The 71,673-nt window shown below is 32.8% G+C and overlaps 6 protein-coding genes and 1 non-coding gene across 10 annotated transcripts; 2 read left to right on the forward strand and 5 right to left on the reverse strand.

Moving 5' to 3' along the window:
• Positions 1–3,225: 3,225 nt before the first annotated feature.
• On the reverse strand, positions 3,226–7,449 carry AKRP (ankyrin repeat protein). Of its 2 annotated transcripts, none has more exons than XM_078299479.1 (9): positions 6,754–7,449; positions 6,239–6,468; positions 5,580–5,656; positions 5,366–5,464; positions 5,003–5,101; positions 4,644–4,742; positions 4,462–4,560; positions 3,620–3,863; positions 3,226–3,530 (listed from the first exon to the last, which is right to left on the reverse strand). In XM_078299479.1, the coding sequence occupies exons 1-8, from the start codon at positions 7,242–7,244 to the stop codon at positions 3,750–3,752; spliced, it is 1,308 nt and encodes a 435-aa protein (XP_078155605.1). In that variant the 5' UTR covers positions 7,245–7,449; the 3' UTR covers positions 3,226–3,530; positions 3,620–3,749. The 2 variants fall into 2 exon arrangements, with proteins under 2 accessions (XP_078155605.1, XP_078155606.1); XM_078299480.1 differs by having other exon boundaries at positions 3,616–3,863.
• Positions 7,450–14,696: 7,247 nt separating this feature from the next.
• LOC144551499 (transcription factor BHLH3-like) lies at positions 14,697–17,886 on the reverse strand. The gene is made up of 4 exons (XM_078299470.1): positions 17,310–17,886; positions 16,699–16,863; positions 15,914–16,081; positions 14,697–15,066 (listed from the first exon to the last, which is right to left on the reverse strand). Exons 1-4 carry the CDS (start codon positions 17,757–17,759, stop codon positions 14,980–14,982), a joined length of 870 nt encoding a protein of 289 aa, XP_078155596.1. The 5' UTR covers positions 17,760–17,886; the 3' UTR covers positions 14,697–14,979.
• A 13,703-nt stretch (positions 17,887–31,589) lies between these two features.
• SR45A (RNA-binding (RRM/RBD/RNP motifs) family protein) lies at positions 31,590–34,502 on the reverse strand. 2 transcript variants are annotated; one of them, XM_078299472.1, is made up of 6 exons: positions 34,382–34,502; positions 33,835–33,917; positions 33,633–33,738; positions 33,024–33,173; positions 32,605–32,668; positions 31,590–32,502 (listed from the first exon to the last, which is right to left on the reverse strand). In XM_078299472.1, the coding sequence occupies exons 2-6, from the start codon at positions 33,915–33,917 to the stop codon at positions 31,805–31,807; spliced, it is 1,101 nt and encodes a 366-aa protein (XP_078155598.1). In that variant the 5' UTR covers positions 34,382–34,502; the 3' UTR covers positions 31,590–31,804. The 2 variants fall into 2 exon arrangements, with proteins under 2 accessions (XP_078155598.1, XP_078155597.1); XM_078299471.1 differs by having other exon boundaries at positions 33,633–33,744.
• A 5,598-nt stretch (positions 34,503–40,100) lies between these two features.
• LOC144551501 (putative sucrose-phosphatase 1) lies at positions 40,101–44,412 on the forward strand. The gene is made up of 6 exons (XM_078299473.1): positions 40,101–40,285; positions 41,025–41,091; positions 41,920–42,219; positions 42,291–42,392; positions 42,816–43,010; positions 44,008–44,412. Exons 2-6 carry the CDS (start codon positions 41,032–41,034, stop codon positions 44,143–44,145), a joined length of 795 nt encoding a protein of 264 aa, XP_078155599.1. The 5' UTR covers positions 40,101–40,285; positions 41,025–41,031; the 3' UTR covers positions 44,146–44,412.
• Positions 44,413–45,778: 1,366 nt separating this feature from the next.
• Positions 45,779–45,938, reverse strand: LOC144552345 (U1 spliceosomal RNA). Its single transcript, XR_013511080.1, has one exon. It is a non-coding gene; the product is annotated as a U1 spliceosomal RNA (small nuclear RNA).
• A 9,735-nt stretch (positions 45,939–55,673) lies between these two features.
• On the forward strand, positions 55,674–61,056 carry LOC144551502 (uncharacterized). 2 transcript variants are annotated; one of them, XM_078299475.1, is made up of 7 exons: positions 55,725–55,883; positions 56,392–56,643; positions 56,725–56,868; positions 57,327–57,484; positions 57,967–58,483; positions 59,296–59,404; positions 60,527–60,847. In XM_078299475.1, exons 1-6 carry the CDS (start codon positions 55,785–55,787, stop codon positions 59,362–59,364), a joined length of 1,239 nt encoding a protein of 412 aa, XP_078155601.1. In that variant the 5' UTR covers positions 55,725–55,784; the 3' UTR covers positions 59,365–59,404; positions 60,527–60,847. The 2 variants fall into 2 exon arrangements, with proteins under 2 accessions (XP_078155600.1, XP_078155601.1); XM_078299474.1 differs by lacking the exon at positions 59,296–59,404 and having other exon boundaries at positions 55,674–55,883; positions 60,527–61,056.
• On the reverse strand, positions 60,946–68,064 carry LOC144551503 (uncharacterized). Its single transcript, XM_078299476.1, has 13 exons — positions 67,818–68,064; positions 65,043–65,154; positions 64,801–64,913; positions 63,921–64,246; positions 63,246–63,321; positions 62,850–62,936; positions 62,591–62,671; positions 62,454–62,486; positions 61,979–62,032; positions 61,828–61,869; positions 61,534–61,612; positions 61,358–61,428; positions 60,946–61,273 (listed from the first exon to the last, which is right to left on the reverse strand). The coding sequence occupies exons 1-13, from the start codon at positions 67,980–67,982 to the stop codon at positions 61,130–61,132; spliced, it is 1,383 nt and encodes a 460-aa protein (XP_078155602.1). The 5' UTR covers positions 67,983–68,064; the 3' UTR covers positions 60,946–61,129.
• Between the last annotated feature and the right edge of the window lie 3,609 nt (positions 68,065–71,673).

A 71,673-nucleotide genomic window follows, 5' to 3' on the forward strand; every position in this document is an offset into this window, starting at 1 on the left:
AAAGAAAAGACAAAAAAAGAGAAATCTTATTTCTTTTGTAGCAAATCTTGGGCCTGGTAAAATAGGTGTTGACAACAAGAATTAGTAATAATTCTTTTAATCTTGTGGCTTTTCCATTTTCTTGCTGTCTTGTCAATTAAGGATAAATTGAGGCTAAATTCAGGGAAATTGCACCTGAATGAGTTTGATTAAGGGAATAAAGCACAACAAGAAATTATTGGATAATTTCTTCAAAGTTGGATAGGATATACAATTCATTAGTCTTCAATTGGTTTTGTCACCATTGGTTCTCAAGTACTATATTCCCCCAATAGATTTTTTTTTTTTTTTGAAAGGTTGGTAGAAGCCCAATAGATATTATTGATACTGAAAAGTAATCAAACCTGTCATTAAACTCCACTGCCATGACAATCAGGAAAATACTCACCATAAATTTTGCAAAGTTGAAGCCAGGAACAAGCCACTAAACATGTAAAATATAATTATTTTTGAAATTTTTAAAAGTTGCATAGATATATGCTAAAAAATAACCCAACTCCAACCATTATGATATCCTAATTGGAATACTGTACTGATCAGTCCAGTACCAATAAGCAGAGTACCTTCGGAAACAAAACCAGCTTGGGTACCAGTAAAATCTCAATTTCTTTCCTTTTTGTTTAGGTAGCTTATGTGATGAATTTAAAGATTATAACAAGTTAACAACAAGAATTTGAATATAATTTACCGAAACACAAGATTAGAGTTGAACTAATTTGGGCAAAACTTAGCTGCTTCTCGCTAATTCAAAAACATTAACCACTTCATATCAAAACTTGATCAAAACAGCAGCAGTATGTAATATACAGTTATATTATTCAGTTCAATTAATTATAATTCTAGCTCAGAAACTATCTAGTAGATTATCTACAAACAAAGCAAAGATCCAGAAATCCATAAACATCACAACCTATACACACAATTCGACCAAATCTAAGCAAACACCCAAAACAACAACACGACTAAAATCTCGATCATTCCTATCATATTCATCAAATTCAAGCCACCCACGCCACTAACCTAAAAATTGAAGCGAAGATCAACATTTCCCGTGCTTGTGCCAGCAGAGAAGCATCACGACGCATCTCTTTAAGATGTAAAACCTCGATTTCTGCTCCTTGATCGCAGCACAGCATCCCCTCCTTTCTCCGCTATTTTGATTTCGCCTCTGACTTGAGCCGGATTGACCCATCTAGGCATGAACTCTCCAATCTATACGATTCTCTGGATTGTAGAGCTGCAAAGCACCTGCTTTTTTTTTCCTTTTTTTTTTTAGCAATTGGCATCACATACATGGAGAATTGGAAATGAAAAGACAAGCGGGTGCTTAGTTGGATTTCTAGAAGATGTTTAGTTTCAAGCTTTCTAACTTGTGTTCTCTATCACAGGCGAACGAATTCATATCACGTATCAAAATATTTCATCCGGACCGTCTCATTAAAATCTGCACGAATACTAAAAGGCATATGTGCATTCTAGCTCGGACCAAATTGGTCCGAATTTAAAAATAAATATTATGTTATGATATATGAACTTCCACCTACAGTTGACAAATGAATTATTCGAGTTTGGTTCAGTGAGATAAAAAATTCATGATTCCGGAATAATTCGGGAATGATTCGGAATTATTTGGATCAGAGATCTCAGTCATGTAAGAGAGCAAAAAAAAATATTTTAGAAAAAATTGGAAAAAATCGTGAATAATTAGTAAAATTCGGAAAAAAATCGTAAAATTCATGAATTATTCGGATTTAATTTGGTCAACCAAATAATTCAGCGTTGGGTTCGACATCACAAAAAAAAAAATTATTCGAGTTTAATTCGCAAATAATTTGCGACTCCTGTGACTATGCAGCTAACAGCCTTTGTTTGGATTTTGGAAGGAGCGAATCAGGCGATCCTATCATACGGATTTGTATCAAAATTTATATAAATCAAATACGTATGAATTTGATATAGATCGGATAACTATGACTAAGTTTTAAATAGAATTTAATTTGATATTTATCGAACTGCCTCCCACTCCTCGAAGGAGACATGTGAGGCGTTCTGGGAATCTGGGGCACTTGACCCGTCTCATTATTATCTAGTTTAGTTAAATTGACATTTGTTTACTTTTTGAATTCAAAATTATATAACTATTTAATATTTATATAAAAAAAGATTATTCGAATTTCGAATATCTCACGAAAGTGGCATTGTGAATCATCTAAATAAAAAAATCGAATGAAAAAAAAAGAAAAAAACCAACCTATGATCGAGTAGCAAAAGCAACACTCTCTATGTAAAACTTGACCTGCTACTCAACAAAGAAAAAAGATCAAACGGAAAAAGATATATCAAATCTTTTTTATTTAGAAATATGAAGTTACCAAAAACAAATTTTAATTTTAAGAAACAAAAACTTCGCTAAGATTGTCGAAGAATTTTTTTTTATTATCAAAGTCCAGGGACTACAAATGATTCATTTTGTTTGTTTCGACCGAATTAACTTTATTTTAGATAAAAAAATATGGTTATTAATTTTTCTATTCGGTTTAGTTTAAAAATTATAATTTTTATATTAATTAGATTTAGCTTAATTAATCGAACTAAAGTTTTACAAGTAATTCGATTGATAGATTTATTCAGTCGATTTAGTTTATATTAATTATTAAACAACCAAATAACAATTTAGTTGGATAAAGTTTAATTTGATTGAAACAGAATTAGAAACATTCGGCCAACAAAAAAATAATCTGCAAAGTTATTTGATTTTACAAACATTATAAATCTGCAAAGTTTAATTTAAGATTACACACGTTTTCTTTCCTGTTAATTCTTTTCCGTATCATACATTATAAAGCTGGCAATACATCCACTTTAAAAGAATTATTAGCTCTCAGAAATAATCAACTTGCTAAATGTTCAGATTAAGCCTATTCTGACCTGATTTTAGCGTTAATAATACTTGCTTTAGCTATAACCCAACCAGAATATATAAGCTACAGATGAAATTATGTCTTGAATATCTATACCATCTGAAATTACAGCAAAGTATATTTGTCAGAATTTGAAAAGCAACAACAGCACGATACACTGCAAAACAGCTACCACAGATTACACCAATAAAGATATGTATGCTTGCGGCTAGAAGGAACACGAGACACAAGTCTTTCAATTAAGCAAGCAAACAGTATGTCAGAGAATGAGCCAAATGGGAAAAAAAATAATCGTCCATACAGATTATATATACATTTAAATACCAATCTAAATTTCAATTGTTTTATTAGCCCTTTTACATCGCACTTGTCACTCAGTAAGTATATATCAATTGGATTCCCTATACTTCAGAAGATATCTACTGAACTGCTAAGCTAAACTGTCCATGGAAAAAGCTTTCAATATAGACAATATCAGTACAAGACTAGCAAGGTGATCACCAGAAACATAGGCTATAACATTAAGACAAAAAAACATACTTTCGTAACCTATATCACTGAAGATGCTACCTGTCATTCAAAGGAAAAAAAAAATGTAAGCAAATTTATCGTAAAAAATATGGTAATAGTAAATCCAAAGAAGAAAGATATATACCAACCATTCATATTAGTGAGATGCAAGAGCTGGTGCTTATCACTGGTACAATTGAAGCAAATCATGGGTTTTCTCTGGAGTTGCTCTCTCAATAAATTAATTATAGGGCTCTTGAGGAAAAAAAAAAAAAAGACTCAAGAATTAGGCTTTTGCTTGACCAAAGGAAACCCTTTCAGTAACTTGATGAGCTCAAACATCCTCACATTATGCCCCGAGTAAAGGCAAACTTGTAATGGAGTTAATCCGTCCTGAAAGTTCATCAGTGACTAAAATTTCAGTAGCAAGTTTTCATCAAAAAAAGTTCAGTCACAAAGGAATGGTGTGGTTTGCCAATCATAAGTTTCTCGATATTTTGTTTAGAAAAGGACATTAGGAAAGCAGCCAATTCCCACATACTTAAAAATATGTAATCCAAACTTTAATAGGTTCACGATTATATTTTTAAGAGAATAACTTCTCCTATGCAAGTGTTGATGTTTTCCTTCTGTTATTCAAATGTGAAACCTCTGATCTAAACCCAAATATGTTTGATCGACAAGAGAAATTGACTGTCTCAACCGAAATCCAAACCAATTTTGTCCATATAACAATATTATATGACAAGAATCATAAATCTCAACGACATGAGTCCTGAACAACCCGACCTGGAACCCAAAACGATCTAGACCTACAATCTCACCTAAAACAAGCTGTGACAAGAAACTGACCGAGACCTAAAATTGGTTTGACCAGCATTGGACCTTAATCTTCCCTTTGCCACCCTAAAAAGCTAGTTTCTTTCTATGATCATAGAATGCACATCCACTGGGTAAAATAAACATGAATAAAACAGCATGGACAGCTTACATTATTTTTTATTGACCGATCAGCTCCTTTTATTAGCAAAAGTTTTACGATATCTGTTCTTTGGGCCTGTACTGCAAGATGTAATGGAGTCCAACCATCCTAAAATTTCAGTTTATAATGATGTCAGTAAGAGAGAAGACAGAGAAGGGGGTTGGAGGGAGGGGAGAGAGTTATTGACGTACATTATCAGAAAGATTGATGTCAACATTGTATAGCAAAATAATTTTTATAGCCTCACTTGATGCAGTATGTACTGCATAATGCATAAGTGTAGCTCCATCCTGTAAAACAAGTCAAAAGCTAATTGAGAATATTTCATTTAGGAATTAAGAGGATCTATCAACTTATTAACATCTTCGTGTAACTTTGCTTAGCATGAAAAGCTGAAATAAATCTAAGCATAAAGCTGACAATTCTACAATAAAACGCAAGTTTTGTCAGAAAAAAAAAGAGTAAACTGCAAAAGCAAAGTTCATGTAAAGTATATGTACTGAAATAACAATTCATGTAGCATGATTGGTTTCACAATAGAGATACTCACATTATCACGGACAAATGGATTTGTGGAGTTTCTCAAGAGATAGTTCATGATTGCCTGCTTTTTACCAAGTATGGCCCTATGAATTGCTGTTAAACCATCCTGCAACAAATTTGGATATCTTGTGATTGACAAAACCAAGTGATGGACTAATTAATTGAAAGCAATAATTTTACTGATATTCTGATAATGTTGTATATTTAAAACGAGTAATAAAAACTCGCACTCAACTCATTTGTATTCATTAACTTATTACTCCTAGAGGTACATTCAATTAAACAAAAAAAGGAGAACCAAATAAAATCTCTCATGTTTTTTAATAAAAAATGAACACATTAAATATGAGAAATTACAAAAGTAATTTACCTTATCAGCAACATTAATATCGACAATGTGCTTAAGAAGTCTATCTAAAAGATGAAACTCTCCTGATGCAGCAAGAATGTGCAACGGCAACCATTTTCTCTAATTACAAAAAGAAAGAGAATTAAGATATAAGGAAAAAGAAAACAACAAGAAAATAATTAATTTACTATTGTTCTAATTTTAACATGTTACAGAGGAAAGAAAACAAACTTACCGAACCAGCAAATCTAAGGTCAGGTTTTCGTCTGTTCAAAAAAGCTCTCTCCTCGTATGAGATCAGTTTCCGTCGACCTAATAATTAAAAAAAAAAAAAAAACAAGGTACTGTAATAAACACTTTCATTTAGAATGTTAACAAATAACAAACACATTAATTTTGTGGTAACTAATTTAACAGAAAAAAAAAATGCAAATTGTGCAAATAAAAATATATTCAGTAAATGAGTTGGCTAGAAAAAATACATCAGAAGATTGTTATTTCCAACTACCAAGATCACCCTTGTGTTTGAGTTCTCAATACGACATTTGAAAGATGGATCGATTTCAACACTCGTAGACTAAAAGGAAGTCTAGAAAAGCACTGGTGCAGATGTCCATTTATCTACACTAGTAATGATACTGTACTGTGGTATATTCCAGTTCAGGTCAAAATAGCAGTCAGAACACCATATTAATGCAACAGTCAGATAGTACAATGTTATATTAAAACTCCTAGTTCAAAAAAAATATTTTGGGTTGACTCTGCTGTCTAATATTGATGGCTGATTGAGGCTTAATTAAGCCTTAGATTAATTAGTTCTGAATCAGTCTCATAGTGGTTCCGTTACAGTTGTAAATTTTGGTTCTGAAAAGGATAAGGAAGGAAATTAATTACCTCCTGGATTCTTTTCGTCATCTTGGTCAACTGGTACATACTTGCGGCTGTTAAAGAAACCTGAAATATCATCCAAAGTCCCACCTTCTATCTCTAACCTAGGATTTTTTGGTGCCACTCTGGATCCAGGCTCAGGCGGGACCATCACCTCAATTTTCTCAGGGGCAAATTCCTTTGGCTCATCAGGAACCATGGGCTTAAGCTGAGCCAATTTCTTTTCTCTATAAGCCCTGTACTTGACCAGGGAGAAAAGGGGAAAACTCACATTTTGTTTTAAATATTGATGCAGTAATTCCTTTTTGTTTTAACACAGATTTCTCAATTTCATTCTAACAACACAATATTTTGATGCGAGCATCTGAGACAACAATCTACAGATATTTCAATTCATGGTAATATTATAAATGTTGATTGAACAACACATGGTCACGTTGGTTTGGGTGTAAGAGAATCCAATACTTGGAGCCATCCCAACTTATAAAAACCAGGGGTGGATTGGAATTTAACATCCTTACCTATACTGCTCTATATCTGGCAATGGGACCGGCTTTCGCCTCTCTATACGACTCCCGAATTGCAGGTCGTACGCAATTTTGCGCTTCTCTTTCTTCGTCAGGTTGATCTCCTCAACAGCTTGCTTCCACTTGTCTGGCACCAGCTCCTGCGGCTCTGGCTCTGACAAGGCCGGCTTCTTCTTTCTTTGGCCAATCGAATGCTCGATTCCATTGGGCTCCAAGACAGCAGAAGAATCGCCAGGGTGTTCAAATGCACCTTCTTCAAAGACAAGGCAATCTCCGATGATAACATCATCATCTTCCTCTGGGAGAGGATTACGTTGGAATGGTGGGGGTTTAGGGTTTTGGGAGGGGATGGAAAAGGGATAAGGGAAGGAGGGGAAGGAGGAGGAGAGACGGAGAACGGGAAGGAAGGGAGGGGAGGGAGAGGTGGTGCGGCGGTAGGAAGGGAAGAGGGGGGCGGGAGAGGAGAAGGTTTGGATTAGAGGCATGTTTTGCTCTAGCCTCTAGTTTCCGGACAGGGAAGAGGTTCCCAAGTTCACATCCATACACTCCGGTATTCAAATCACCTGAGGTAACATAATATTTGAGTTTAGATCTGGACCGTTGGATTTTCTTTGGGCATTCCACATCGGGCAGGATTTATCCGGATTCTGATCGGACAGTCAATATCAAAAATCAAATATTATGTTACCTCTGGGATTTAGACTTGTGTTCGTGGGAGTACGAACTGCTAAGGGTGTGCTTCAATTGGGGTTACATGGAGAGAGAAGAAGGAAAAAACACTGTGTGGAGGGTAACACGTACTGATTTTTTTTAATTAAACATTGTGTGGAGGGTAACATTGTGTGAAGAAGCGGAAGTTGGTTATTTGCAACAATTTCTCTTCTCCCCCTCCCCTTCCAAATCGGAGTGTAAAGATTACTGTTCGGATTGAACTCCTTTCTTCTCCTTCCATTAATGAGGGTTTTCACTCTCAATTGCGGAGCACATCCTAAGCATCAGTGAATCGAGTCAGAATCCTCTGCATTACCTCACCGTTTGAGTTTTAATCCCAACCGTCCAATCAGGATCCAAGCCAATCCGGCCCAAAAATGTATTGCACAGGTCTCTTTAAGAATCGTATTAGAGCATCTACATCCCTAAAACTCAACAGGATTTTTAAATAACTATTAACTACTTTTTAGAAATTATGGTCTCTAAAGTTTCTAACTCTCACATTCCTGAAACTCATTTTAGAGTTTCTATTAAGCCACGTCAGCAACAAATTAAAAATGAGAAACAATTTGAGTCAATCATTTGGCCAACATAAAGTTTATAAACAGTTTCTTAATAAGAAACTTTCCTGCATTGTTTCTAAATAAGAAACTCCCACATCCCTGAAACTGTATTAGAAACTGTCACGTCAGATTAGAGTTTCAGGGATGTAGATGCTCTTAGTATAGCAAACGGACCGGATTCGAAATCAAACGATGAGGTAGCTTAGATTATATGAATTCCAGTTTATCGGCCCGCTGTGTGATACTTTGCCTTCTTAATTTGGAGTTGTCCATTCCATCAGACGGTTCCAATATTTCTCACATGACCAATTTCAATCAATAAACTACTTTATAGTTTATAATTTTATATACAGGATACTAACTCCGGAAGCTGAGAGTTTCACAATAATATTAAAAAGGCTTTTTAATACTCTCGATGCATATAAAAATCGAATATAATATAAGAGGAGGGATCAAGTTACAACACTTGAAAGTTACAACAAAGTTACAACATCATTTTTTTTCATTTTCAAAGTCCAAATCGTCGATCCAAACCGTTAGATATTCAATCTATATTAAAATGTGCTTCCAGACCAAATTTTACATTTTTTGAAATTTTTTTGCTATTTATTAAGATGGGTACAAAATTGCTGTTTTTTAATGGTGCAGAATTTTAATAAAAACAGCGATTTTGTACCCATCTTAATAAATAGCAAAAAAATTTCAAAAAATGTAAAATTTGGTCTGCAAGCACATTTTAATATAGATTGAATATCTAACGGTTTGGATCGACGATTTGGACTTTGAAAATGAAAAAAAATGATGTTGTAACTTTGTTGTAACTTTCAAGTGTTGTAACTTGATCCCTCCTCATAATATAATCAAAGTTTTAAAAACGAGATTACAAGTTCTATTCTTTCTAAGATATATTAAAAAAAAGAATAATTATAACAAACCCCCCACTCTCATCCCCCATTTTCCCCGCACTCTCTCTCTTCCTTAACTGCCATATACCCCCCCACTAATTTCCCTAAAAGTTTCCTTTTATCCCCCCACTAATTATAAGAAACCCCCCACTCACATCCCCGCATTAATTATGCATTCCTCTAATAACAATTCCCGCGTTAATTATTGCTTTAAAAACAATCTGCGCATTAATTATACTGTTATCTAATAACAATCATTGTTAATAAATGCTTATCTGTTAATTGATGTTCAAAAAAATATTTATCATTATTTCTGAGAAGTATTTATCCATGTAACATACAGTATTTATCATTATGTCTGAAAGTATTTATCATTGATATTTTACTGTAAGTTGCAATTATGTCTGAGAAGTATTTATCTATGCAATACAAAGTATTTATCCATGTAACATAAAGTATTTATCATTATGCATGAGAGTATTTATCATTGATGTTTTACTGAAAGTTGCATGCCTGAGAAATATTTATCCATGTAACATAAAATATTTATCCATATAATGTAAAGTATTTACCCATATAACATAAAGTATTTATCATTATGTCTCAGAGTATTTATCATTCGGTTTAGGGTTTATTTAATGGTCTCCAGTTGTGCGGGGACGATTAAAAAAAAAAAAAAATTTGTGCAGGAACAATTAATGGATTGATTTATTCTTTCATAAATAGAGATCATTGCATAGGGTTTAATACCTGATAAATTCAAGTTAAATACTTTGATGCTTCAAATTAAATACTAACAGTTTTTTAAACGCTCATTAATGATTGAGCGGTCCCCCCATGTTTAATGGTTCCTAGTTGTGCGGGGACGATTAAAAAAAAAAGGAAATTTTGTGCGGGGACAATTAATGGATTGATTTATTCTTTCATAAATAGAGATCATTGCATATGGTTTAATACCTGACAAATTCAAGGTAAATACTTTAATGCTTCAAGTTAAATACCCGCAATTTTTTAAACGCTCATTAATGATTGAGCGGTTCCCCATGTTTTTTTTGGCAGTATCTGCGGGGATAAATGCGGGGATAAACCTGCGGGGATTGTTATCACTGTCCTAAAAAAAAATATTTGTAAAGGTTAAAAGCCTTTTTGGCTTTCTGCGTTTCTTATACAACTGAAGACAAAAGTCTTTTTTCTTATATAAGATGAGAAACAAAGCTAACATATGTTGTGTTTACTGAGAGAATTTGATAAACATAACTCTAAAATATAATGTATTGGTTTCAAATGTCAAATTTAAACTGTTGAAACCGATCTATTTCACGAGTAATATGTGTATATAAACTTTTTTGAAATCTTTAAATAACTTAGTACAATGTCAAGCGGTCAAAAAATTATGAAAAAATAAATATATTAAAATAACTTATACAAATTCATTTCTTTTACTGCTTGAAACAAGGAAACCAACTTTTAGTTGAGTTAGTAAAATAGTGAGCTAACTCTTATAAGACAAACAAAGAATAGTGAGTTAGTGATATTCTTGCTTCATCCAAACATTAAATAGCTCAAAAGAATAGTGCTATTCTTGCTTCATCTAAACGCACTAATAAATTTCAAAATTTTGCATGTACATACATCACTTGTAAAGTATATGGGTTTCAACGGATTGAATTTGTTATTTGAAGTTAATCTAATTGATTTTGAAATTATGTTCACCAAATCCTCCATAATGTATTTAATGTATTTATATTTATTTGTTATATTTACTTGTAAAGTAGTTAGCATTGCATACGCTAGCTTTACTCCATAATGTATTTAATGTATATGTATTTATTTGTTATATTTTTAGAACTTATATACTATAAATTTATTTGTTAACTGTTATTCGTTTCGTTTGGAACTTAATACATGTGATCGGTGAAATTTATTAACAAATTAGCTAGGTTCCAAAAATTCAAGCGGTTAAACTCTACAGTTTAATATAATCTATATATTGAATCTCATAGACAATCAAATTATGTATTTCTAATAGTTGAAAAGAATAACATTTTCTCTAACAACTTTGACTGTCCAAATTTACATTTCTTCTTGAACAATTTTTGAATCCTGCATCTATGAAATTCTTCCATTACACATAATTAAAGTTAGGAACGAGTTTCTTATTTAGACAAACATATAAATTTATTGTAATTCAAGAATCATATAATTAACAAGTTTGACAAACAAACGATCTGTAGATATTTTAATTATATTATATTCGATATTTGTAAGCTTAAGCCACAAACATGAACTAACCATTAAACAATCTTAATATGTGACTTAACTAAATCACATTTAACGGCTTATGCTATCTTAATCTGACTCAATTAAATCCACTACAACAAAACGACTCATTTGGGACCGAGTTTTGGGACCAGTCTGTTCGCCGGACGCAGAAGATCCGGCGCCATACCCTTCAGAGACCAGTGACGTTATCTTAATATGTGACTCATCTGCAACCGGCGCCATACCCTTCAGAGACCGGTGACGTCAGCAGAGCAGTCATCATGACGTCAGCAGAGCAGTCATCAGTGACGGAGCAACTGCGACCCATTTCAGTCATCTGGGACCGGCTCCCACCTTCTGAGACCTGCGCTTCACCCATCTGCGACCCATTTGGCCGGTCGCAGAAGAATATTTCTGCTGTAGTGATCACATTTAGCAACTTCATTAAGACCTAAACTATTTATATCATGGTTTAGGCCTCATCCAAACATAACCTATTTGTATATAAACCCCAAGAGAAAGGATCCACATTAGCGCTGCTGCTTGCTTATACGGACCAGTGAAATTTAAACGCAGCACCAACAATAAAGGCCGAAATGATGTCTATTACAGGCTATATGAGGCCTCAAGTATCTTTTTGACTAAATTAAAGCCCAAAACTCAAGTCTGTCAAATATTTGAAACAAGTTCTTGAGTTGTAAAAATTAGTCTTTCTTGTATTGGAAAACGACTTTATATTACAACGACGACCGTTGGAATCCATTGAGACAAAATATTGGTTTTATTAGAATTATTTTTGGACTTCATTCCGGAATAAACATATGTATTACAAAAAGAATTTAATTTTCAAATGTAATCAAATATTATCAAATAAAATACAGTGTATATAAAAAAAAATTAATAGATGATCACAACATTAAAAAATTAATTTTATACATTGAACTAAAATTACTTCATGCATTGATGGATATTTAATAGTAATTTTTTTAAAAAACTATACGATTAAATTTGAGAATAATTATTGATCTACCAATTTAAAATGGTTGATAACGAATTAATTTAGCACACATATTGAAGCTCAACCACGTATAGAGCATCAATTTATATTTCTATCTCAATGCATATTGTGACATATATATATATATATATAATGAAATTTGTTCCATCAATGTGAGGAGTTATTTAATCTTACACCTTGTTTGGATGCAGAGTAGGGGGAGGGAGGGAGGGAATCAAAAGGAACAAAAAATTTCCATTGAATTGTGTTTGGTTGATAAAATTATGTCGGAGGTGAAGAATACAGGAGGTGAAAGGTCTAACATTGTATCACTATAATTAGGGAGCACCTAACTATCCCCCATAACAATCCACCATTTATCCCTCAGTCATTAACTACTTGAATAACTACTAACTACCTGAGGGGACCACTTACTATTTGGGAACCATCTAATATTTGAAAGATTTTACAACTGGCGCGCAAGTATTCATCTATAATGCATTAAGTATTCATATATAACATATCAAGTATTCATACTTAAGATATCAAGTATTTAAAAAAAAAAAACTGGACACGTTTTTAGAGGTAGTTTCTTTTCTCCGTTCAATGTAATCAATATTTCTAACGATCGGTGAGAAATTTTGCAAATCTAAAACCACGAATGTTTTCTACATAGTTTTATCTTTCAAATGAGATCCATGATGACATACTTTCGAGTTGTCCGTTGCACAAGTATTCATCCTCATTGTGCAAGTGCAAATATAAAAACTTAATACATCACTCATCCATTTTTTACAGGTTTTTTGAGGTGAATTTTTTTTTCTCCGTTCAATCTAACCAATATTTTTGACGATCTGTGATGAATTTTGCAAATTTAAAACCACAAATATTTTTTACACAATTTTATCTTTCAAATGATCCATGATTACATACTTTCGAGTTGTCCGTTGCACAAGTATTCATCTCTCATCACGCAAATATTCATATCTCATCGTGAAAGTATTCATCCTCGTCGTGCAAGTGTAAATACAAAAACTGGATACATCACTCATCCATCTTTTACACGTTTTTAGAGATGGTTTTTTCTTCTCTGTTCAATTTAAACAATATTTCTGACGATTTGTGAGGATTTTGCAAATCTAAAATCATGAATGTTTTCTACACAATTTTATCTTTCAAATGAGATACATGATGACATACTTTCGAGTTATCCGTTGCACAAGTATTCATATCTTGTCACGCAAATATTCATACCTAAGATATTAAGTATTCATTCATACACATTGAAGTATTCATTCTAAGACATCAAGTATTCATTCGTATACCTCTATTTTTTTTCAAAAAATTTTTTATATCATTTCTTAGTACACAGTGGCTTAATTCATCATTAATAAAGCTTTGTTCTTTACAAATAATTCTCTACTTTATGAGGAAAGAGAACATAGACATGAAAGGGATTAATTGCATCCACAGATACACAAATTTTTGGATACGGTCGACAGTGGTGGATCTGATCCGACAGGGGCCTGCTCAAGTATTCATTCATACACATTGAAGTATTCATTCATACATGTTGAAGTATTCAATCTCGGCAGAGGCGTGCTTGATTGGGATGGAGTGACGGATGATCTCCGGCATAACGTCTATTGGAGCAGGAACTGCAGGCATAGATGGGAAAAATGGAGGCGGAGGTATGAAAGGGAGGGAGCTTATTGTATTTACTCTTTCGAGGTGGGAGAGGAAGAAAGCTTATCGATGGAAAAACAGAGGCGGAGGTGGGAGAGGGAGGTAGAGGCGGAGGTGGGAGAGGCGGAGATGAGAGAGGGAAGTGGGAGAGGCGAAGGTGTGAGAGCTAGGGAGGCGGAGGTGGAGGTGGGAGATGGAGGTGGGAGAAGAAGATGGAGGTGGAAAAGGAAGATGGAGGTCGAAGAGAAAGAGAGAAAGATGAAAGAAATAAAGGTTGTTAGAAATGGTAGTTATAGTTAAAATAAAAAAGTTAGTTAGTTGGGGGATGAATGGGGGATGGATAGGTGGGGGATATTATAATTACTCTTATAATTAATAGAATTAGTTTTTCCTGCCAAACTAGGTTGTAATGGATGGAACTAAATTTTGTTACAAATATTTTTAGAAAAAATGACACAAATGCCCAATCCTATATCTTACATATATAATTCTCATACAATATTTTTTTTATCAAACCTACAACAGTCACCAAATTTTTCATTAATCTCTTAAATTTTAATCAATCAAACAAGAAATAAGATGGAAATGAAAGTTAAATTTATTTTCTCTCACTAATCATCAAAACACGAAAAGGTTAAATATGTTCATCTTTCTTTATATTCCATTTCATTCCCTTCTATTCTTTACCTCCCATTCCTTCCTCTACACTCCATCCAAACAGGGTGTTAGGATTATTTTTTCTAGTTTCCTTATGTAGGTCAAGCACAAAAAAACAACTTATAAAAAGAGAAGAAAAAATTATATATATATATATGTGACATTGGAGAAAAGAAGAACCAGCTCATAATTTCACATTGTTTATGCAATGAAAACGAACAATCGATGATGTGATGCAATGAAAACGATAATTTTCCGAATTGAAATACACAGAATATATAATTAATTGCTACAAGAGATCCATAACCATAAACAACAACATTCCTTCAAAAGAAAATATCAAATTTTATGACCTCAATCATTTTCAAGTCGCATGCAAACCCTGAAACAATTTGAAACAAACTTGGAACTTTGCTTGTGGCATTAATTCTCTAATTAATTAATGAGACCTTCCTCCATATCCTGAACACCTGAAGAGTGCTTGCTTGATCTCTTCTGAGCTCAAAGCTAATCTCTGTTCTTCATCCTATATATGACATATATGCAGACAGTAATTAATTAAATGGTCACCACATAATTAAAACCGTTCTTCAGAAATGGTGTTATTTCAATTAATATATGTTCGAGAAAAATGGTGCGATTATATATGTCGCACGGTTAATTATAACTTGTTCTGTCTATATATTATATATATTTTTCCATCTAAATGATAAATCAAGAGATGATGCAATTTTTCATGTTCCAAATGCATGATTAAAGATTGTTTACATTGGCTTTTCTATTCAGATTGTTTTTATGGTATTTATATAATTTAGAACTATATATTTCTGGAACATTTGCTTCTATTAAATAAATAAATATAATATTGCATTACTGAACTACATAAAATAAATTAGTTCAGAGTAATATATATACGTACTGATCATGTCTATGGTAAATTTTTGTCCCGTTTCTTTAATAAAATGAGTGGTCAGTTGTTAAGTATATCTACTTAAATTCTTAATTAAAAGACAAGTTCACTAAGTACATCTTAGGCCGATAGAGATGGGAGATGAGAATACAATTAGTTAATTAAAGTTATAATATTAATAACATAATTAATTATCACTTTTTACTATATCTCTACCTTTTGTGGGGTCGGTGAAAAATAATGCAATCTTAATGATGTTAATGTCTGATGGTAACATCTTGGAAAAGATTAACATTCTACCATAAAATATTAGTCTAATAATAGTATTGTGTCTTGGTCAAAAAGGCTAGCTAACATGGTTTTTTTGTATTCATATAATCTCTACAAGAAAGAAGGTTCAAGCAAACTTAATTAAACAATGGTCAAAGAAAGCAAAATGTATAACTATAATTTAATCCCTTACTTCAAGGCAAGAAGCCTGCATGCCAAAATCACTGAAGCAGCTTACTACACACTGTTGGATATCCATTCCCAAGCTCTCTAGAGTACTAACAGTTGACAATAGAAGCCCGGGATTAGCACCACAACATATCTCTATCCTAGTGTTGCCTTCATGCCTCTCCACATCAAACTGAACAAGTTGTCCATTTACAAGAGCACAAGTTGAATTAATCATGTTAATTTTGTTTATCAAGAAATTTAGAAAATGAAATGAAAGGGTGTCATAGTAGAAACCTCAGACAGGAATGTGCTTCCCTCATAAGAGACATGGTAGTATTTTTTTTTTTTTTATTCCCCTTTTATCAATGAAAATAAGTCAAACGAGAGGTTTTCTTTAGTTATCAGATATCTTTCTTGACAGATTTGCCTTTATATTTTTATTATTAAAAAAAATTCATGACATATTTTAAAGGTCTAATATATAAGTAATCAAGAAAAATGTCATGCTAAAAAACAAATAACAATAACAAAACTGTAAAGGCTATATACTTCATTTGGAATCCTTTCTGCAACTTTTCTATATATTTCTTAGTATATCTTAGTATATCCTTGCAACCTCTTAACTGAGATTCATTTGCCTTTTGATTTAGGAAAACTTTTTATATTATAACTAGCTAAATCATAACTTAAACTCGATATATATCGGTCTTCTTAATTTAGTGAATAAAGCAAATTATTAATACCTTGTATCTACAACAGAAGTCTGTACCAAAGGAGAGCTAGCTAGCTATTTTTCTACTAAATTACCTTGGTAGAATTCCTTACAAGCATCTCATTCGGACTCTCTTTCAATGTACCTAACACGTCAATTTCATCGGAGCTGGCACCGATCTCTTCTTGCAGCTTCTTGATCTTCTCCATGAGCTCTTTTACATAATCAATCGTGTCTCCCAGTATTGATGTTCTATCCATCTAATTAACAAAATTAATTAGCACTGTTAGTCTGTGCATCAATTTAGCTCACTAATGAAGTACATGCAATGTTTTAATTTTGGAAGGTTATTTCTCATTTCACTTCTCAAGACTATCGATCGATCGGTCATAGTAATTGAACAAAAAGAAGACATATTCGTATGAAGAAGAATAATTATTACAAATAGAATTGTACCCAAACAGAACAGTATTGACATTAGGTTATGATCGATATACTAGTTCTTTTAACAAATAACATGTATATATATTAAGTAATAAATATATATTGGCTATTAGCTAAGCCCTTGTTGCTCCAAGGTGATACATATAATCCAAAATATAGAAACTATTATTGTGAGATCTTCTTTTTCTGTTTTTCCAGAGATGAAATTATCAGGGTTTGTACTTTGTACAGGACAATTTAAATGGATCCTTTACTAAATTACCTTGCTGATCTTAGGCACAATGGATCTGAGCATGGAAAGGCGATCATTAAGCCGCTTCCTTCTCCTCCTCTCTGCCATCAGATTCTTTGATGGAAGTCCTTGTCCCTTCTTTGCATGTGAATTCTTCTTCTCCCCGGACGAAGAACTCGTACTGTGAAAAATCAAAGAATTTTCCATCTGTGCTCTTGCATCTAGGCCATCACAAATCACTGATCTATTATCTGCCGAGACGCCGCTTTGATAGGGGCAACAAACCTCACTCAAGCAGTCAAAATTCATGGCCTCCTCTGAGAGAACAAGCCCTTGAAAGTTGCTCTCTTGGAAGGAATCTATTCTCTCTTCTCCATTAATGGAATATAGAAGCTCGCTCATTCCTGTTGGGTAACTATCCCATGTCTCTTTCCTCATTGCCATAAGCTCGTTTAGGAAGGATGCTTCATCAAGCTCCATTATTTCTTTTTCTTTTTTTTTATTCTTTTGCTTCTTTCTTTAGAGTTTAATCAGACACACTCTTCTTCACAGTTTGAACAGTAGAGAAAGAATGAATGGGGAAGATCAGAAGGGAATGAAGCACAGTGATGTTGCACCAACCTGGGGATTATTTTATAATAGGGTTCAAGTATCATTCCACAACTCTAGAATTAATCTATGTAACTAGCCAAAATTTGTAAATATATCTGCTACAGGGGCAGAGTCAGACTTTTTTTACTAGCTATATATGGGAGTCAGTCATGAATAGAAATCATTTGTATTAAATTTTTATACTGCGAATGGGATCAATTTATAGTACCGACAATATTTTACTCTAAAATATATAAAAAACCGTATACAAGTACAATTTTTTTTTTTTTAAATGAGAATCAATTGACCCCATTACTTCTTACTACCTCCGTCCCTGATCTGCTACAACAGTAAATGGTCAATATAATTGTGTCATTTTAAAATTATTATTATAAGTAAATTACTAGTGCTGAAAAAAAAACACCCTATTACAATTTATATATGGTCAAATTGACATTTGGTATATATAAGGTTGATTAAGTTTATAAATCTTTACTATAATAAAAAAAATTAATATTGGGTCAGATGGAAAATTTATATACTTGACCGCCATTAAAAAAAAAAAAATCATGTCCATTATATATACCTAAACAAATATGTACTCTTATTATAAGTCAGCTGAAAATCACACCAACTTGGATAACGTTATATATATGCAAATAAAAATCACACCTAAAGTTTTTTTTTTTAAATGTATACACAATTATTATTAGTTACTATATAACAATTATTATTAATTAGTTACTATAATATATTTTTTGAAAATGTGGACCTCAATTTCAGGTGAATCTCCTTAGCTCATGAAAAATGAATGTCAAACGTGACAAAAAAATTAACTGAAGAAAACAAATGAAGATTATTCCTTCTTTTCTCATTTTTGAAACAGCACTTTTTTTTTGTTTTTTTAGAATGCTTGGTACAGGCAACAACACTTGATAAGGGCATTAACATGTCCTTTTGTAAATAAACAAATATAAACCTAAGAGAGAATTGTTTCTTACCTTGCAATAGGTACAGGTAAGTGTGGGGGTCTGGGCCGGGATCCCAAATTAGAAAGGAAACAAAAAGAGAAATGATTTATGATAATGACTTCTTCGTATATTAGAGCATCTTCATCTCAAAATTTAAAATTAGTTTCTAAAACTGCCGACATAAAAAGTTTAGAAATTAAACAATTGGCTCCTACATCGGTATAATCAATTAAATTTCTTTACATGTCTCCTGCTGGAAGAGAGAGAGCAGAAGATTTTAACTAATAAGAATTAAACAATTGGTTAGTTCATCTTTAGAAAATGATTTCTTATTAAATAATTTTTCTCAATAATTGCTAAATAAACAATCGCTGTACAACCCAGCAATTACAGATATTTAGTTGGTCAGGTTTATCAATTTTAAACAAATGCTTAGTTGGTTTTATTGTCACATGTTAAAGATGAGAAATTGTAATATAAGTATACATATAAAACTCTAAGAAAAAAATATTAGCTAATTGTTCTCAAATAAATTTCTACTTCACATTAGAATTATAGTCTTCTTTTTCTTGCAAAACTGAGCAACAATTTGGAAACACATCTCAGGCCCTGTTCAGCAACAACTAATCCAATGGAAATTTTGAAAAAAAGAAAAAGAAAAAAAAAAAAGAGATGTTATCGGAACTTTTCTCAATAACATGTTCGGCTACCAAAGTTTAATTCTCATTTAATTTGTAATAATCTGTGGATATTCTTTCCCTATTTTTTACCATCTTACTTGTGGGAAAAAACAATTCAATCTCACCACTGTTTTTCTTTTTTCCAAGAACTGGAGCACGTGTATACCTTATCATTAGATTAAAATAAAGCAAAAATCCAAACACAAATTGAGTTAGAACAAGACAAGTAATTATTTAAACTTAAATTAACTTGTACAATCAAACCCTCAATTAATTAAAAGAAAAAATCAAACACAAAGATTAAAATTAATTAAATAAATACAAATTAATAATACTTTAATTAAACAAATATATTAATTGATATTTGCATTCCCTTCTAAAAAAAATTAATTGTAAAAAAAAAAAACAATTTCCTAACAAATTTCTCATATATTTACTGAATACCTATATTCTAAATCTTTCATTTAACTAAAAAAACCTTAAAAATTGACATATTAATATTCTCATTCCCTTATTTAAAAAATTTCATTCCTACAAAAATCCCCGTTGTCCAACAGGCCCTCATTTTGGAATTTCTTTTAGAAACCATAAATAAAAAATAAAATTTTATCAAACAAACTTGAATTTGACTGCTTTGGTTTTTAAAAAAAACATAAGAATCGATATGTCATTTCAGTCTGAATTTTTTTTTTTTTTTTTAGACCGAGATGTTATTTCGGTACAAACCATTTTCACAGATTTCAATAAAAAAATGATGTAGAAATTTGTAAAAACACTTCGGACCGAGATGTCATTTCGTTCCCGAAAAAAAAAATTCAGACCGAAATAGCATCTCGGTTCATATAGTTTTTGTAAAATCAAAACAATCAAGTTGGTTTGGTAAAAAAAAAAAATTATTTATGGTTTTTAAAAAAATTTCCTCATTTTGCGCAGCATTACTTCGCTTAAAATTGCTTGGCTTGTTCGCGAACTAGATGAGATCCAATCATCCAAGGAATTTCCATAAATTTCAATATAAGACAATTGTAGAGGATGAAACCCCATCAATTATTCTCTTATCAAACGCAGATTGGTGTACCAGGGAATATGTGTCGGGGACGGGTGGGGCCCTCGCACAGTCATGGCACAGAGACAGAGCCACAGAGCTTGAAAGGAATGGAATCTGGTTATTAATCTTTCGCAGGTCTGCTCATTGTCTCTGCAAACAGCAAACTCCAATCTTCGAAGCATATTTTAAAATTTGTAACTTGTTTAATTAATCTCAAAATAAAGGGGGAATTTCACGTATACCCCCCAAAAACTTCAATATTACGTATTTTCCCCTCTAAATTTTGAAATTACATATTTCCCCCTTTAAACTCCAAAAACTCACATATTTATCCATTTTATTGTATTTTTATATTAAAACACGTTCTAAATTTATAAAATACCTATTTTACCCTTTTATTAAAAAGCATAAAACGCCAATCTTACTCCAATTTGAATCTGAAGGTTCCTCTACAGTCCGAATTGCTTTAAGATCCATGTGCGCTAGATCAACATGAATCTTGAAGAACACACACAAATATTGAAGCAATGTGCACAGATTTTAATGTGATGCATGCAGATCAAAATTGCTTTGAGATCCGTGCGGGCTAGATTAGCATGAATCATTAAGCGAACACACAATAATCTTATTGCAATGTGCACAGATTGGACGGTATAGAAACCCTTCAGATTCAAATTTGAGTTCAATGGGACATTTCATACTTTTAATGAAGGGTAAAATAGGTATTTTATAAATTTAGAATTAATTTTAATATAAAAGACGATAAAATGGGTAAATATGTGAGTTTTTGAAGTTTAGAGGGGGAAATATGTAATTTCAAAATTTAGAGGGGAAAATATGTAATATTGAAGTTTTTGAGGGGTATACGTGAAATTCCCCCCAAAATAAATATGGCCAACGAATTAAAGGACTTGAAGAAGCGAAATATGAATTGTGATCCAAATTAATTAATTCCAAGTGATCGCAATCAAAACATTTGGCATTTTTTTTTAATTTGTGTAGATTATAAGACCAAATTTATGTTAGAGTAATTCTAGTATATCAATCTAATTATGTATGCACATTAATTTATTATTTTGAAGATATTATTTAAATTATATTAATGTTTAATTTATTTCTTAAATATCACGCTTAACTAGTTTGAATAATTAAAATTTATTAAATCATTTAAGGATTAATTTGCATGAACTGTTTTTGTCTTCTTCTTTTTTTTCTTTTCTTTTTTGAAGAATAGTGGAGTAATCCACCGATTTTATTAAGAAATCTCAAAAACACTTGATCTGGTACCTAAAATGAATATCAAAATTAAATACAGTCATATAACACATATTGTTTACATGCATAATAAAAACCATGTGTACGCAAAATAGAAGACAAAAACTCTAGACTAAAAAACAATAGCAAAGATATAAAAGCATTACCCTACCGTCAACTAAAAACCAACAACTAAACATCAATCTAATCTAACTAGCAAGTACCAATTTCTTCCCAATTTACTAAATCCCCTTCGTTCTCCTCTTCTCCAAACATTTGATTGGAAAGGTTGCCAGCTCCAGAAACCGGAGTATGAGTTTCCCCGCTTAAATCCATCCCTGCCATAGATAGCAGCAGGTCCACTACTTGAGCTGTGTCGTGGCTGCTGTTTTCCTCCTTCAAAATTTGATATGGAAGATCCTTAATATCAAATGGAATAATTAGACTTAATTTAAGTAAATAATTATCTAATCTAAATTGGTACCAGAAGTAAGACAATGAAATAATCTTAGCTCCAATAGATTTTATCAACAAGGGCTGAGTATCATTGAAACAAACTCTATTACATTCTAATCAAATTGTCCATAATACAGCTCCTCTTATCAATTCTACTAGTAGTCTATTTTTTAAAGAAATAGCTGCATCTATGAGCCATAAATCATCTAATAAGTACATTCATATCTAAAATTGTTAAAAGATGCAATCCAATTCCAAATCAATCTTATATAAGAACATTGAACAAAAAGATGCTTTGTACTCTCACATAATACACATTTTGTATCCCCTTGCCAACCTTTATTGACTAAGTTAGTCTTAGTCAAAATTTTGTCCTTCCTAACAAGTCACAAAAATATTTTAATTTTTAATGGAATATGAGATTTCCATATAATGGTATATTCAAAATTAGGCATACCCCAAATTCTAATCATTTATAAAAGAAATGCATAGTAAAGTTATAATAGTTGTTAAATAATTTAAAAAATTTTACGGTAGAGATTTAATCTTTCAATGATAGATGATCCATCAAATTTCAAATTAGCCTAATTTGAAACATATCATATATATCTAAATATAATATAATACATTTGGCAGTTTTACTTTTTAATATTTCCTGAATATTAAGATATCAATAGATTGTATCCTGGATGTGCGCGCCCCAAAAACGTTTTAATATTAATAAAACACTCAGAAATAATCAACATAAAAAAATTGTACTGGCACAAGACATTCCTTATCTACCTTATCAACTTTGAAAATTGAAACCCCTTTTATTTTTTTTATTATTATTATTTTTGTCTTGCAACCACATTCTCAAATGTTAATTTATTTTCGAAATTTTTTTAAATACCATAATAATAAAAAAAAAACACCCTAGATTTTGGAAATTTTCATATTTACCAGGGCCGCACAGCCAATCTGCGGTCCATTTATGAGGGGCCGCATATTGGCTTAGAGGTCTCCAAAACTTAAATATATTCAATATTACAGTGCATTTTTTGTGTCTTTGGGAGACCTCTAAGCCAATCTGCAACCCCCAATAAATAGACCGCAGATTGATTGTGCAGCCCGGATAAATATAGAAATCCCCCAAATCTAGAGTATTTTGGTTTATCTTTTTTTTTGTGCTACAAATAAAAATTTCGGAATTTATTTAAATAAAATTGAACTACTGAGGCAGAATCAATTGCACCAAAATTCATACTAGGTTCTCACAACTTGCAGGTAGATATCAACATTGATGCAAATTGTAAATCCAATCTCACAATTTCACCTTCATGACAACTAATTTGGATATATATATATAGAATCCAATCTAAAATTGTCGATCAAATTCTCGAGGAAATATTATTTTTCCTGGTTATCCGTACGTACATATATCAGGGACCATATATATACCATGGTGAATTATTCTCTGGATAAAATTAAACCATACACACTTTTTTCCGTCTTCTTAATTTAATTTATTATAATAGCAAGACAGGAAAAACAAATCTTGATTTGGGAGCCCTGAAAAGCATTGACCAGGGACCTGTAGCAACTAGCAACTCAAAAAGGGTTTTGATCTTGCATGAGGCATGAACCCTAGGAAGATAAAAAGAGTTCAAAAAGGACTTGTCACGGCTACCTATGACAACTATATATATCGACCTACAATATTGGTTCCATGTTGCACTAGTTTGTGCAGCAAACATATCAGAATAAAGGCATCTGTGATTATGATTAATTGGTATATATGATCAAAATTTCATAATAAAAAAAATAAATATAAATATTCACATTCTTACAGAATAAATAAAAGAAGTTCATAAGTTTCATGAATTATATTTAGATGAGATAAATGGTGCATTATTTGTACAATTTATTGATTCGAAAATAATTTCAAGAGAGTGTTGAAAAATAATTGTTCAGATATTAATACAAGTATTATTTCTTAGACTCGCTACTATGTTAAATTAATAGTAAAAATCTTTCCTAGTGTCGTTATAATATTTGTGTTGTTACACAAATCGAAAAATATGATTTCGTTGTGATATTTCTATTTTTTTTATATATAGTCTAAATTGATATGTATCATAATTTTTTTTATCATTGCTCATTTTCCGTTAGTTTTATTATCTTACTTAGAAATTTCATTTATTTTTCCAGTAATATTTTCAAAACACGCTTTCATTCTAGTTTATTATAAAAGTATCATCTCTTATCTCCAATCCTCACTTAAATAGTATGCTTTACAAGCTGTAGTGACTTAGCACTAAATTTCATACAATTGTGATATTAAAAAAATTGAGAGCTAAACTTGGAACTTGTGGCAAGAAAACAATACTATCAGTATATATAGGGAACTACAGATTTATTGTGAATATCAAAAAATGTTAGATAGCTTGACTCCTCATGACATAATCACAAGATTCGCGAATTAAATCCGAATAATTTATTTTTTGGGTAATGTTAAACTGAATGCCGAATTATTTAGTTGACTAAACTTTGACCGAATTAAACCAGAATAATTCACGAATTTTACGAATATTTGCCAAATTTTTCCCAGAAAAAAAATTTTGGGGTTTTTTTTTTGTTCTCTTGCAGGACTGAGATCTCTGGTCCAGATAATTTCGAATTATTTCCAAATTATACCCGAATTATTTCCGAATCACAAATTTTTGATCTCGCCGAACCGAACCCGAATAATTCATTTGTCACTATGCGACACAGCCAAGTTGAATTAGAAAGCCACACTTGAAAATTGTACAGAAAATCCGAGATGTGTTGTCTGGTATGTGATGCGCAAGGAACAAGGACCGCTAATTTATATTAGATTCCTTGGCAGGGTGCTTCTTGGCATGGTTCAGGTAGAGCGCGGATGCTTGAGCCTTATGTGCAAATTGTGTAATTCTTTATTTGTTTAATGCTTATAATCAAACCAAATTTATTGAAGCTAATTAATATAAAAACGCATGCCTAGATATGCCTTTTCCGGATAACGGCGACGTTCCTAGTGGTTTGCAAACGGGTTACCCGTGACCCGTTCCGGGTAACCCGTTAGGGGTAACGGGTAGGGCGGGTAGACGGGTAGGATGGGTACGGGTACAACCCGCAACGGGTAGACGGGTAGTTTTCCCAAAACCTCTACCCTACCCGTTTATTACCCGTACCCGTTGCGGGTTGACGGGTACGGGTATCCCGGGTACGGGCGGGTTTTTTTTTTTTTTTTTCTTTTCTGTTTTTTCTGAATTTTTATGCTTTGAGATTCGTGCCAAGTTAAAGGACATATCCCGAAGTCCGTTTAGATATAGGAGTCCGTTTTGAGATTCATGCCAAATTAAAATTAACGACTCAGATCTCATTCTACTCAGTCAGGTATTGCACTGGATCTGAATTCTATAGGGGTCAATTTGAGATTCATGCCAAATTAAAATTGACGGCTCAGATCTCATTCTACTCAGTCAGGTATTGCACTGAATCTGAATTCTAAAAGTAGGCCGCCAAAAATATTTTGAAATTCAAATTTTGAAACGGGTCGGGTACGGGTAGGCGGGTAGACGGGTACGGGTAGGCGGGTCCGGGTAGACGGGTACGGGTACAACGGGTTTTTTTTCAAATTGGGTTGTCCGGTCCGTTTATTACCCGTACCCGTCTACCCGTTTGTACCCGGGCAACGGGTACGGGTACCTCGGGTAACGGGTACGGACCGGGTAAAACGGGTTGAACCCCTAACGGGTTTAGCAAAACTCTAGACGTTCCTATCTAATATATATATATATATATATATATATATATATATATATATACTAGTCTTCAATCAAGGCTATATATGCTTAGTTGTTTATTTTAAATTTAAATTGAAAAATAAAAATAAAACTAAGGTGATTTAAGTTATTTTTGTTTGATTAGAGCTTATTATTTAAATAGTAAGCCCGTTCAATTCTTACATCACAATCAAACATAACTCAAAGAAGCATCGATCAGCATAGATCGGCACTAACAGGTGGTTCTAGTACAATAATTATTTGGTTTTTTTTATGTGATAATGGTTGGAGATTAAGTCATCAAATTATTTAATTTTTTATTTGGGGTTTCAAAGCTGCAACCTCTCATATAGAGAGTATTACCTTTGTCACTAGATCAAATGCTAGTTATTAATTTGAATAAATTTTTATTTGACAAAAAAATTAAGTTATTAATCAAGAGCTCGAGTAATGGACTGTTACAATAATATTCATAAAAGTCATTTTAATTGATAAGATATAAATAACTCTGGTGCTATTCGGCAAGGGCCTCCTTAAGTCTCCTTAAGGTTAAAGGAGCCTCTTTTAACTTTTTTAGCTGCTTAATCTTGCCGAATACCAGTTCTTTAGCGGATTAAGACCACCTCCTTTAGCCTTCTTTTGTCTGGATCTTAATTCTCTGCCCCTTTCTTAAGACATCTTTCCCCTTTCCTTTAGCTTATTTTAGCTATCTTAATTCCGCTTGTCTCTTCTTTTAGCTTATCGAATAACTCCTCGTGCTCCCATGTATTGTCGAAAAGCTCCTCCGAAGACTTCCCCATCATAAAAAACATGAAATTAATTAAAGGCTTAGGTCCAATTTTTATAATTTTAACTTTGACTTGTCTAATTTAAATTATTCAAGGCCCAGTGAAGTGTGAACACAACCATTAGTGTATTAACAGCTCATCAGTGTACAAATCAAATTAAAAACTTCAAGAACCATCTAATTATACTAATAAATAAAGCAAATCAAAATAAACAATTGGATTTCTTTTATAGCATTAGTCATTTAAAGTTGATTCAATGAACTTTTGAAATTAATTTTATGCTCATTTCATGCTAAATGTATTTCATATCCCGAGAAAAGATAATAGAATCTATGCATCATGTTTTGACGTATGTGTCCGGATTAGAATCTTGAACAACTACAGCTATGTTATTAGCCATATTCTAAATTGTACCAGAATATATATTTGAACTGGCGAATGACTAGCCGTTAGAACAAAAGTCGGTGCAACCTACTGTTCACTATAATATTACACCATCTATCATCTCTAATATTAGTTCAATATTTGATGCATGGTATGGGACAATATATCCATGTGAATGATTTTTCAATTTTTGTAAAAAAGCTCATACATAAATAATATTTTAATGATTAATTCAGTCTGAATTAAAAATAATAAAATTCTAGTTTTTTCTTTTTTTTTTTTGAAAAAAGTAGCGGATACAAACTGTGATAGCTACCTCATGGCATTTGTCTTGAATCAGTATCCTCTCCAGTATTGCAGAGGATCACCCTCAATTTAATTTCAACCGGTTTGATATTCAGACTGCAATAGGGGGCAGTATTTTTGGGCTTTGAGATTCGTGTCAAGTTAAAAAGAACGTTTCAGATCTAGTACTTGTAAAAGATTCCCTTATCAGGTATTGGAGAGGATGTGGATTCGTTTGTCTTGCAATTTTACGAGACATGTGTACCTGATATAATGATCTCTTTTAATTTGTAGCTTGAAAGCCATATCCCAATATCCCATCAAGTGATTTAGATAATCGTTTGGGTGTCACGTACATGCGACACGTCTGGGCCCGTCATTCAAAAAAAAATTCGCCTGGCCTGAAAATCCAAACCATCGTTTCAAATCTGCCATCTCTCAGCCCACAGATTAATTATGGCTCACGTTTTTTTGTTTCCTTCTGAATTCTTCTCTTACCATTTACCTTTCAAATATCTGATCCCTCAAAAAATTTCCTCAAAATGTTTAACTTTTTTTCAACAATTCAAACATAAAAGCACATTTTCAATCTCGTAGTATACACCTACCGCTAACAGGTACCCTCTACCTTCTAGTACTGCTGGCATCATTTTCCTCGTACTGTTGACAATACAGTGGTACAAGAATTTTTGTCCTTAAACTTCTCGAACTTAATTAAATATATGATTGTAGCATGCATGGTTAATAGTTTTGATACTATTTGAAATATTGATACTCAATTTTAGAATGTTGGTGATTGTCAAATCAAATTTCTGCTGAATAATTAACGGATTGTTATTCATTATAAACTTTAATTGAAGTTTTGAGACACTAAACAATGTTTTTTTTTTTTTTTTTTTGACACGCCGCTGTTTTCTTGTTTAAATAGAAGATGAATGAGTTGAGTTAATTTGCACACGTGTTTGTAGCTGTATGAACACATAAACACATGTATATACTAACTAGGAATATTTTATTAGATTTTAAAACAAAAGTAATTTTATTAAACATTTAAAACCACCGACATGAAAAAATTCTCTTGTTGGTCTACGCTCTGTTATTATTATAATTTGAAAAGAAGAAAAGAAGAAATAGTAGGATCAATGTCAAGTTCAATCATCCATCAAATCAAATTTCATACCAAGTATTAAAAATAACAAGATATGAAGATGCCTCTATCCTGCGCCGGCGTTTCAAAGGAAACTTTTTATTTTTGGTTGAAAGACTGTATGCGATATTTCATTAATCAGGACAAAAATCAGTTACACATCGTTTCAAATCAGTACATATATATAGCTTTCTGTACTAGTACTTACATTATTACAACTGAAACCCCTCTTTATAAAAGCAGACAAGAAAAAATCAGAAAAAAAAAATGATTCAAAGGAATTCGTATCATCTCTAAAATTCGTATTTAACACATATTCCAAATTAATTTTCCTAAAAGATTGAGAACATGTATTAATTATATTGGACACTATGCATACTCAGTTCAATGATGAGTACAACATCATGTGCAATCACAAAATAACGAATTCCACAAAGTATATATTTTGGACATGCATCATGCGCCGAACTTTGCGTTGGACTTGCTGTCGAAAATGTCTCGGCTAGAAAAGAATGGTGTTTTGTTTGTTTCTTGTTTCATCCATGCAATGCATTCACGTGCATGCTGTAAAGTAAACCTACAACGGGCAGATCAAAACAACGATCGAGTCTAATCTAATCTAGGTCTAGTCTCTGGTGACAAGGTATAATGGCTCTAGAGGTACAGCCTTTGCAATTCTTTTTTTTTATTTATAGATATTAATTAATAATAATATAGAAAAATGAATGGATTGATTAAGAATTTCAATGTCATTTAAGGAACCGAAACTAAATTAATCATTGATTCGGTTTTTTTAGAAATGAAATCGAATTATTATTAATTATTCGATTTCTTTAGTGTACCGAATCACCCCATATTTTCTGCCACAAAAAATTAACTCTATTTCCATTTTATTTGTAAAAGAATTGCCGAATGATTCATTTCATTCAATTCCTTGTATCTATGAGATCAAAATTTCAAACTATCCATACATTTTCCTATATTATTTTTTCATACCTATAAATAAAAAATTTCGGCCAAATTACCAAGAGCTACCCAGCCTGCCTGCTGAATTATATTTTTATTTTTATTTTTATTTTCCCTTTCTAAAACTTGTTTATCATGTTGTAGGTTCAGATCCGTATGAAAAACTTTATTATGGATATTAAATAGTTAAGTATTTTGACATCCAATCTTTACTAAAAAAAACTCTTGTTTACCGTATTTTAAAAAGGATAACTGTCCATGATGTCTTTTTTAAAAATATGGACATATATAGAAGTTGCACAAAATGTAAAAAAAAAAAATACAGCGCCACGACAAAATATTTATATGAGGATTACTTTTCACATTTAGTTATATAAGACCAATATTTATTTAAAAAGTTATCAAAACAGAGATAAAATCTCAACTCTTCTCTTCAGCATATGTCCAAAAGTTTATAAGACAGATACAGCATATGTCCAAAAGTTCATCGATGCAATTCCCATTCAAGTGCTGGAACCAGAAGACTGCTTGATGCTGGACTGGGTGACTGGCGACGAAGATGAAGATTAACTCACTGATCTCTTTCGGTAGTTTAGTGCATATGTGCACTTATTTTACTATTAGTTCTCTGATTTCTACAGACTTTCCTCTTACTATACCTCATTTTTGACAGTGCCTGTGTGCACTTAGTTAACTCTAGTAGTTTACTTTGTGCTTTATTTGATCAATTGTTTTGTTTGTGGTGGTACAGTGGGATGATACCCTTGTACTGGTACAACTAAAAACATTTCTTGATGCTGTAAGTTACAAATAGTTTCAATATATGGAACAGGCTGTTATAGCCTTTTTCAAAAAAAAAAAAAATATATATATATATATATCATGTATAATTTTTTTGTAAAACATATTTAAAGTGCATTGCGAGTGTCTAGTTTATGTTTTAATTAATTTAGACCACATTAATGATAAAAAATCATCAAAACTTACAGATAAATTCTAACACATGCCATTTAACCTGTACATAGATTTATCAGTGCTAAATCAAACAAATGCGATTAAATTAAGCCTAAATGATGTGAAAATGCATTTGTAGGGCGTTTGAATGTATCTGTTAATGTTTTCAAACAATTTAGGCCACATTTGTCTTCAAAATATCTTCGAAACTGACATATAAATCCTAATTCGTGTCTCTAAATCAAACAAGTACAACAATATATTATGTATAAAATTCTTCTAAAATGTATTTAAATTGCATTATGATCTTAAAACCACAAAACTTCATAGTTGATTTTGTTACCATGTCTTATACAGGTGCGTAAATTTATTAGTGTAGAGTACAATAGTACAAAAAAAATATATTCATTAAATTCTGCTATAATAGATTTGAAGTACATGTCTCTGTGTTTTTGCATATTTTTAATCAATTTAGGACAAACTCTTTATCCTCATCAAATTTACTAGTAAATTCAACATATGTTTACACTTCATAAATTTACTCATACAAAATTGAACATTCGTATGTCTTTGTCCGTATATTTATTTAATTTTTTATGGATAGATTCGGAAGCGATGAGCTATTTCTTCTGAGGGTAGGATAATACCACCTGCCAAAAAAATAATGAAATCCTCTAGCCTGCTTCCAAGCGGCCCAACTTTTATTCCTCCTGTGAAACCCACAAAACTGGATAGTATTAGGCTCCACGATATCATTTGTAAATAATTTAAACAGTTTGCTGAAAGTTCCTCAGTTCGTTTTATGGTAGCAGTTTTGAACTCGCACAATCATCCCCTAATAAAGAAGACAAGGTGCTGATATCCGGAGGAAGGGCTAATCCGAAAACATTTCGTAAAAGATGAAAAGATGTCAGGAGGAATCCCTATTGACACCATTGTGCAATAACACAGAAAATTGAAGCGCTTTCCTCTCAAATTCAAAACAAACATGACTAAAATGCAAGAGGATATAGCAACTTCATAAGTACTCAAAAGTTTTATAACCAATCAAAGCACATGGCAGTTCTTCAAAATACTAAATTTCATCAAAAGCGAAAAGCTATAAAAGGTTTAAGCCTTAAGAGTACCAACTACCAATTAAGGCCACGACATCGCCAATAGTAAATGCTATTGTTAGATATAATAACACTATATTTTAAGTATAGACAAGAGATCAAGGCCTAGAAGCAGATGGAGAGCGGGAACCAGCACTACGACTATGGGAATAGCTTTCTCGCGAATATTGTGATGACGGAGTTGAGCTCGCCTCTAGAGAAGGGCTTTGGGAGTAGCTTCTTTTTGACTTACGCACCTTGGAAGAATAGCTAGGGGAATAGCTCCGGCTCGAGCTGCTCCTCGGAGAGATACTCCGAGAATAACTCCTCCTGTAGCCTCTTCTATATGCCGATGGACTGTAGGATCTGGAGGGAGAACGGTCATACCTCCGACGGCGGTAGGAAGGAGAAGGTGAGCGGTCATACTCACTTGAGTAAGATCTTTCCCTCGAGTAAGATTGCCTGTACCGCCTCATTGGAGAGCGCGATCTATCAGACCGGTAGTATGGAGATGGTGAGCGGGAATAACGTCGTCTATAGCCACGGTAGTATGGAGAGGGTGATCGGGAGTAACGGCGTCCATAGCCACGATAGTATGGAGAGGGTGATCGGGAATAACGGTGCCTATAGCCTCCATAGTATGGCGATGGTGACCGGGAATAACGGCGGCTATTATAACTAGAGTATGACCGCCGTCTATCATACGGGGAGGGGGAGCGCGAATAGGACCTCCTGTAGTAAGGAGAATACGATCTCTCCCTGTCATAACGAGAGTCCTCCCTGTCATAACGGGAGTCGCTCCATGAATCATGGCGACCTGGTACACAATCCACAAGACAAAACAAAACAGGGTGAAATTAGATATTCTAACAGACTGAAGTGACCAAGAAAGAGGTATCATATAAGACCAATAACTTACCCCGTACAGATCTTGACCCTATATACCTCCCAGGAGTGGGAGTCCTGGCTCTGCTCCTCTTGGACTGCACAATTAATACCATAGTTATGAGTTAAGGAAATCATGAACAGAAACAAAGAATATATTATTAAGCAAAACAAGTAAATGACAAAAGATAGCAAATAAATTATGCACATAAATAAATAAATGAATAAATAACACCCTTTGTGTTGAGTTGAATAGTTGTTTGATTGTGTGCTTTTCGTGAAGAGCATCTACAGGCATCTATCCTGCTACTGGAGAAGAGCTTCCAAGGGTGAATAATAATTTCTTAAATTAAATCCTTATGTTAAATAGACTAGTTTAGCAGTACAGACAGGCAAATAAAAGAATAATAATAATATCGAAAGTATAGTAATGAAGGACTTCTGTGAAACTACCTTCTCAACAGTAATGACACGTCCATCCAAAACAGATCTGTCAAGATACTTGATACAATAGTCAGCATCTCGAACTGAGCTCATTGTCACAAATCCAAAACCACGGGATTCCCTTGTTCGAGGATCAAGCACCAGCCGAGCATCCATCACCTGTTATTTCAACATTTCTTTCACTTAAGAGCATATAAACCAACACAATTAACATCTCTCTCACTTTCCAGATGTCAGGTACTCGGATTATTCAATACCTCAGTGTTATTTTTATTTGTGAAGCAATAAAAAAAGTTGTAATCTATTCTTACATGGCCAGAGTGTCAAAATCTGCTTGATCTGGCACAAACTAACATAAGATAAACAAATATCAGATGCACAATGGATTCTTAAAGCAGCAGCTTTGTACTTCATTTGGATGAAAGATTAGGGATCTATAAATAAAGATTCAAGCCTCCGAAGAATAGACAATTCCAAAGGGTTTCAAGTCCTCGATGCATTTCACACTCAGCTTTTATACACAGTGATTTTTAACAGCTTTGGTAGGCACCAATAAGAATATATGAAAAAAAAAAAAAACTTATCTATGTATTTTGTTTCTTTAGAGGTGAACCATACCTTTCCTTCAGTTGAAAAATGCTTCGCAAGCTTTTCCTCTGTGGTTCGGGATGACAAACCAGTCACGTACAAGTTGTTTCCAGGATTTTCCACATCAACTGATTCCCTGCTCCTTCGAGAAATAAAAAGGGCTGTCAGCAAGGCCATACAAACAAACACAAGAACCCTATAAAGAAAAATATGGAGAAAAAAATGAAATTACCTAGAACGACTCCTGGAAGTTGACCTGCTATACCTCGAGGGTGAATGGGAGTATGACCTTGATGTTCTTCTTGAGCGCGACATCTAACAAAGTCAAAAGTGGGACAGGAATAATACCAGTTAACATGCTACAATTTACCTTAAAAGAATGAAAATTGGCACAAATAATTTGCAAATGATAAATAATCTCCAATTCAATAATAAATTATTACCAGCAAAACATCTACAGTGGGTTCACAAAATTCCTAATTATTTATATTATTAACAATTCTTTCAACCTAACAATCCATATTTTAAATCTAAAATCCGGAATTTTGGATCTAATATGAAGTTTCGAGGCGTATTTCATCGTACATCAATTAAAATTTGAAACAATATACTTTAACGACATTCAAATAGCACCGAATTCCACAAGCAATCGTATAATCGTATAATTGTAATTGATGAGATTTAACACGCTATTACAGAGCGAGAAGAGGAGCAATGAAAACAGGAGATAATAAGTAAAATCAAATTAGCAAAATAAAAAATATCGAGTGCATGCATACCTTCCGATTACAGACCTGACTTTCCCCGCTGGAATTGTGCTCTCTTCCTCTCTCGCCTCGGATGAGCCTAGAACAGACTAGAAGACGGGGTTTCTAAGGTAAGGACGCTTCATTTTTATACGTAAGAAATTTCCAGAGTCTGGGCCCCGGACACCAAATAGTATTTAAATCCAATTTATTTCGAGTACGTATCTCTGAGATAAACTAATATTTTGCGTGACCGACGTGTCCGGTGCCTATTCGGGCATAGCGTAGCGGCAGTATTATTTTAGCTTTGAGATTCGTGCAGAACGTATTTGAACTGTTGAGATTTTTCAAAAGCTAACGCAAAATATGTGATATCTCAGAGGATGCGAATTCTTTTATTTCTATGGTTATATTTTTAGAGAACTTCGCTTTTATCCCAAAAATATTTTCTAATTCACAATATCGTAATTATTTTTACAAATTTGAAACCACTGTTATCAGAACCGGACCGGACCAGTCGGTCCGACCGGAAAAAACCGGACCCGGTCATCTGTCCGGTTCGGTTCTTATATAGAATCATCTGTGTAAATAAACCGGCCAAAACAGGTTAAACCGACGGGTTTTATTTCAAAAACAATGACCCAAACCGTCAAAAAAGCCGGTTCAAAACAGATTCTTCCCTATCTCTTTCGCACCGTTCGTAAACTACTTGGCTTCGATTTGTCACTGTTTTTACTCTCTTCCTTTCAACGTCAATTCCAACTTTGATCGATTCTATTCGGCTTAGAAGGTTCGCCCTTGCTTTTCTACTTATTTTGTTTATCTTGTGAGAAAAAGGCACTGCGTCATACATGGGAGAAGCCTGTAGTGCCACCTCTTTGGATTCTAGATGTCTAAAACCATATTTTATACTGCCTTGTCTTCACTCGTCAACATAGAAAGCAAAGCAATACTGCTGGATTATATATAAAAAAATTGGTTTGATTTCTTATCTTTTTTTTTTTTTTTTTGATTCTCTGATGTCCTGTCGTATGCACAAAACCATTACTCATTCTCAAGGTTTATTTTGAAACAAAATTACAATAGAAGCTGTCAAGATCAAATACTCAAGTAGTCTCATCAATGATTAATTAAATTGATAGAACACTTGAAAAGTTAATATTTTAGTTGATTTTATTGAATATATGAATGCATATAAGGTGTTTGATAAATTGCTCAAACCAAAGTATAATTCTTTTTGTAGAAGGATTCATGAGTCCTGACTCCTGACCCATGTGTTTATGGTCAGAGAAATTGTTTAGAATACCTCATGTAAATATAAATTGAGTACACCAGTAATAACAATCAATATTTAATGAGTCAATTTCATACATTTTTGAGGATTTGCCAGAATCATTCTCAGACAATCATATATGAATCAAGTACACTGGTAATGACAGTATATAACCATGGTATGATATGACCTATAACAACATTACTGTTTTGAGGCCTTTTATTCTTAAAGTTCAGGTAGCTTTGAGGTTTTTACTTCCTGAATTTGTATTTGTATTTATTTCTTATCATTAAAATCTTTAATTTATGACCAGTATAACCTAATTGTGATTTGCTGGTAAGATATTATTGTAAAAAGATCAATCTATTACAATCCCACACATTTAATTCTGAAAACCATGTATATACACTGCATCAGGTATTGATACATACTCATACCAGATGGGATAACAGAAATACATGAATGGTATTGATTAGATCTTGTACAAGCAGCAACTTTTGCTCCAGAGATGTTTAGAGGACATCAATATTAAATTTATAATTGTTTTAAAAAACCAACGATCGAACCGGTTGACCCACCGGTTCAACCACTGAACCGTTAACCCGAAGCTTTGCCGGGTCAATGTCCGGTCCGGTTCTGATAACATTGTTTGAAACTCGTGAATTTATTTCATTTATTGTCGTTTTTATTAAAGCTCATTTAAATTTATAAAAAAATTATTTTACTCTTTATTAAAAAATAAAAATATATTTAGTTTTACTCATCAGTTTCTAATTGACTGGTTTTTTAAGACGAATGTTTTTTTTTATTTGTGATACACATATAATAACATTTAAGCATATACTTGTATATGTGTTTGCATGTAAAAGAATGAATTATTTATCATCATAAATCAGTAAAAAAAAACTAGAAGAATGAACATTTCTATTTGATAGGCTACATATTTTTTTTAATAAAAAAATTATAAATTTAAAATAAAGTTTAAATGAAAATGTAATAAAATTAGATAAATTATGATTTTTTTAAAATTTAGAAAGACAAGTATGATATTATAAATTAAGGAAGGAATTATATAATTCGGAATTATACATAAAATTTTATTCATATTATTGTTGGCATTCGTTAATCGTGATGCCATTTATGATACTTTTCAGTTTTTTTTTTAAAATTAATAACTTGGATAATCTATAATACAGTTAAACAATAGTGAAATTGTTAACTTCAAGAATAATTTAAGAAAATAGTAAAATGGGTTCGCATTTTAGACTAACTATGACTTAACCAATTATCTATTTGGAAGTCGATTCCCTATTTTGATAGGCTTACTGCAATTCCCTATTTTGGGAGGCTAATATTACTTCAAGATTTGTAGGCATTTCATGTTAGAACATGGGGAGGTGCTTTGAACGAAACAATTGGAGAACTTTGATATCTTTTTGAATCGCTATCTATTTATGATCTCCATAATATGTACGTCGAAGGTGCCTTTAATTATTGGGTAAATTTCGCTGGAGGTCACTAAACTTTGTTATTTGTCACGAATTGGTCACTCAACTTTGTTATTTGTTCCAATCAAGTCACTTAACGTTTTCCATCCAAATTTTTAACGGAATATGCTAATTCCGTTAGTTTTTTGGATGAAATATGCTAATTCCGTTAAAATTTTGGATGGAATGGGTATATTCCGTTAATTTTTTGGACGGAATAGGAATATTCCGTTAAAAATTTGGATGGAAAACGTTGAGTGACTTGATTGGGACAAATAACAAAGTTGAGTGACTCAAAAGGGACAAATCAAAGTTGAGTGACCAATTCGTGACAAATAACAAAGTTTAGTGACCTCCAGCGAAATTTACCCTTAATTATTTTAATTCACAGTGGAGCTTTTTCCAATACCGAATTTTTTTACATTGTCATTTGGCAATGAACATTTGTCCCATCTCAAAAATATCTTTGTATGTTATTTGCAATTATTACCAAATCGTTAAAATGAGTTCATGTCAATAAAATAATTGGACTAAATTTTTTATCTCAAGGTCAAAATTGTTACACAAATAGTGTTTCGCATGTAGAATACGCAAATGATATGTTTCACATAGTGATAGTCCGAACTTCGAAATATAAAAATTTGTTATATCAATATAACAATAATTGTATCATTTAGTTTGAAATATGAAAATTTGTTACATCAATATAATAATAATTGCATCATTTGTAACAAGTATTGAACATGTTTAATAACACACAAGACTATGGATGGCATCGAGACAACGATACTGTCACCAAATATTATAATATAATATATTATAATAATATAAGAGTAAGGCTTGGGTGCTATGAATAGCATAGAGGGCTATGGTGCTACGGCTCAACATTCGAGTTTTCAAAATCTCAACGGTCGATCCGAACCGTTCATCTTGTTCTCCATATTAATATGTGTCTGGAGACCAAATTTTACATTTTTTGGAAATTGTTTACTATTTTTTTAGATAGGTAGAAAATCAAATATCTGAATGGTGCAAAAATTTTTAGATCAAGTGATTTTCTACCTAGCTAAAAAAATAGTAAAAAATTTCCAAAAAATGTAAAATTTGGTCTCCAAACACATATTAACATGGAGAACAAGATGAACGGTTCAGATCGACCGTTAGAATTTTGAAAACTCGAATATTGAGCCGTAGCACCGTAGCCATCTATGCTATCCATAGCACCCAAGCCTTACTCATAATATAATATATATAAAATTATAATATAATATAATATAATATAAAAACTCATATAAGAGTAGAACTAGGGTGTTCTTAAGCTCACCAAAGTGTTTGGTGAACTTAACTCCAAAATCTATCAAATCGGTTTCAAATTACGAATTCGAACCGTTCAAACCCGCCTACTTTACAAGTGATGCATCTACATGTGAAAATTTTAAACATTCGAATTAATTTAGTATAAAGTCAATCGGTCAAAATTAAAAGATTAATAAATTAATTTTAGTGCATTTATTTTTTGAACGTTTTTTTACCGCTTGACTTTATACTAAATTAATTCGAATGTTTAAAATTTTAATATATTAATATAATAATATTATAAGTAAATTAATATAATAATATAATATGAAAATAAAAAATAATATAATAATATAATATAAAACAAAAAATAATATAATATTATATAATATAATAATATTATAAGTATATTAATATAATAATATAGTATAAAAAACAAAAAATAATATAATAATATAACATAATATAATATAATAATAATATAATATTATATTATATAATATAATAATATTATATGTATATAAATCTCGGACGGGTTTTATTTTCCCGTCCGAGATTTGCGTTTTTTTTTACTAGATAAAATTTCTGGACGGGTCTTTCTAGTCAGTCCGGAATTTTTTTTTCTTTCTTCCTCCACGCGATTAAGCTGCAATTAGTGATAATTTGATTAAGAAACCGTTTAATCGCTGCAATTAGTGGTAATTTGATTAAGAAACCTGGACGGGTTAATTAGTCCCGTCCCATAGAACTAGGGGTGTCAATGGTTACGATATGGGGAGGGTGGAACCATTTTCATACCCATACCCACTAAGAATTGACCTTACCCATACCCTACTCATACCCGTTAAGAATTTGTCTTACCCTACCCTACCCATACCCGTTATGATTAACGGGTAACGAAACGGTAATGGGTGAATAACGAAAATACCAATATAATGTATCGGACAGCATATGGTCAATTTTGTCATTTGTTACATTCTTTCTTCTAATATTTCATTTCATCTCATTCAATTATTAAATATATATATTCATAGTATAACCTTGAGAAAGCTGACATGTAATGCAAAATTCAGACGCTAACACCTGAGTTGACATTAATGGATTACTTATTTAGACCAAACAATATATTATTGCCAGAAAATAAGGTGAGGATATATTTTCTTTGAAACATGGAATATTTTCATTTGTAGAATTGAGAAAAAGGCAATAACGATGAATAAGGAAGAAAACAAGAAAATGAATTCGTTGATATATATGTCTCTAGCGTTGATACAGTCATACAACAATATGAAAAGAAGAAAAATAAATAAATTGGATATAATATTGATATATTTATATATAATATATTTCATATAATTACCCATTACCCAACGGGTACGAAATAACCTTTACCCGTATCCATACCCATTTATCTAACGAAATTTTTTTTTTACCCATACCCATACCCAATAAACTAACGAAAAAAAAACCTTACCCATACTCGTCTTATCGAATACGATACGAGTAGGATAAACGGGTAAACGGGTGTCATTGACACCCTACATAGAACGGAATATTTAAACCCATTCTACTTATATTTCGAAATTTTCCAAAAACAGTACCGTATTTCGATATTTTAATTATTTTTTTTCTATTAATAAAAAATTCGGCCGGTTCCCACCTGTTTCTCCCTCGACCTCTCAATTCTCATCCCTCTTCTGTTTCTCCTTCCCCGCTATTCCTTTCCCTTCTTCGAGATCCATCTTCGACAAAACCCTTGATTAAATACCCCGCCCCCTTTTCGTCTCTTCCAACCAACCCCCGATCGATCAAGAGCACCGACTGACTCGATTAGAACGCAAGGAGGCATATCCGCTTTCGTCCTTCCTACTTCCTTTCAAGGTTGCCACTCTTTATCTGTAACTTATATCCATTAGTTTTGGGGGAAGCTTCTGCTGTCAATTAATACACTAGTTATTGCAATTTCAGATTTCATCGATTTGTTTAGTTTTATTGTTGATTTTGTGAGAATCTTAGGAGAAAACAATATATTTCATTCAATCTGATTTTATTTTACTTATCCTAGCACTATGTATAGCACATGGTTTAGGGGCAAAATGAGAAACAGTCACCACGGCGGCCGACACTGCTACCATCAAGAACCGCGCCAAGACAAACTCATTCTGGAACTAGCTGGTGTTATCTTCATGTGCAACAATGACACTATAAAAGAATGCTTCAGTCGCAGAATATTTGGCCTTCCGGCTTGCAGAGAGCAATTTGTGAGAGGTTGAGGGAGAAAGAGGTGGGAACCGGGTTGGAGGAGGGATTTGGTGATGAAAGGGTATTTTAGTCAATAAATATTTGGAGTGGCAAAATTACAAATTAATGAAGTTTAGAGTGGCATTTTCTCAATTTCAAAGTTTAGGATGGCATTTTCACAATTTGAATGTTTTGAAGTGGCATTTTAACAATTTTCCCTAAAATCAACTATTGGCTTGGTTCGGATCAATGTTCTTAACTAGAATTTCAGTTGTATGAGATATTTTCCTCACTACTATTATCAACAACACATAATTTTCATGATTTAAATATTATTTTCCTTCAAACAAACATCTAACTTTTGATGTTCCTTCAAAAGGGTAAAGATGGATAAGCTAGATGGCCCTGCTCGTCTTATGATTGTCTCAGACCTTGATCATACCATGGTGGGTTTCAAGTTCAAGCTAACCTTGATTTTTTTTTTTTTTAAATTTGTATCTTTTATTTTATCATTGATCACCAGTTGTTTGGATTTGTCTCAGTTTGTGCAAGCCAAATGAAACCTTTATTATGGTGACTGTACTGGTACAAAACCTAATTGATAACACTTGGAACAGTACCCAGTTTCAGAACCAGTACACTACCATGATTATTTGGATCATAGTGTAAGTATCATAACTACAAAACTTTAGTTTGATTTTGCTAAATAAGAGATTGTAAATGTCTGTACTATGCAAGGAAGTCAAATATTTCTTCTTGTTGCAACTTACATCTAAAAGATTTGTTTTATTAGTAAATATAGCCAACATTGAAAGCTACTTAAGTTAAATCATAGAATGAATATGTTATCCTTCACATTTTTTTTAATTGATTGCATAATAACCCTATTGCATGATTTTAAAAATGAATATCTTTATATGCTTGGGTTGCTCTTGTAGTTTAGATGGAGCTCAGAAAAAGAGCAAAGGCTCTAGGGTAGGGGCAAATTTGTCAACATTTTTCAGAATAAATTTTGACATTATATTTATTCCAACAGGTGAGTGATCTTCGCAAATAATACTTAGAAGTTTAGTGTTTTAGGAAGTCTTAAATTCTTAATGCCCCTTGTTTGTAGCCACTCAATTACTTATCCATACGTGCAATAGTATTAGAATTTTATTTGAACATAGGGGCCTGATGGGATTTGAACTTGAACTTCACCTAGACATCATGTTAGCTTGCGAGATGTTAATAAAACCTTTCAAGCAGTTACTTATACCTTATTTCTCTGACAGGTCGACCATCACGACCCAGAAAATACCTCCCTCCTGAAATTCAATGCCTTGTGGGAATCAACCTACAAGCATGACTCAATCTTGGTTTTCTCCACTGGGAGGTCGCCAACCCTCTACAATGAGCTGAGAAAGGAGAAGCCCTTACTCACGCCTGACATCACCATCATGTCAGTCGGCACCGAGATAACCTATGGGGAAGCGATGGTGCCTGATGAGGGCTGGGCCGAGATTTTGAGCCAAAAATGGGATAGGAATGTTGTTCTAGAGGAGACTGCTAAGTTTTCTGAGCTCAAGTTGCAGGTTATATTTTTGGCTAACTATACAAATGTGGTTTTGGAGTAGTAGTTTATTATTGATTTGCTATAACACAGGCTGAGACTGAGCAGCGCCCGCACAAAATTAGCTTCTACGTCCCCAAGGAGAAGGCGCAGGAAATAACAAAAGCCCTTTCGGCACGCTTGGAAGAACGGGAGGTATGGTTAACTATTCACAAATGATCTGTATTACATTTCATATATTCTGGAATTATGCTTTTGCATATGTGTGCCGAACAAATGTGCTTATCCGAAAAGAAGATTGAATTTTACCTCGTATAAAGTTCATTACAATTTTTTTCACAGATGTTGAAACCACTTGCTTAAGCAGTGATATGATCCTAAATATTGTCTAATTAGCTTCTTTCTAGTGAACTCACATTGATAAAAATTGTAATGCCCCTCTGTTTAGACAGCAATTAGCTTGGAGGATAAATTTAATTAAGACATAAGTCGAGATTGTGTGCTTTGCAAAGATTGGGACCCATCCAAATGTAATTGGAAATATTTTAATGTCGTTTATGTGAAATTCTCCTTTTTTTGGTTATTATTGATTTGTTTGTTATTTATCATTTGGGACAGTTGGATGTGAAAATCATCTATAGTGGTGGAATGGATCTCGACTTGTTGCCACAAGGTGCAGGAAAAGGACAGGCTCTTGCATATCTACTGCAGAAATTCAACTCAATTGGGAAACCTCCAAAGAACACACTTGTGTGTGGTGATTCTGGCAACGATGCAGAATTGTTTATCATTGAAGGTGTCTACGGTGTCATGGTAAGTCTAAAATAAAGTGATCATGCTTCCTTCTTTCAAACCAAGATGCAGTACGAATTGTTTCATGCAGAGACCTTCAGAATTTTGGATTGCCTTGGTATGTACCAGCTAGTATGGCATCTTTACTGGTTATATCAAGCCTTTAAGTTTTCTCCTTTATTACTTTTTTTTTTGTTGGCTTGCGTTTATATGTCGAACTTTTACATCTGAAGGTTAGTTTCAGCTAAATTGACTCATATTAGGGCTTATTAAGGCATTGTTGCTCTCTAAAGAGTAAATCTGACCTGAGGCATCATTATTGAATCGACATTTAGTTGAGGTTTTACTATTAGAAGGCTTAATCTTGGTTAACTGCAGAATTGGTGATGCTAACATATCATTGGTACAAAATCCCAAAACATAACTGCACCCAAAAGCACCAATAGTGAAGCATGAAAAAACTCATCAGTATGTAATACTGTTGAAGTGGACTCCGATCCTAATCCATTTTATCAATAAAAGAAGGAAAAAGAGGTGCAGTATCCAGTTCTATTAGATTTGTTCTACACTTCTACTCATGTACTGACAAACACATATAGCCTAAGCAATGCTGCAATAGATCAACACCTATCTTAAGTAGGAGAAGTGGGAAATTTTGCCAATTGTACCCAATGTCTTGTTATACTTGCAAAAAGGACTGTACAGCGTATTCATTATAACATCAACACCTATCTCATAAATTAAGATGATGGAAGGTGTGTTTTCCTTAATTTACAGTTTCCATGCTGCTGGGAATTTTTACTCAACTACTAAGCTGAACTTCAAAAAATTAAGACAAGTACTAAGCTGGGAATTATTACACTTACCATGCTAATATAACAAACTTTGTTTGTTATTTGCAATTATGGTCAATTTTTATTTGAACAAAGCAAGTCTAACGTGTGTGAAGGGAGAAAAAAGGGACTACAGAAAAATTATGTTTCATCATATAATATATTCTTCTTTCCCATGGCTGTAGGTTAGCAATGCCCAGGAGGAGTTGCTACAGTGGTACGAACAAAATGCAAAAGGCAACCCCAAGGTAATTCATGCTAGCCAGAGGTGTGCTGGAGGAATCATAGAAGCTATTCAACACTTCAACCTGGGCTCTGCTTAAAGTTAACTTGTATATGAATCTATTAGTGGCATTTACCAGTATCATTGCCTTATATAATAAATCATGAAAATACTTGAATATATAGTATGAGCATATTACACTGATTCAACTTGTATCTGGTATAAACCAGATGCGAAGGACTATTTGAATGCAGATTTTGATCTTCACTAGACCTAAAAGCTTACTCAAGTTTAGTTTTGTATTTTACTATGTACTTTGTATTTACTATTTTTAAAAGTCAGTCAAGAGCTTATCTAATGATATATCTGGAATAATTCAGAATAAATTTTTTCCCCCAAAAAATCATGATATTATTGCTTGATTAATACGGTTGAGATCTGTAATCTATTGTTTGTCTGTAGCTTATATTTAAATAGAGTTGTCAGGTTCTGATCTCAAGATCTTAGTCACAAACCATCTTGGTTTTCTTCATGTATCAGTTTTCACATGTTCTGATTAGTAAAAAGAAAGTGAATAAATATATCAATGGAAGAATTTATTCTATATTGAAAGTGAGTATATAATTTAATTGGATCTTTTTTTATGAAAGTCATTTTGAAACGTTATATGTGGCTCTTATCATCCATCACTATTAATTTTTCTTCAGTATTTCTCATACAATGTTATGACGCTAAATGCTGAAGAGTAACAACTGTGATACGAATTCCCTGAGTAGGCGGTGAGCTTTCAGGCCTTCTGGGTCTTGAATTTTGAAATTCTAAATTATAATTGGAGCTGATTAGATAGGAGATAATCCAAATCATATTAAACTCCCAATAACCGTAAGGTTTTTGTTTTGACAAAATCTACTTCATCAGTTGTTAATTTAACGTTATCATTTTCAACGGTGATCAGTGCGTATCAGGAGTACAACGTCCTTTCGCTCCATTCCAAATTGAAGCTGGATTGCATATTTGCAATGATTAATTGAGAAACGAAAGTTGCCCTGTAAACATTTTTCTTCATAATAGATGGAATGTGTTCGCTCATAATTCCTCTCTCCCATACTCTTTTTTTTTTTTTTTCAAAAATGTTCAAACTATCTTTTTGTTTCACGAATTTTCTACGGTATATATTGATAAAATGTGAACCGAGAAATTGATTTAAGTGATGATAATTTTAAAATTATAATATAACATGCACTATCTTTCTGTGTTCATGAACATCAAAATCATGCGTGACGTGGATGTTATAAGTTTGATCTAAAGAAACCGTTCGGATGACATGGTATTTGGCAGTTTCGATACATTGCTAATTTTTTTTTTCTTTTTTTTTTTCTTTTGAGAAAAGGATATATTACAGATTTTTTATTTTTTATTATACTATCACGAACGAAGATGAGATAACATATTTTTTATGTACGTTTTGAGAAAATAATGCATTTCATAATGCAAACATATTTGACCATGTCGGTGCTTATAAAGGTGGGGTCACGATTGTAGTAGGTTTGAGACATTTTGGGTGAATATATTTTTATAATTATTTTAAAATTATGTTTTATAATTTTCCTGAAAAAAAATATAAAATAGAAGAATATTTTGGAAAAAAAATTTATGAGATATAAATTTATGAAGTATATTTGTTAAAAGAATTAAACGAATAGGCGTCCCTGAAGCCTGTGCTATTGTTAACGCAGGGGCCGCGCGAACGCGTACCCCCTCAGAAACAAATTACGACATCCACTCTGCCATTTGGGCAGATGGTAGACCAGAGCTCCCACAAAGTGCAATGTGGGCCTCTAATCTAGGCCATGAGTCTTCTTGATCGCTCATCGACCCCGTCCAGGTAAGTGAATTCATATCTTCTGCATTAACTCAAATTTTGAGTTAAAATGTGGACCGTCCGATTGAGATCTGTACTAATATTAAAGGGCCCCATACGTTATAGGCTTGGGCCGGATTGGTCCAAATTTTAATCGTATGGTTCAAAAATTAACTCAAACGGTACATTAATGCAGAGGATACGTGTCCCCAGGTAAGTACCTTTCTACGCTGCACCTTTCGCTTGTTTTGTAGCCCCTCCTCCAGTCCTCCGTACTGTTCTTTTTATGGTTTTTTCTGATTTTTTCTGGTTTTTTCTGGTTTTTCCTGATTTTTTTTGGTTTTTTTCTGATTTTTTTGGGGGGAAAAATCAAATTTTTTGAATTTTGAACTGTGATGAACAGTACTCGGGTATACGGGTATGGGTACTCGGGTAGTCGGGTACGGGTTTAGTCGGGTACGGGTTAACTCGGGTAGGGTAAACTCGGGTATTGGTCTAAAATAACGGGTCCGGTCCGGTTTTTGCCCGTACCCGCGTACCCGAGTACCCGACCCATACCCGGGCTCGGGCACGGGTACCCTAGCTGGCGGGTACGGGCGGGTACGGGTGGGTATACCCGTTAAGGGTATTATTCAACCTCTAGGAGCAGCTGACTGCTATGGACCTTTTAATTATAGGAGGCCTGTTTATCATTGGGCCGAAATTGAAATTGAGAGAAAACTCTAAAATTTTGACTACATCGCCGAAGATTTAGTTTGGATTTGGGAGTAGTCCAAGTTCTCTCTTTTTGTCGCTCCTCAAATTTCAAAGTGTTTTATATTAATACTTGTGAAGAAAATACTTTATTAATTTTTGATCTCCTTCATAAGTCCAATCTGCCGAGCAACTTAGCTATGCGATTGTTTCAAAACAAATATCTAAGTTCTCTTAGCCACACAGTATACGTAATAATATTCAATGCACTGATTTAATCATCAAAGATCTAACATCTGATCGGTAAAAGTATATTTTTTTTTATGGTTTAAACAATCTAATAATTAATAAATATTCATCACGATAAATTACGGAGTTTAATCGAAAAAAATAACGGAAGGGTTATCAAAACGGCTATAAAATATTTTAGAAATTTGATTTTTATGCTTTGAAAAACAAGACAGTCAGCTATAAAATAATTAATATTGAAATCCTACTATATTTTTTCATAATTAATAAAAAGTAAATTGAACAAAAAATATTAACATTCGAGCCCGTACGTAGACAGGCAAAAATGAAATACCGCATAAATAAATAAATATACTTTGCAAGATGTAGTGCTATTAAGAGCAGTGTTGTAAATAACGGAATGTTCATGTCGGACGGATGAGGTACTATCAAACGATTAATCAGTATGTGATAGATTAATTATAATTTTGTTGACAATTTTGCATTTTTATTAAAATTATGTGCATATACTCATAATTTATTAAAAATAATTAATTTAACTCATCAAACTAATTGGAATCTAACTCCTGGCTTGAACCAAACAGAGAAGAGTATGATCCTGAATCCAACATGCCTAGGGTTTTTTAAAGCCACCATAATTACGACACTGTGAAGGAGGTGAGCTTTTTTTGGATCAAGTTACGAGTATGTTGCAAGTTTCAAATTTTGAGCGGATGTTTATTTGAAAGAAAAGTGATACTGAGTTGCTGAAAGCAATTCACAGATACAAGCATGCTATGAACTATATATAATCACATCCTTATCACATCCTTATGCAACGATAATTGCAAGTAGTGGGATGAAAAATGATATTAAGACTAGTAAATGATGCTTATAAGAAAATAATGTTGCAAAGTGTTTTAGTTAATTGTCTAAGATAAATTTTCCATTTTTATCAAATTTTACCTCAATTTAAACTATAACATAATGTTATAAATCAGTGTTCTAAATAGCTAGCTATATATAGTAGCGCTATAGCTTTTCCGGACCATAAACGCTAAGGTATGAAATAAAAGTGCGCTAACTCAGCTACGACCGCTATAGCTATAATAGCTGACTGCTATTACCGCTATATGCGACCCGCTATAGCTACCGTTATGCTACTGGTTTTTTTTTTTTGCAATTTATATGGGCTTATGTACTTTTGTACTTTTATTCTTATTTCTAATGCTACATGGTCTTCTACGATAAGTATGCTAAACCAAACTATGTGTTTTTGTTTATTTGTGATTTATTCTCTCATTTTATATCGAGAAATATTCAAATATTAATTCTTCATTTTGATTGCTCTTCGAATAGTATTCATTTGTAAAATTAGTATCGTTCGTTTCAATTGAACGCTGATTTTGATTATTATTATAATATATAAAATGTTTAAATATCTATATTGACTTCATTTACCTTATAAAATTAATTGCTCTTTATCTATTATAATATGTAATACTATGAAGTATGAACTATTAAATAATATTACTTTTTAGATTTTTTTCTTCTTCTTATTTGCGTAATTGATAAAAAGTATAGACTTAGATTAGTTGTCATTTAGTTGTTACATAAATTCTGTAATATTAATTATATTGATAATTAGTAGAAATATATAATATAAAATTTGAAAAGGGAAAATCGCTATGTATGATAGCTTCCGCTATAGCTACGCTATTCGCAATAGCTTTTTTTTTTGTCTCCTCGCTATGCCGTTATAATCGCTATTTAGAACCTTGTTATAAATAGTTATATATGGTTGATTTCCCCCAATATTTAATTACAATAAATAAATAGTTGGTATTGTTCAAATAATATATCAAATGGTTAAAGTTATCTATATATTCATGAAGAATGTTATAGCACATCAAATTAAAAATGATGACGAAGAGTCATGAAACATGCTAAATAATGAGACACCACAAACAAACAAAAACAAAAAATACATGGGATAATATCACACAACTACGATGAAATATTGGCACATGAAATATGTAGGATCGTATTACACAACTATGATGAAATATTAACATACATAATATTTAATACAATAATACATGTTCTACAGTGATACAAAATGTTAAATACATGTGATCATATTATACCGAAATTTTTAAATGTAATATTTTCTCAAAAAAAAAAACCAAAAAATCATCTTTTTTGAAATATTCAAATTCTTTCATGGCTGCATCTAGCGAATGCAGACTCATTTACTAGAGGCCTCATCTAGCGGATGAGGTCTCAAGATAGAGTCCACACCCAAATACATAAAAAACCTCATCTAGGAAAAAAAATGGGGCCGCATCCGCTAGGTGCTGACCCTATTCTGGGGTCTCATCCGCTAGATGCGATCCCCAGTAAATGGATCCACATCCGGTAGGTGTGGCCATGGCAAAAATCAGATTTTTCAAAAAAGAAGATTTTTTGGTTTATTTTTTTTCAACAAATAATACATTTAAAAATTTAGGCATATTATACAATAAAGTGTAAGAAATACAATGTAGATGATAAAGAAAAATAAATCAAAGTGCAGATTGTACAATATAATTTGTGTACATAATCTAACATTATCCATAAACGAACATACTTTGTTAACTATGAATCATGTTTTTATGTGCCATTAATATTTGCTTTCTTTATTACCTTTAAAGAAAGAGTGAGATGTGTACTTTGAATCAGTGTTGTAAATAACAGTATGCGATCTTCAGATAGATAGGATATTGTCAAGCAATTAATCAGAAATGATCGACTATAATTGGAAATAATCAGCTTATTAGTCAAAAAAATATGTAACGACTTGGTCACCGTCAGTAACTAATCGCAGGGGCGGATCTACTGTAGCACGGGGGGCAGCCGCCCTTTTGGATTTCGTGTTTTAGTGGTGATTTATTGTTACCGATCGACTTTGTCCCTTCCTGAAAATTTGTTTGCCCCCCTCTGTATGTTTGATTTGTAATTCGGGTTAAATTTGTTGTTCGAGTAATAATCTTTTTCATCTATTTGACTAATTTGCAGAAACATACAATTATTGAATTTTACGATTTCTTCTATTTTTGAAAGATATGTAGGTTCAAGTTAAATGAAATTGCATTATGGAATACTTGGACTGAAGAAATCATGAAGACATTTATCAAGAATACAAATTGTAAAATCAAAAGCTTGGTAAAATAAGTTTGAGGCTGTTTAAACATGGATCAAACGTTGTAACGTTTTAGGCCTGTTAGAAACGCTGAATTAACATATTGATCAAACTCAGAAACAACTTAAAACGTTATAACGTTTTTATAAACATTGTAACGTTTTAGGATTGTCAGAACTACTGAAGCACAGTTGTACAGAATCAACTTAAAACGTTGTAACGTTTTAGGAATGTCAGAACGTTAAGTACAGCTGTATCAAATTCAAAATTTAAGTAACAAACGTTGTAACGTTTGTCAATCGTTACAGTGATTTAATTAAATCAGCGTTGTAATGTTTGACAAAAGTTATAACATTTTAAATAAATCTGAGCTTCAGAAATTTCTGTTTTTGATCAAGATTTTACAATGCAAAACGTTATACAAACGTTATACAATTGTTGTAATGTTTTACTGAGCTGTCTGAAAATTTTAACCCTAAATCGCATTTTGAACTAAAATGTTGTAACGTTTTAGGTCAAACAGCTCATTTTTGAGCTGTCTCTATAAATAGGGCTTTGGGCTTTCTTCCCAAAGCATCTTAGCCGACCCTAAACTTCTAAAAAATGATTTTCTGAGAACTTAGCTTACTTCATTGTTGTGAGAGCTTAAAACTTCAAAATTCCTCAAACAACCTCAAACCCACTTCACTAATCTTGAGTTAGATTAGATTAGAGTGATATATTTAGTGTTTCTCTTGAGTAGCTTGAACTAAGAGACATTGTTCTCATCTCTTTGAATTGACCGGTTGACTTCCCGCTTGGTGTGTAAGGGCTCAACAGTTCACAAGTTGTAATCCTTTCGTATTGGGTAATAGAAAGGCGCACCCATAAGAGATTACGAAGCTCTGGAGACATAGGCCTTTGTTTTGCCGAACTCCGTTAACATCCCGCGTGTCAAATTTCTCTAAACTCATCTATTTACTTTCAATTGCAATTTAATTTCAGTTTTTGAGCAATTAGTGGTGCAACAAGTATAACAAAATTTAGTATTAAAATCAAAATAAATTTCTTGAATTATGATTGGTAATATTAATTATAAGTTATAGGATCAGAAATTATAAGTCAGGTTATTAGAAAATATAAGTTAAAACATTGTTTTTTAATCGAGTACCCAATTAGTTAATGGGTTTAAATCCGATAAGCTATTTAAACCCGATTCAATATTTTTTGGCCCCTCGACGAAAATTCTAGGTCCGCCCTTGACTAATCGGCCGGTTAATCAACCTAAATGAACGTTTTTTACAACACTGTTTTGAACATAAAGAGGTCTTTTTTCCAATATTCACCTAAGACCCCTGATGAGATGAAAAGCACTCAAATTTAAATCCTCGACTTGGGATTTGGGGCAACCTTCTGAGGGCAAACAAGTTCCGAACTAAAGCCATTGCTAGCTGATAGTACAGCTCTACATGTCTTTACAGATCCATATTTTCAGCTCTAAACTGATAATTAAAATGTAATCAATGATTTATGCACGTCATACACATACAAAATTATGAATTTGATATAAATTTGATCTTTTATCAAATAAAATATCAAATGACATACAAATTGAATGAAAATTTAATGCACGGATATGTGGGGCAAATGACATGTCTAGAAAGATTATTCAAGTTTTTAATTGATTTGAAAAATCATCGTCAAATTAAAGTCATTGCCAAATTAAATTGTTGTCAATGAATCTCAGCTTTTACAATAATTTATCAAATTTTATATTGTTCTGTAATCCTTAAATTTAAATACAAAGATTAATTAAAAAAAATAATACTTACTGAAAATTAAAATTTACTTCAATAGTTAATTATTTTTTTGACATAATTGAATTTCTTTTATAATTAGCAAATGTCAACATCATTTTCTCTCCCTTACCAACATCCTTGAACCCAAGGCGGATGCAGGATTTCTGCCGTTGAGGGGAGGGAGCAAAAATCGAGGTCAAACCTATTGGCTAATCAGGTACTAGATAAAAAAATAACCAATTATAGTGTCAACTAAATTATAAAAAAAACAACCAATATAATAAAAAAATAAAAATAAAATGCATACTTAAATTTACAACTATTTAATTATAAATCTAAATTATAGTGTCAACTAAATTATAAAAAAAACAACCAATATAATAAAAAAATAAAAATAAAATGCATACTTAAATTTACAACTATTTAATTATAAATCTAAATTATAGTGTCAACTAAATTATAAAAAAAAACAATCAATATAATAAAAAAATAAAAATAAAATGCATATTTAAATTTACAACTATTTAATTATTAATCTAAATTATAGTGTCAACTAAATTTTTGCAATGTATCAATGTATCACAGTACCGAGCCAAACTACAATTCATTAATTGGTAAGTATGAACCAGAAATTAATCAAATTAATTAGTATAGAAAATAGACAAGACAATACAGAAATGAACCAAATCAATTAATGGTTCTAAAAATTCTGAGGAAGAAGATGAACTTGTAAAATGGATTTTATTTATTCTTTCTTGTCTCATAACAGATTACAACGAGATGTATTTATAACATAAATAATTTTAACGGAAAACCCTAGTTACAATTTTACTACTGTCATTTGAATAATTTAACAAAGAGAATATGCTGCTAATATTTTTAGAGGAGGTTTTGAATCAGTTGAGCAAAAAATTCACACAGTTAAAACAGAAAATTAAACACAGCCCATTAACTAATAAGGCAGCTCATTAACTATTAACCCATGCTTCTACTTGACCTCGCCGTTCATATTAATCCTTCTTATTGGTCTACTTTACTGTGAAATCCAATTCTTTCTTCATATCTTGACATAAGAAACCTCAAATCCCAAATCAATGAGAAAATCGGTCCGATTCGGACAAAAACTCGGTCCAAGGAGAGGCAAACTAATTTTCAAAGAGGGAGGGGGGATAAATTTTAAAATTCAGAGGGTAGACATAGTCATATTTCTATAAGATTGAGATGGTTTAGTATGCTCAATACGTGGGGGTAAAATCAGAAAATTGAGATATGGAGATGAATAAGTATTATATAATTTCATTTTATGAGAGAAACTCATTGGAATAATTTTCTAATTTTGCCCTTATGTATTGGACATACTAAACTATCTTAATCTTATAGAAATACGAACGTAACGTAATGTGACATATCGTATTCATTTAGTATACCGTGTCTGGAACAACATGGGTCCCGCCCTGCCTGAACCAACCCTGATACATCCCAAATCATACTCTTGTTTGTAATTTTTGAGGTATTGGTATTTCTAATTTTATTTTCTAACTAGTTCTCCTACATATCTATCAATAAGGAGCAAATATTAACAATGAAAAACATCCAAGTTTTTAAGTGCGGAAGCTTAAGTTAAATACTAAACCAAAGTTAGTTAATCTGATTCTCGTAAAAAATAAATTAAATAGATATAATCAAAACTTGATGTTGATCTTGTTGCACTTTTTGTTTGTCAAAAACAAACAATATTATTCGTACTAACAAAAAAGACAAGCAATTATATATAGGAGTAGGGTTCAAATACTTGATGTCTAAATAGTTGATTCGAACCACTTAATATGATTTTTATATTAAATATGATTGAATTAAATTATTTATTTTTGTGATTTTTTAATACTTTTATATAGACATAATGTTATTCTTTTTGAATGGTCCATAGAATCTATTGAAAAAAAGTGATTTTGTACCTATTAATTTTTTTTTTCAGAAAATATAAAATTTATTCTTCAAACATATATATTTCAATATGAAAATCATGTTGAACTGTTTTGATTGACTGTTTAGATTTATAAAATGAAAATAATTAATAACGTGAGACACAATTAAAGCATGAAAGATACGATGCATTTGAACCCTGCTACTCTATATAAACGTTGTAGAATAATCTGCATCAAGCTGAGTGGATCAATATGGACAAGGAACCTATAGGAAGTATCATATTCTATTTATCGTGTGAGAATTAAGACAATCATAACCTTTAAGAATTAAGGAACTCCATTAACATATATATTTTAGAGTGACCCACTAATTAATGAGTCAAGATATGCAAAATAGCAAATGTGTATTATCAATACGTACAATTATTATGCATTGTGAAATATAGAGTGGGAAAAATGGCACGGCGGAGTCAGCTCCATCATGGTTACGGTACGCATGTTAGATACGTGTTATGACTCATGTGTTTTGTGTCGTGACTATCTTTTGAAATTTTGACACGGCACGACACGTCACGTGAAAGATCTAGTCATGACACGGCACGTAGTCACACGAGTCACGTGTAATTAGGACTATTAGATGTTGATTAAATGGTGAATCTTGAATAAACTAACTTAAATTATGATTAAGTGGTCACGCGAGTCACACGAGGCATGTATGATCACAGCATGTTTAGGCACGACGTGACTCACGTGGCGTGATCATTCGCATGCCATGACCACTCTTTAATATTTTAATCAGAGTATGACACGAAACGTGAAAAATTAACTTGATCACAGTACGAGATCAAAATAACAGAAATTTTTTTCTACTCTAGTGCAATATATAAAATATACGTTATGAGATATTTTTTAATTTTTTTTTTTTTTTTGAAAACTTGGTAGTGGCTACCAGCCTACCACGAATGAAATGAATAGATCTAGGGCGAGATGTTAGGGGTTAAATTCACATCAAATATCTACGAAACTTTCAAACACAAGCCAACCGGTCTCCCGTTTTTCACTAAACTGCCAGATGACATATGTTAATGTATAAAGAAAAACAGAAAGTAGATTCAGGGAGTGTCAAAACCATTGAATTTTTCTAGATGGTTTTATCATGAGATTTAGCATGACTTTTAAATATATACGGCCTCATCCAGTCATCCGTCCACTCCGCGCTGTGGAGGCTCTATTGAGTATTGACTGTGTCACGGTGTGACCGTGCTTTTCTGGTTTCGGGCACCAAATCGAAAGCCTATTGTTTTACTTGTAAGGATTCTCTGCGCCAGTAGTAAACATTCGCTTCTGTTGCTCTTACTTACCTGACAAAAAAAAGCAGTTGTGTTAAGATATCGGTCCTAAATTTCAATGAGCCATCACATATTAAATATGTTCCATCAGCCACAAATATTCGCGCCTGGATCATAAGAGAGATGCCAAACCCAGATCTCTGCCCACCGGGGGTGGTTTAGAATTCGTATCCTCTTAGATATCTCAAACTTTGCGTGACTTTATGGAAAATCCTAACCGTTTAAAGACGTTCTGCACGAATCTCAAAGCCCACATGACACTGACCCCCTACATCACCCCCGAATAGGCACCGGACACGTCGGTCACGCAAAAGTTGAGATATCTCAGAGGATACGCACTCGGTGGTTTATACCTTAATCACTGACACGTGGTCAAAACCCAAATTTGGGGCCTACCAACCAGTTACCCAAAGCAGAATTGTCTGCTGCCCGTAGATTCCTAACCCCTACAGTAGCTCAAATTTGGAATTTGGATCCAAACCGTCCGATCTGCTTCGACATGAAAATAAAGAGACCCCAGCATTCCACCTCTGACCGGATTCGCCCGGATTCTGATCGAACAGTTTGGATCTGAAATCAAAATTTGAGTTACCGTAGAGATCCGGATTCCTACTGCCCGTGGGCGGTAGATTTAGACAGATAAATTAACAGGGTATTACCTATTCCGACTCCGATCGTCTTCTCGATCAATCGCAGTAGCCACTAGAAATTGGTAAAATTGGCGATGGAAACTGGCGCGAAATCGGCGGTCGTCGATCTATGGAAGCGAGAGGATGGGGTTTTATCGTCTAGATGCTTCGCTCGTCGCGTTGGGGGTTCTGAGGTTATTATGTTACTTATCAACCTTTTTGCCAATTGTTGATTCGCTAAGACACTTTCTGGGATTTTTTTTCTTTTGATTTCCCGCTTGCTTGATCTGATCGGTTAGACTTAGCATCTTTTTCTAGTTGTTAGGGTGTTATGGCAAAATGCATTTTTATAGTAAATTTGGGAGATGAGTACAACGAGGTTTAAGGCTGGAGCAATGTTGGGATTTTTGTTTTGTTGAGTAAGACATGAACTAATAATAGAAGCATAGCTTTTCTTCAAATTGATTGAGATCATATGATGAAAATGCTAGTATTTGATCAAAGAGATAAAAAGATAGTGTACATCTCGAGAATAATCTCTTATTTTAGCACCATCTAGTTAACCTGAAGTTTCATATTTTGAAGTGACCTTTTGAGGTTCTTTTCTTTTCCTTTTTTTTCTGAAAAAAAGGTAAAAATAACTATGCCTTTATTTCCATTGGGAAAACTATGATGCATCCACCTGATGCATGAATCATGCAGGCTCTGATTATGCGACTCAGGAATTACAGAAGGCTTGATAAACATGGAGGTTGTGTGAACACAGTGAGTTTTAATTCTGACGGGACTATTCTTGCATCGGGGTCGGATGACCGCCAGATTATTTTGTGGGACTGGGATGCCGGCACTGTCAAACATCAGTTCCATTCAGGCCACTCAAATAATGTTTTTCAGGCCCGATTTATGCCCTTCACCGATGATAGGGTCATGGTCACTTGTGCTGCTGATGGAGAGGTAATTCCTAAGCTCCATTAGTTTTCAATGATAATCTTAGTGTTTTAGGCATCAATCAGATTCTGTGTTGTCATGTTCCAGGTTAGACAATTAAAGATATTAGAAGGCGGTAAGGTGCGCACAACATTGCTAGGAGTACATGAGGGACGGGCCCACAAGTTGGCTATAGAGCCAGGTAGTCCTTACATATTCTACTGCTGTGGTGAAGATGGTTTGGTACAGCATGTAAGTTCCTTACCAATTTAAAGTAAAAAAAAAATATAGATATTATTTTGAAGTTTCATGTGCCTAAATCTCATCTGTATTATGTAACATAGTTAATTATGTGTAATACTGGTTACTGGTTGTGGTTAAAATTAAGTTTAGTTTGCTTGAAGGTTTTAAATATAGTCTGTTACTGGATCTACTAAGATTAACTTCTACTATCAAATTGTCCAAATGCAAACCAGTTGCTACCAGTTTGGGTCTCAAGTGTTACTATTTTTTCTTTTTTTGAATCTTTGTTACTTAATTGCATAACTGAGGACTAGTAGAGTCCCATGAATGTTTTTTTTTTTAAAACTAAACTAGTTTTTTAGCAAGAAATTGAAAACCTTGTTTAGTACATTTACATTTAATTTTTTTGATGAAATACATTTACATTTAAAATTGATTAAGAAAATTATTTCACTTATTGCACACAGTTTGACTTGAGATCAAAGACACCAACAAAATTGTTGACATGCAAGAACAACCAAACATCAATTATCCACCTAAATGCCATCACAATCGATCCAACAGACCCAAATCTATTCGTGGTGGGTGGTACTGACGAGTATGCTCGCATGTACGATATTCGAAGGTACCTTAAATTACTCAATTCATTTGATAATGTTGTTTTTCCAATACCAATTTTTTACTCTGGCAATGAACATTCTGCATATCTCACAAACACCTGACTTTCTGTATGTTAGTTGCAATTATTACCAAACTGTAAAAATAAGTTCATGTCAATCAAAATATAATTGGACTAAATTTTTTACCTTAAAGAACAAAGTTGCTGTTCAAATAGTGTGTAGAAATTGTGTATTACCTTAAACTTGGGTGTTACATGCAATTGTAAAAAAACAATAGTCTGGTTTGTCAATAGAATGTGCAAATGGTAGGTTTCGCTTGGCCTATTGAGAGTTTGAAATATGAAAATTTGTTGTTTGCTGCATCAATATAATAATAATTGCATCATTTGTAACAAGTATCAAACTGGTTTAATAGCACGCAACACTAAGAACTATATTGAAGTTCTTTAGACCTTTTGGCATGTTATTAATAACATGTCACTCACAGATATAAATGGGATGCTTCAACTGATATTGGCCGGCCAGTCAACTTATTTTGCCCAGCTCATCTTATTGGCGAAGACCACCTTGGAATAACTGGCCTAGCATTTTCTCACTACGGGGAGTTATTAACATCATATAATGATGAAAACATCTACCTCTTTCAGAAGGGACAAGGATTGGGGCCCGACTCCTGGCTTGGGCCAAACAGAGAAGGGTCCGATACTGATTCTGAAGGTCCTAGGGTTTTTGAAGGGCATCGAAATTGTGACACTGTAAAGGGGGTGAGTTTCTTTGGGCCAAATTGCGAGTATGTTGCAAGTGGGTCAGACTGTGGGCGGCTGTTTATTTGGAGGAAGAGTGATGCCAAGTTGTTGAGAGCAATTGATGGGGACAAATATGTTGTGAATTGTATAGAATCACACCCTAATGCGACAGCGATTGCAAGTAGTGGAATTGACAATGATATTAAGATATGGATCCCCAATGCGACAGAGCCTGCAACTCCAGTAAATGCATCTGAGGTAATGTACTTTGTTTTACAACATTTATTCAAACTGCTAACTGCCTCCTGGTCGTATCAGTTCAGATATCTGTATCATTGAGGTCTGCCAATCATTGTTAACCATGTGTAAATTTTGCCACCGGTGCCCAATAGCCATGGAAGTTCAACATAGTCACTAATAAAGTGGATTGGAAATGAATTTTTACATAGTTTTAATATACAAAATGCTGCTTGCAAGCTCACGTTCTTTGGAGTTCTCTTTACCCTAACTCGAATTGAACAGTACCTTGATACAACCAATTCTCCCTCTCTTCTCTGCTTGCTTAAGAGCTGCTTTTATTGACTTCACATTTGTTTGGTCCTACACATGAATAATTCTATTGTTACTGTGGAAAGCAATTGAGTGTATTCTATATTAGAGGTAATAATGTAGTATGAGATTTGTATACTTGTGAAATGTCTGCATGGATGAAGCTTCAATGGAGAACACTATGGTACTTCTGTTATTTTTAATACTTGCGACTTTAGATACAAATTCCCCCAATAGTATGTTGAATGTGCATTTTTCTACCATTATGGATTGTGGTAGTTTGACTAAAAACTATGGTTCACATTTTCACCCCTCATTATTTAAGTGTGTCTATCCGGACTGGCCAACTTTGGTACCACAGTTCTAATTTTAACAAATGCCTATTCCATCAGAAAATTGCAGTAGTACAGACCTCTGTTGCATTCCAATGTCTTTGTTAACAAATGGAAATTTAATTGGTTTTTCTGCATATTATAGTATCAAGGGACCTGATTGAACTATTGTAATTGCTTATTTGACAGTTAACGTACCACTCCTATAAGTTTCAGAATGACAGTGGTCACTTGCAGATGCTTTTATACTTTCTTTAGAAGGTCTCCTTTGTTTTTCTGAAGGTGCCACGGAATCAATGTAGTTTTCTACCTGATCAAAAGTTTTCAGCTGTTTGCTAATTATAAGCGTTGCTTTGTTACTAGTCATACCATTCCAATCTGTATCCTTTTCATTAATCTTACTCATGTAAAAGCACTAGTTAACAACGTAGTGGGACCTTTGGAAATTTTTTGTTTTTGAAAAAATAAATCAATGAGAACTGAAACTTGAAAACAAGGAGTGGACGTCAAAAGTTCGGCCTATATATTCAGACCAGACTTTCTTCTGTAATGTTTTTTTTTTTTTAAACCGTGTCATCACTTTAAATTTGTATCTGTGACCAGGGAATTTTAGATCTATGGCCCTATTTTCATAGTCTGGTTCTTGTTTTCAAAACTTCCTCAATGCCAATTCTCAAATTGTCAAAGTTTGGCTGGAGTTTGAAATTTATGGCTGGACTTCTAAAGTCCAGTTTTGTTTTCAATTTTCTTTTTAACTTAAATTCTCCAATTTAAATTTTGATTTTTATCTTTTTATTTCCCAAACAATTTTTTTTGCCAGAAGTGCCTAGCTTTTTTTTGTTCTAACCTTGATAACTTGTCTGATTGTACCATTTGGTTGATCTTACTAGTTTCATTCTTTATTTTTTTTTTCCTTCTTTCTATATCCTGCTCATGTGTAATGGTCTGCTAATATGACATCAAGTTGAATATCACTCCGCTAATATGAGGTTGACATTGATATGCTCTTTATATCTAGCCATTAATTTTGGAAATTCCATTATGGTACTTAACATTAAAATCATTAGGTTTAGGTTTGTGCCATTCTGTAAAAGTAAAAAAGATGGAAAATAATCCTTGTCAAGACATGTGCATTGCATTATTCCCTTTGACTGAAAGATCTCCTCTCAAATGCTCAATCAACTTATGCTTTGATTTCTGTCCATTGTTTGATTGAAAGATGACAGCAAGGACCTAAATGATACAAATACACATATTTAGGTACTAATGAAACATTCTAGGTGGATTAGACATTATGGGCTATGTATTAATCAAACAATATTAGACAGTGCATCAATATGAAGCAACTTTACCAGTAAGAGAGTAACATTTAGCATTTTTTTTTATATTGATATAGCTATGTTGGTTAAAAATTTGGCAGCTGAAGCACAAGAGAAGAAACAGATTGTGGCGATTTGCGTTGCCGGAGGATTTGATAGCACAGGTTTTGGCAATGCGGAGGCAAAGGAGGGATGACGATGAATTTGAACCTAGCAACTCCGATTTGATCAATTTAATAGTGCAGATGGCAAATGGAGATGATTCATCTGAGGAGAACAGTGGCCAAAGCTCTGAGGGGCCTGGTGATTGCAGAGTTAATTAATACCCCTTTTGGGGCTTTAATTTAATGAGTTGTACATAAAACATGCTTGGTTGAAATAAGGAGTTGGGACTCTCTCATATATGAAAAATGACTGTTGCCACCCTTTTGACCAGTCTCAGCAATGCTTTTTTGTACAGTTAATCAGTTGAACTTTCATTTTTCAGTTTTGGTTAGAGATTAGTTGCTAGAGTCGAGTAGCTTAACAGTAATCTTGCTTGATCATGAACTGTTAATTCTTACTCTGCTTACACAACTACAACCTATCATAGAAACCTGTAGCTATACATCTTGGTTTCTATTTTTAACTATTGATGTGAATACAGTCTGTGCTTAGAAGGTGATTTTTAATAACAACCTCAAAAGCAGCTTGGTGTCTGTACTCTATATAATGGTCCCTTCCACAGTTTGATTATTTGGGGAAAGTTGTTCTGAGCTTGAGTTTTGTTCTTCTCCAGCACAAGTTAGACCATCATTTGTAGTCAACTCTCCTGTCTGAATTGTTATGCTCGTTACCAGTGCAGTGAGCTGAGCAAAAACCAAAAAAAAAAAGTTCAATCAGTAGAAACAAAAGATTTACATTACCAACATAGGACATTAGGTACTGCTTACAGATGCAAATCCGGCACACATGATACTAAATCCTTTAAAGTGGAATGGAGCATTATCTGATAAGAACCATGCTGAAAAAAGAAATTAAAGAACAAAAAAAAAATCAGTCATGTTGAGATAGGTGTTTTGATGGATCAAAATTTCACCTGAACGACAAAGAGGGATGAAACACTAACCTGTAAGAGGAGTAAAGAGTAGAGGAGAAATGATACTTGCAAATGAACTCACTCCTGTAATACATCCTTGAGCCATTCCCTGAAAGGTCGAATGTAATAAAATGTAAGTAATGCACATAAGTATTGCAGAAAATAAAGAGCGAATGGATTTTAAGTACTGATAATTCATTTGTGAACTGCCTTTTCATGTCTAACAGCTCAGAATTTGTAGAACCACTGTTTGGTTCAGTCTTTAAGAAAATGGGAAAGAAGGTCACACACTTCCATAAAATGAGAATGAAAATTTTTATATACCTGTTCAAAGGATCCAACCTTTTTCGATACTATGCTCCTGATCTGCTCAATATATATATATATATATATATAATGAAAAAACATATAAGTTTCTTCTACGAGGTATAAGGACAGCAGTGAAACCAAGGTCATTAATTAACAATTGACTTACGCAAGAGTTCACAAAAATGCTCAGCAAAACGCAAGTTGCAGCTAAGTAAGGCACCTACAAAAATGATAAAGTTCAAAGCTAAAAGCATAAAGTAGTCACAAAATTATGTGCTAATGGAATGGTTTGATCATGAGTAATATGGGGCATATATAGGCGCTTAAAGCCGAAATCTGTCCCTACCAACTTTATTCTTTAATTGTCACTTCAAAACTTAAGGAACTTTCCCAAGAAACTTCGAGACTTGAAAAGGAAAAAAATGAAATTAACTAGGATGTAACATCTCAAGTTTGGTCTCAGTTCTTGGACCAGACCGATTATTCAGCGAAGTCCCATGCCAGACCAGTCGGGACAAGACAAGTGGTGGTATATAAACTGATGCTACCTCAATTGATTACATATGTGCTAATAAACTCAATCAACACTCAAACGAGACAAAAGAAATGAAACTATGTAAAATATCAGATAGAAAAAATACCCAGTAGGCCCAAGCAATGCTATACAAAAAGACCTGCAAAAAATGCCACAAACTGTGTTCAGACTACATCAGAGAATCAAATAATTTTTCACCTAAAATAAAATAGAGTAGATATTTGAGAAAGAGAAACAAGTTACATGGGCACAGCTTGCAAAGAGACCAACAGTTAGCAGCTTCTCTTCTTCAATCCTTGGGGCTAAGAAGGGCATCAAAGTAAGCTGCAAAATAAAGTAGCTTGTCAGATAAAATTGATAGTCTTTTGTGTTACTCTTAGTGTGGCAAGTCTTTGCCATTTGGGTGCAATACTTTTTATGAAATGTGCCATTTTAACAAGGTTCAGTTCTACAAGATATTACTAGAAGAAAGGCTAAGAAGACTGTTAATTTTAGAGTTTACCTGTGAGAATGTCCCCACAACCCCGATGATAAGCAACAAATCGGCAAATTGATCTTTGCTAAAATGAAATTGCGACTTCAGGTAGTACTGATATAAAGAAGAAGCAGTACCCATGATTAGATTTATGAATAAAATCTTATCAGAACTGAAAAAGAAACCAATCGATATTTTTTTAAAATAGGTGAAGAAAACAATAACAGTTTAAAAGCTTTTCTGGTGCAAGGACTTGGAACTTTTGTAATAAGAAAAAAAAAAGAGATATGTCACCTATCGATAACTGAAAGAAGCAACTTTGGAAAAATAAAAAATAGAAACTTAAGCAACAGGGCAGTTGTTTAAAATCAAGCTCATGTCAGCATGTTATTTATTGAGGATTATATTACAGGAAGGATATACCAATAGAGCAGTATGAAGGCCATTTTCCCCCAAACTGTGAAAGAAGGCAATTACCGCAGCTCTTGATAAGGTCAAGCTACATAAATTTGCATGGCTTTCAGATGATTAAAATAATTTTGAAGCAAAAAAAAAATATATATTTAGTTTCATTGATCATATGTTAACATTGAACAAATTAATTTCATTTTTTTTTTGGCTTGCAAACAGAATTAGCCTCTGAAATTTTAACTAATAGATACAACTACATGTTTTGCACTGCATTGATTACTACTTGATTGAACTCTCATTGTTACTTGGCTAAAATTTTGAAGGACAAAAGAGTTATCTGTGAAACCTCAGTATATTTATTCTATCCTGAAAAACAAATAATGCAAATCCCAATATTCCAAACTGCCCAAACTACCCTTCCTGAACAACATGCTAGTTTGTTCATTTAGATTGAAAAGTTGATAAAAGAATGGACAGATTTAGCATTTTTTTCACAGAATTGGGGAATAAAACATACTCTATGCTTTGTTTCCTGGGAACATGTCTGACATTTCTAGTGATAGATGTTCATGTTTCTCAATCTACAAGAATATAAGGTACCTTTGATATCTTACGGGTACAAAGGAACTAATCTCTCTCTCTCTCTGATCTCACAATTAAGAAAAAGAAGAAGAATGGAAGTATCACCTGCTGGTAATAAGGCTAATCATCTCAGAAAAAGATGGCGTCTTCCTCAAAAGAGTAAGCCTCGGGTATGATTCCTCATCCGAGGAAGAAGTTGAACAGAGAGGCTTAGTGCTCTCATCATCATCTTGTACTACACAAGTACTTGATTCCTCTAGGAACAGTCTCACATAAACTGCTGTGGCCATGGCGGCAACCGCAGCGACTTGAAAAGTGGAGGACACGGGGAGGAGACGCGCAAGGACAGTGCCACACACGAATCCAGCAGTGGAAACACCTAGTAACAAGGCAAAGGCAGACGAACGACGGCGCTCACACACTTTGTCAGCCTGAGTATATATGAGTTAAAAATAATAAAACATGGAGAATACCTGGAATTGATTGTCATGTTATCACATTGCTTTATAGACAGTATGATTGATAAGCATAATACCAGCACAGTTCAGATTCAAATTTAGTATAAAACTATATATCAAGCATGTTAATATAGTGTACACATCAGAAATTTGGGCAGACAGGACACCTTCTACCGCAAGGCCTGCTGTGCTTTACAGTTGTTATGCCAGTAGGGTTTTGGAGTTGTTTTCCTCACAAAAAGCCTAATTAGTTCAACATTTATATTAGAAATTTTTTAATCAACTAAAAGCTTAGACGGTCATTATGCACACGTGTAAGTTCACTAATGAAATAAAAAAGCCTAAGCCTAATTATTTTAGCACAATTTATGGCCTTTCAAGTACCCAAGTCCTAATGCATTGTTAGAGTTGGAAACTAAAAGAAGTCACAAATTGACCTAACAGTTGATTCAGGACTTGATAAAATAATTTGATCTTTTTGAATTTTGGTTCATTAGTTTAAACATTCAAGAAAATTGAGAAATTACCACATAGGCAAGTGAGAGGCATTGCATACATCCATCTGAAAACATCCCGGCGAACATCTTGACCGCAAAATATGCATAAACAAATTCGCTGCCCTGGTTGTAAGCCAATATAGCTGCAGTTGAAAGGAAAAAGGAATTGCAATTTTTTCCCAAGGATGTAAATTTGATGAACTACAACAAAATGAAATTACTCAAAATGCCTAAAATCAAGATAACCAGTCATAACTTTTTTCCTTGTGTACCTAATGGTAAAACAGTGATTGTTGTTGGAAGCATAAGTAAAGCCTTTCGACCGTACTTATCGGACAGATTACCAACAAGAGGTGTTACTATGAGGGCCCCGAGTCCTGTCACCTGCACAAAAAAAAAAAAATTGATTTATGTGTTTGATATGCATATTCATATATTAAATATTGCTCCAGCTACCATTTGTTTATAAAAATATATAATAAATTGATTTTAACCATCGGATATCTGAGGACAACCTTACTGAAAAATAAATATAGACTTTATTGTAATAAATATTTATTTCGTTTTAATTGTGTTAATCAGTGAAGATAACAACAATTCAAAAGACAAGTGGTCTCCCCTCTCCCTCTCCAAATCCCACCTTTATTCTATTTTGAGTAAAAAATAGGGGTCAAGCCCCCATTTTATTGATGAAAAGGATGTTACAGTGATGTAGTATCCAGAAAGAAAATAAGCAGGTAGCCAAGTGTCTAAAATAAAGTACAATCTAAAAACAGAAGCTGGCGGTTCAAAAGGTTTGAATACCAGTGCCTAGCTAAAAAATATAGAAAGAAAAAAATGAGAAAAAATGCAGAATAACAGGAAATCAAAAGATAGTAAAACATGATGAAAAGCCAGTTTATCAGATACTGGTAAACCTCTTGCACGGGCTTGTCAGTGCACAGTATAGCACCCCCACCCCTCAAAAAGTGCTTAATTACCTCTATGATTTTACAAAAATTAAATATATGTTTGAAATTTAATTAAATTATTTTTGTTAAATTTGTATATAGTTCATATTATGGTTGTAACTTAGTGATTATAATTTCATATTATGGTTGTGGAGACTTTTCAAATCTCACCTACCATACATTAAACATTTTTTTATTTTATATTTCGGCGTTTCCAATCTAAATCTTCTAGTTTTTTCCCCTGCATATAAGATTTTGAATTTATGATTCATGTTTTATCTTAACCAATTATATGTTTCCTGAAGGACCTTTATTAAAGCACTAGAGCATGTCCATTTTCTAGATGGCCAAACAAATAGTATTATCCTTTCTTTTCTGAAGTCACTTTTGTTAGGTTAGCTCCAAAAGCAACTTTCATTACCAACAAGTAAAGTATTATATAACTTTCAGAGCTTGTTAGGGGTGTCAATGGGTATGATATGGATAGAGTGGAAGCATTTTTATACACATATCCATTAAGAATGACATTATTCATATCCTACTCTTTACCCATTAAGAATTGATTTTACTTTACCATACCCTTATCCGTTAAAATTATTGGATAACGAAACAGTAGTGAATGAATAGCGAATAATACTATAATAATTAGTTTTATTATATTTTACAAATAGAACATCAAAACTCATTTATTTCGCAATGACATTACTAATAAAAAATAAAATTAAAAATAAATGTACAATCAATTTCAACTAAATTATATTTTTTTTATAAAACAAGAGAATTAAAAAATAAGAATATATCTTCCGACAAATTCAATTATTTAATTAAAGAACAAGACATGCAAATAAAAGTAATACGTTTAATATTTTTCTTGCAACAAAAACAATACACTAAATAACAAAAATACTCACTAATTATTTCTCAAACATTATCATATTATTATATTTTGTATAATTACCCTATAAGGTAACGGGAACGAAATAGCCTTTACCCGTACCCTTACCCGTTTAGTTAACGGAAAAAAATCCTTATCCATACCCATACCCAATAAGCTAACGAAAAAAAAACTTAACCCATACCCGCCTTATCGAATACAGTACAGGTCGAGTAAACGGTTAAAAGGGTATCATTGACACCCCTAGAACTTGAGTTCCAAATTAAGCAATATAACCATAATAAAAGGACTTATGTGACATTATCTGGGGGCAAATATTTTAACAGAGCAATTTTGGCTTCATGCAGCGTTGTTTTAATTCTATAGTATATATGTGCGCTGCATGAATCCAAAACTACTCTCTTAAAATGTTTACCCGTTACTAGCAGATAAATTAAGTAACAGAAAGAATCAAATCAAATCAAATCAATTCCTTTCATGAAGGTCATGAAAGATTACAACCTAGCTTGAATTACATGTTAAGTAGTCTTCTGAGTTGTCATTTTCCTTGGGGAATATGATGTAGTCTCTGCTTCTATGCTGTCATTTTCCTAGGCTGTCCACCTTAGCGTCGACCGTATGTTTATATGTTAATAACAAGTACTCTGAAATCATACAACTATTAACAATAAAAGATAATAATATATATTTTTTTTTATCAGCAATGACTATTTAAAAATAATAAAATTAGTTCTTCCATTATTAACATTAATTATGTAGTTATTAAAATTAATTAGGTAGTCGTTATTAATTAACAGATAAGTGAATGGTTATATAGACAGTAGTTGGTAGGCACTAAACATTTCCTTGTCTATTGTAATTAATTAATTTTGCTTCTCCCTATACTTAGGAGCAAACTGCCAAGTACTTTAACTAGTTTATGGATTGTTTATTCGTCAGATAAGAAAACAATATATGCATGAAAGTTCTAATTTCGAATTTTGAAAATGAGAAATTGACTGATAAATTTTAATATGAAAAACTAAGAGGAAAATGCATCGACTGATACCTGATATTGGTATCTCTTTGATGTTTTTGCAAACTCAACAAGATTTTAGTTATAATTAACCCATTAAAATGTTGCAAAACAACACAACACAACACAGAGGACAGTTTTCAAGTAGTAAAAAAAAATATAAAAATTTAATTAGAGGGTTATGTACCGCCTGTTGGAAGCCGGTAAGATAAATGGCAAGAGAACATTCATTCCGACCAGGACACAATGCTTCCATGGTAATATCGGTGGTTGCCGGGATCACCATATATGCCGCAAAATGAAACATAAAGACTGAAACAAACAAGTGCACCAACTCTCCTTGGTCTTTCATCTTCACACTGCATAAATGGTATAATATATCTTGATACTTATGAGTGAATCTCAGACATATATATGTGTATGTGTATTTATGTGATATGTTTGAAGATAGTGATTGGCATGAATTGAAGTAAAGACAAAGGAGGGCCTTCCTTTGAAGAAACTGAAGAAGATGAGTGTGGAGACTTTAGTTGCTTAGTGGAGTGCCTAATGGTTAATAGTATTGTGACAGAGCTTTATTAAGATAGTGCCTGTGGAAGTAAGCGACAATGACAGCACTAATATATGTCTACATAGGTTGAATTGAGTGATCAATTAGAGTTGGTCGCTTGTGCTTGGGGAAACCATTGTTGCTTCCTTGACACACCATATAGTAAATTTTTTTTTTTTTTTTTTTTGAGAGAGAAAAACACGTAGGTACCATTTGATTGAAAAAAAAATAAAGGTCTACATCATTAGATTACATTTTCTCCACTAAAGAAATATCAAAGCAGGAAACCAATAAAATTAAAACAGTAAAACTTTTACTTTATTTGGAAAAAAAGTAAACTTGCAAGAATTCATATCACCTAAGGTACTTTACCGAGTTTTTTTTTAATAGAAATGAGAGTCATGCCCTCATTTATATTGAGATATAAAGTTCAGTTACATGAGAATGGTAACTACCACATAAAAAAAAAAGAAAAATTGCTCAAACAATTGAGCAGTTACATGAAAGGGCAAAATAGGAAATAATTGAAAAATAAAGGTAAAAGCTGTAAAAAAACAGAAAACAAAAGGAGATGTCGCTGCTTTAACTTTACCTAGGGGTGTACAACGGGCGGTTCGAAGATATTTTATTAAAATTTGAATCCAATCCGATTATACCGGGTTAAAAAAATTATTTACTCGACCCACCCATAATCTAATCCAACCCATCTATTTTTTTATATACGGGTTATGCGGGTTAGATGGGTTAAACGGGTTATAATTTTGATCGAAAATCTATTATATATCTTTTTACTATTTTTATTAAAACTATGTACAAATAAAAGTGACAAACATAAATAAAATATAAATAATTTAGCATATAACATCCATAACAAAAAAAACATATCCAGAATGTAACATCCTAAAAAAAAAAGACAACGACATATAACAATCGTATATAAAATTCATGAAATAAAAAAAACATAACAATTCAAATTCATGTAGCGGATCATCCTTTCAACAGATATCTGATTTTTATCAAAGCTTAAACGAGTCAGATATCTCATATTTTGAGTGACCTACGTGTCCAGTGCCTATTCAGGGATAACACAGGGCCTAGTATTGTTTAAGCTTTGAGATTCATGCAGAACGTCTTTGAACAGTTGAGATTTTCCAAAAAGTCACGCAAAATATGAGATATCTCAGAGGATGCGAATTCAGCCTAAACACAGCACTCATCCTTTTAACAGAGATCTTCTGTGATTTATTTCATGTAGCGGGTCAAACTGAATGAATTATTCCTTCACATAGGTTTGAGGTCGGGTCTGGGTATAAACGGGTTATTAAGAGCAAACCCATGACCCGACCCAAAGTAACGGATTTGTCAAAATTTAACCCGTACCCGACCCAATAACATCTCAACCCAGTAAAATACGGGTCGGGTCGGACGGGTCGGGTGGGTCGACAATATTTTTGTACACCCCTAACTTTACCTAGTTTGAATCCGGTCCTTCCGTTATATTCAAGGGCCCCATGTCACCATGTGTTGTAGGTTTGGACCGGATTGACTCGGATTTTGATCGAACAGTCTGGTTCAAACTCAAATGGTGAGGTAATGCAGAGGATCCGGACTCAAGTTGCAATTGGTGGTTTTTTTTTTTCCCTCAACAATTGGTGTTTAGAAAAGAGAAAGTAAAGTGTCCAGACGCAACTTTTAAGTTGTATTCTTTGTTTGAAGAAATTTCCTTTATACAAATTAAGGAAAGAAAATGGGAAGGGTAAGGAAACAACTCATAGCTAAAATTGTCTTCTTCTTTTTTTTGATATATTTGGCAGTGGTTACCAAATTAATGCTACAAAGTTCATCAATCAATTTTACAACTAACAACAATTAATTTGCCTTATTCAAACTGAAATCAACAATTAATTTGCCTCATTCAAACTTCTGCAGAACCGCATCCACAGGTGGCCTTCATGAATTATTTGCTGAGCAAGCTTGCTTGGAGGTAATGCCTTCTGTCTGAATACTTGTTCATTGCGCTGCCTCCAAATCAGCCAATTTCAGTGTTCTAAATAGCTAACTATAGCTTTTCTGGACCATAAACGCTAAACTATGAGATAAAATTGCACTAACTCAGCTACGATTGTTATAGCTATAATAGCTGACCGCTATTACCGCTATATGAGACCCGCTATAGCTACCACTATGCTACATGGGTTTTTTTTTACAATTTATATGGACTTTTGTACTTCTATTCTTATTTCTAATGCTACATGGTCTTCTACGATAAGTATACTAAACCAAACTATATGCTTCTATTTTTATTTGTGATTTATTCTATCATTCTATATCGAGAAATATTCAAATACTAATTCTTCATTTTGATTGCTCTTTGCATAGTATTCATTTGTAAAATTATTATCGTTCATTTCAATTGAAATCTAATTTTGATTATTATTATAATATATAAAATGTTTAAATATGTATATTGACTTCATTTACCTTATAAAATTAATTGCTCTTTGTCTATTATAATATGTAATACTATGAAGTATGAACTATTAAATAATGTTAATTTTTAGATTTTGTTTTCTTTCTTATTTGCGTAATTGATAAAAAGTATAGACTTAGATTAGTGTCATTTAGTTGTTACATCAATTCTCTAATATTGATTATGTTGATAATTAGTAGAAATATAGAATATAAAATTTGAAAAGGAAAAATCACTATGTATGATAGCTTCCGCTATAGCTACGCTTTTCACAATAGCTTTTTTTTTTGTCTCCCCGCTATGCCGCTATAATTGCTATTTAGAACCTTGGCCAATTTGCACACATGATTTGTGCCATGATTTGGCCAATTCTTTTTTATGAAAACGACCCTGGAATTTCACATATTGCCATGATTTGTGCTATGTTTCACATAGCCAAAATTGTCATATAAAATTTTCTCCAATTATTTTTATTAAAAGATTGCTCCAATTAAGGTAAGCTGATTTGCATCTTAATTTCAATATGTTAGTTTATTATATGTGAACTTGTGCAAAAATGGGTACTGAGCCAGTTCTCCAAATCAAGACGCAATTGGAAACTGCACCTTTGCATTTTGATTTTAGTAAAAGAGTACGGCTATGATAAATTGATAATATGTATATTAAAGAGCGATCTGTGTTAGAGATTAATATGTTATTTTCAAAGTTTAAATAATAGATCTAAACTATTCAACATAATTTTCATATAAAAAGTACTTGCATTCAAATTTTATATTTTTTAGATTGATAAATTACTTAATTTAAAAAAATGGACCACCGAAACTAGTAATCTTCTACCTATCTAATAAAATATGGTAAAATAATTCTAAAAATATGGTTTCCAAACATATTTTTACATAGAGATTATGTTTAATAGTACAAATCGACTGTTTAAGTATTTGGTTCAAACCGACTGTTTGAACATTTTTATATGGTTTCCAGATACTTTTTCTCTTGTGACATATATATATGGATATGAATCTG

Source organism: Carex rostrata, chromosome 3 (genome assembly GCF_964058835.1).
Source record: "Carex rostrata chromosome 3, lpCarRost1.2, whole genome shotgun sequence".
NCBI lineage: Eukaryota > Viridiplantae > Streptophyta > Magnoliopsida > Poales > Cyperaceae > Carex > Carex rostrata.

Excerpts from the sequence above, each read along its gene's own strand:
- LOC144551503 (XM_078299476.1), bottom strand. The coding sequence starts at position 67,982 with ATGAAAGACCAAGGAGAGTTGGTGCACTTGTTTGTTTCAGTCTTTATG. Across the intron at positions 62,937-63,245 it reads GCCTTCATACTGCTCTATTG|TACTACCTGAAGTCGCAATT; the intron begins GTATATCCTTCC and ends TCTTTATATCAG. Across the intron at positions 61,870-61,978 it reads GCATTTTTGTGAACTCTTGC|ATCAGGAGCATAGTATCGAA; the intron begins GTAAGTCAATTG and ends TATATTGAGCAG.
- LOC144551502 (XM_078299474.1), top strand. The coding sequence starts at position 55,785 with ATGGAAACTGGCGCGAAATCGGCGGTCGTCGATCTATGGAAGCGAGAG. Across the intron at positions 56,869-57,326 it reads AAGATGGTTTGGTACAGCAT|TTTGACTTGAGATCAAAGAC; the intron begins GTAAGTTCCTTA and ends TATTGCACACAG. Across the intron at positions 57,485-57,966 it reads CGCATGTACGATATTCGAAG|ATATAAATGGGATGCTTCAA; the intron begins GTACCTTAAATT and ends TGTCACTCACAG.
- AKRP (XM_078299479.1), bottom strand. The coding sequence starts at position 7,244 with ATGCCTCTAATCCAAACCTTCTCCTCTCCCGCCCCCCTCTTCCCTTCC. Across the intron at positions 5,465-5,579 it reads ACCTTAGATTTGCTGGTTCG|AGAAAATGGTTGCCGTTGCA; the intron begins GTAAGTTTGTTT and ends TTTTGTAATTAG. Across the intron at positions 3,864-4,461 it reads ATCGGTCAATAAAAAATAAT|GACGGATTAACTCCATTACA; the intron begins GTAAGCTGTCCA and ends ATGAACTTTCAG.
- LOC144551499 (XM_078299470.1), bottom strand. The coding sequence starts at position 17,759 with ATGGAGCTTGATGAAGCATCCTTCCTAAACGAGCTTATGGCAATGAGG. Across the intron at positions 16,864-17,309 it reads TTGTGCCTAAGATCAGCAAG|ATGGATAGAACATCAATACT; the intron begins GTAATTTAGTAA and ends TTTGTTAATTAG. Across the intron at positions 16,082-16,698 it reads TTGTAAGGAATTCTACCAAG|TTTGATGTGGAGAGGCATGA; the intron begins GTAATTTAGTAG and ends CAACTTGTTCAG.
- SR45A (XM_078299471.1), bottom strand. The coding sequence starts at position 33,917 with ATGTCGCGCTCAAGAAGAACATCAAGGTCATACTCCCATTCACCCTCG. Across the intron at positions 32,669-33,023 it reads GTGTCATTACTGTTGAGAAG|TCCAAGAGGAGCAGAGCCAG; the intron begins GTAGTTTCACAG and ends TTAATTGTGCAG. Across the intron at positions 32,503-32,604 it reads AGGGTCAAGATCTGTACGGG|GTCGCCATGATTCATGGAGC; the intron begins GTAAGTTATTGG and ends ATTGTGTACCAG.
- LOC144551501 (XM_078299473.1), top strand. The coding sequence starts at position 41,032 with ATGGATAAGCTAGATGGCCCTGCTCGTCTTATGATTGTCTCAGACCTT. Across the intron at positions 41,092-41,919 it reads CAGACCTTGATCATACCATG|GTCGACCATCACGACCCAGA; the intron begins GTGGGTTTCAAG and ends TTTCTCTGACAG. Across the intron at positions 42,393-42,815 it reads CACGCTTGGAAGAACGGGAG|TTGGATGTGAAAATCATCTA; the intron begins GTATGGTTAACT and ends CATTTGGGACAG.